Raw genomic sequence first — 71769 nt, 5'->3', positions numbered from 1 at the left:
GTGTCAGGCTCAAAATGGAGATCAGCCTGCCTGTGCTGTTACACTCCCTCCCAAGCAAGTTTCCCTCCAATAGAACCAACACAGATCTGATCATGAAGTCTCTGAGTATTTAATCAGGAACAACAAGGGTAGGGGAAATGAAGGTAGGGTATCAGCAGGAAAGGGGGTGCAGGTCTCCCTAAGCCAAGGTCCGTCACTCTGGCAAGTACCCACCAAGCCTCAGACCTGAAGATGAGCCAAGGTGTCCCTCAACCAGAGCTTCTCCTTCCCAACCCCACTAATAATATTCCTATGAGCTATATTTGCTATGTCTAGGTGGGATACAGCTGGGCAAAGCCCAAGGCAAGTGGGGTTCAAGGAACGGCTCCCCAAAGGAAAGTCCAGTAATCCTAAACTCAGTTAACTCGGTTGATGATATGAGTGAATGCCTGGAAGACAAGATGTCACAGGTGCAGGTCTCCTATTCAGATCAGGAAATCCTAATGGCCTCTTCAGGGGATCTCAGAACCAGATTTACAACCTTTCTCTCCCTCTCCTTCTCCTTTTCCCTCTCCCTCTCCCTCTCTCTCTCTGTCTCTGTCACTCTCCCTCCCTCTCTCTCCTTCTACCTATCCAAGTAATCCTAATGAAATTTTACTAAAATCTAAGGATCAGATTCCTAATTTTATTCGAACATACCACAGGGTAGTACTTGGCTTGGCATAGAACCTGTGAAGAAGAAGGGGTCTTTGAAATATGGCACCATGGGCACCATGGTGAAATAGTGCTTAACTCAAATGGAAAAACCTGGGTTTGAGAAGGAATCTGCCATTTACCAATCTGAGGCAAGTTGCCGAACCTCTGAGTTCAAGGGTCTTCATTGTAAAATGGGGATAGCAATCCTTTTGTTCAGTGCTTCAGTCTGAGGATTTATATAGTACCAACAATGTGTCAAGACACTACAATGCATTAGGAGCTGGGGATACAAAGAAGGCAAAAGACTAAGTCTCTTTTCTCATCGAGATCACAGCCGGCACTCGGGAGCTGCTCCGTTCCCCCTCTTCCTAGCGCCTGAGTTTATTTTTTGCATGCCCTCCGCCCCCTCCTCTGCCCAGCCGCCTAAAGCAAGCACTTTCTCCCTCAGCTCTCTCCCGAAATCTGGGGACTCACAGACAGCTCGAATTTGCCCTCCGGGCACTTGAACTGGGAAAAGGTTCGCCCACAGGGTGGTTGTGAGGTTATGGCAAGCCCTATATAAATATAAGCTCTTGTTACGCCAGTGGCTTCAAGAGAGGAAAAGGGTCTGCCCGAGGAATCTTTGCCATCTTTACCATTCCACCATGCCCACCTAAGATATTTCTGTGTCGGTCACACAAGATTAAGACTGTATTTTCATTGCCGGCTTTTATTGTAGAATTATTACTACATTATAAGCAAAGGGCACTGAGTCGGGGCAAGGGAAAGGGAACGGAAGGTCCAGTTTATGCCCAGTTGCAGCACTCGCAGCTGGGGTCGAAGACAAGACCAGCCTGGCAGTACTGCTCGTAGGTGTTGCCGTTCAAACAGTGCCAGAAAGCATTCCTGTTGTTGGCCACGGGGTAGAGACCGTTAGCTTTGCCAGCGCAGAATCCACTGCCGCCAGAGCTGCCCCCGGAGCTGCTGCCGCTGCCGCTGCTGCTCCCGCCTGCACTTCCGCTTCCGCCGCTGCTGGGAGCTGATGTGATTGGAGCAATAGGCTGGGCTGGGGCGGTGCAGCCTGCAATTTAAAGGAGAGAATTTAAAGAGTATTTAACAGGCTCGGGGCACCTGGGAAGGAGAGGTTTGAGCTTTGAGTCGGCTGTTAGGCTATCTAGACTTGAATCGCAGTTCTGGGACGTTAAAGAAACAATTTTAAACTATCGGAACCTCAGTTTCCTAACCTGTAAATAATTGCGCCATCTACATAAAAATAGTTGTAAATATAGTGACATAAATAATAAAGATAATATTCATAATATATAACACAAACGCGAATTAGGTGGCATTCTTGATATTTGCTGAGTGGGGTCAGAAGACCGTTGTTCGAATCCTGCCTTTGATGCTATCTCTGTTACCTGGGGTATTGGTTATTTTCCCCTCTATAAAATGAAGGGGTTGGATTAAATGATCTCTGAGATCCCTTCTAACTCTTGAGCCATGATCCCATTACTCTGTGCACAAGATTATTTATAATGTGTATTATGGCTAGTAATATTTATAAAATAGAAATAATAATATTTATACCACCTATCCCACATAACTCATGGGATACTAGATTTAGAGTCAAAAGGGACAAGAAAGGTGATCTAGTCTTATCTCTTTGTCCTATAAAGGAGACCCTTGAGGTTCAGAGAACTTGGGTGACTTGCCTAATCTGCAGATAATAAATGGCAATTTCTACCTTTGAACCTGGTTTCTGTGATGTTAAATCCAATACTCTTGCCTCCTCATCATGTCGTTCTTACAAGAAAGGTAATTGTAAAAGCTTTATTCATGTCTACCCTATATAGGAATGTAGACCTAGAGTTTGAAGGGACCTAAAAATCCAGCTACTCCAACATTCTCATTTTACAGAGGGGGAAACTGAGGCCCAGGGAAATTAAATAACTTGCCCAAGGTCAAGAAGTAAGCACCAGAGATAACATTTGAATCCATGTCCTTTGACCACAGACAGTGTTCTTTCTTTCTGAGACTCATTTTTTTTTCAGCTCTAGCATGAGAGGGTTGAATTAGATGACACTAGAGGTCCCTTCCAGGTCTAGGGCTGTGACCACATAAATCCAAGCCATTACGATCTAACTTTCTGCCTTGAAATTGTCCAAAGTCAGCAAATCTGCCTTTTTTTTTTTTTTAAACTATTCCGATCCTGATTTCCATTTTTATCAGGAGTTTTGCTTTGCAAATTGCAATACTAGGACAAGGATAGTCCTGAGTATCTGTTTCTCAGCAGAATAAGGATAGGTATTTAAACATTGGTTATTTGAATTATTTTTCTCATTTTGTAGGACGTGGAAAGTGAAGAAGGGGTATTTGGGGATGCTGGACACATTTTCAGGTTTTGCTTACTTGCACTCTCCAGACCCAGAGTTTTCTTCAGGGTGTTGATCAGGGGGAATTTTCCCTGGTTACAGAAAGTTCCAGTGAAGTCATCCAAATCAATGGCCCAGACCATGGCACCTCCAAAGTTATTCTTCATCAGCCACTCAGCCTGTGGGGACAGGATGGATGTTTGCTCCAGGCACAGTCTTGGGCTCTCCCAAGGCTTTGGACTACAAATAGTGATGAACCGACTCAGGGGAGCCCAGAGAAATACTCTACCTTGATTTGGAAGCTCTTGGGATTGTCATAGCCAACCCACTCATTGCTTTTGTAGGCATAGGGGACATCCTCAGAAGCCTCCCACACCTCAGTAGCACCATTTTTCAGGAAGGGGCAGATCTGAGAAAAGAAAATGACAAAGTCAAGTGAGCAAAGTTTTCAGGAAAGGAGTTGAGTAAAAAATACTTTAAGGGGAAAGCATGTAATCCTATCTGTGGATACTCTATAGTGGGATTCTAATTCATTATAAATTTTTATCATTTATTTTTAGGAAATTATAAAGATATTGAGAGATACAGAGAAGGGGATTAATCTAGTTCAGGAGTTCTTAATCTGGAATATTTCCAGGTTTCTATGAATTTGAGATAGGGAAAATATTACATTTTAATTTTCATTAACTTCTAACTAGAACTTGGGCATTTCCTTAGATTATTTAAAATACTATTCTGAGAAGAGGCCCACCAGATTGCTACAGCATGTTCATGGCATAAAAAAGAATAAGAATCCCTAGTCTACACCGATGGACCTTCAAGATTCTTTCCAGTTGTTACGTTTTATGATTCTATGAATCTGGAATGTAAGGTTTGGCCTGGCAGTTTTTAGGATTCTACAGGTTGAAAAAGATTCCAGGATGAATGTTTGATCTCCCACGGTCTCCAGATGGAACTTCAGACATTCTCTGTGGTCTAGAGGAGGTCCATCTAAAACAGTCTGATTTTCTGGTCTTCCATTGCCCTCCTGAGGTGCAAGAGAACAATAGGAGGCAAGGCAATATGGTGCAAAGAGAGTTAGTTGGCTCTGGAGACAGAGGAGCCAGGTTCAAATCCAGAATCTGATACTATCAGTGTGACATGATTTCACTTGATTCTTCATTTTCCTTATCTCTAAAATGAAGAGGTTGGTCTAAATCAGTGGTTCCCAAACTTTTTTGGCCTACTGCCCCCTTTTCAGAAAAAATATTACTTAGTGCCCCTGGAAATTAATTTTAAAAAAATTTTAATAGCAATTAATAGGGAAGATAAATGCACCTGTGGCCATCACCACCTCCCTGGATCACTGCAGCACCCACCAGGGGGCGGTGGCACCCACTTTGGGAATCATTGGTCTAAATGACCTCTGAGATCCTTTCTAGCTAAACTATCTATGATATTTCCTATCTACTTTCTGCTTTGAACTATAGGAAATTGGGGCAGAGGAAGAAGGCAATGCATCGTGGGAATAGGCAACCCTTTACATTTCTGTTCATGAGCAGAAGGTCCACAATAGTCTTTTTGCTATCTTACAAGATTTCTAGACACTTACCTCATAGTAAGCCCAGAAACCAGACTGCCTGGTGTAGGGTCCAGCAGGACCAGGGCCAGAGGTAGGGGCACCAATGCCAGTTTCAGAAGGATTGCTCAAGATAAAAGTGTGTCCATAAGATGGGAATCCAACAATGAGCTTCTCAGCTGGGGCTCCATTGTCTTTCCAGTAGTTCATAGCATAATCCTGCAATGGAAGAACATCTCAATTTTGCCCATCCTTCAAGGCCCCTTTCAAATCCCACTTCTTTCTTTCTTTCTTTCTTTCTTTTTTTTTAAACCCTTACCTTCTGTCTTGGAGTCAATACTGTATATTGGCTCCAAGGCAGAAGAGTGGTAAGAGTAGGCAATGGGGGTCAAGTGACTTGCCCAGGGTCACACAGCTGGGAAGTGTCTGAGGCTGGATTTGAACCCAGGACCTCCTGTCTCTAGGCCTGACTCTCAATCCACTGAGCTACCCAGCTGCTCCCCCCACCCCCACTTCTTTGTTGAAGCATTCCCTGGTTACTTTCATAGCAACTGGGATGTAAGGTAGAGCCTAGCAATTTTTAAGACTATAATTTTAGAAAGATTCCACAATGAATAGTTTCCAGAAGAAAATTTCAGACATTCTCTGTGGCCAAAGCAAAGGTCTAATACCAGAAAGAGCAGTTTGTGCTTCTCTTAGGCATGACATATTATGTAGTTCATTATATTTAATTGTAATGAATAACCAGAACTGTATTATAATAAATTGAGTAGTTAATTGTGCTGTAATTAATAGAGAAATGTTTTTCTTTTCTTTTGGGGTATGCTCTTTGAGATCCTTCCCTCAAATATTTTGTTTTATTTATTTTTCTGACTTCCTCAGTGTTCAACACAATACCTCCCACATAATAGATGTTTAATGAGTGATTGTTGAATAAATGAATGGATGAATCAGCTGATTCATCTTTCAGGCAGAATCCTAATGATTAGTTTGCTGTCCTACCTGACCCAAATTACCAAAATAATTGATATTATGCAATTAATTACTAATGAATTGATCATTTCCCCAGAATAACAATTTTTTAAATCTTTTCTGTCTTTAGTAACAACTCTTAAGACAGAAGGCTAAGGGCTGTGAAAACAGGGTGAAGTGATTTGCCAAGGATCACACAGCTAGGAAGTATCTGAGGTCACATTTGAACCCAGGTTCTCCTAACTCCAGGCCTGGCACTCTATCCACTGAGCTACCTAGTTGCCCCTGCCATCATAGCAATTTGATTCCTTTATTGTGTATTAGAAATGATCAGCTGATTAATTAACCGAGTCACTGAATTGACTGCATTTTGTGCCCCAAATTGGTGAGTTCCTTTGCCTCTTCCCCTTCTTGGGGTCTCTACAGGAGCCTCACTCACCACATTGAGGTAGGCATTGCTGCCAGTGTCACTGGGGTTTTTGTACAGGGGGCTGTTCTCTCCGGTGTAGCCCTCCCAGGAACCATGGAGGTCGTAGGTCATGACATGGATGAAGTCCAGATACCTAGGATGGACAATAGAAATAATTGTGATTTCTGCTGATTATTTCCTGGGACAGCCTCCCATTCAATACAATTTCATTAGATAAATAATACTAATAATGAGCTGGATAAGAGGAAAGGCCATTACAAGAGGACAAGGAATGGTCAGAGAGTTGATGAAAGATGGACTTCTGTTCTCTTACTTTTGTTTTTCTCTTTCTTATTAGAGAGCACTGTATCTTGGAGAGTGGCCAGAGAAGCCAGTTGTAACTGCCCTCTACCTGGTCTGGGAGGTTGGGTGGCTTTGTAACAAGCAGACCAAGAAGACCTAGGTCATTCTATACTTTTCACTGGAATGTGTATCAGTGACTTTAGAGTTATTGCTAAGAATTATGATTTCAATCTAGGAGTCATTTGGGGTTAGATGTGTACATCTGTATTGAGCTAAGAATTTTGCTAAAAATTCATGGGTTTGCAAATCCTTATGAAGTAATCTCTCTCTCTTTGTCTCTCTCTGTCTCTCTCTGTTTCTCTGTCTCTGTCTCTCTGTCTCTGTCTTTCTCTGTCTCTCTGTCTCTGTCTCTGTCTCTGTCTGCTTACTGATAGTTCTCATTGGTCATTTGTTTGAAGAGCCCAAAGATTTGCTTACCAGAATGGGGATTAGAATAAAGAATACAGAACCAGCTGTACTCCTGACTCTCTTCCAAGAGTATTATTTGTAACATGTTATTGAACAGAAGAGTGATCCTTTATACATCCTTTATATACATATATAATATGAAGAAGAGATATAAAGGATGGTTTGGAGGCAGGGAGATTGGACTTATTTTTCAAGTCCTGTTATTCTTATCTCAGCAATCTGTTATCATAATCTAGGCAAGGGGTAATAAAAGCATGAACTAGGGTAGAAGCTGATTAAATGGAAAGAGTGGAATAGAGATTGCTGAGATAAGAATGACAGGACTTGAAAAGTAAGTCCATGTGAGGGATAAGGGAGAAAGGAGAGTCAGAGATGACACCATGGTTTATGAACCTGAATGACTTGGAGATAATGGTTAGGTAGAAAAAAGGAAGTTGGGATTTTTGGGGAAAGATCGTGAGTTTAGTTTTGGTGTTGAAGGAATATCCAGAAGACAGTTGTAAGACTGAAAATCAAAGGAGATATTGGGGTTGGATAGCTAAATGGGAGAAATATGTGTGCAGAGGTGATAGTTCAACATTTGGGAGTAGATGAGATGGGAAGTATAAAGAAAGATGAGCTAGCAAACAAGACAAAGGGATGGGCAATGAGATAGCAAGAGAACCAGGAGAGTGAAAAGAACAAAAAAGGGAAGAATACTAGGAAGCAGGGAGTAGTTAACAACATCAAATATTTAAGAAATGCTAAAGATCAATCGGGATTGTTAAATGGCTCCATGCCAGGCATAGTACTCAGTGAAGGGGGCACGGAAGACTATAAAAAGGTTTTTGGAGTTATCAATCAAGAGGTCATTGTTAATTTTGAAGAAAAATTTCAATGGAAGATTAGAGACAAAGGCCAGATTACAAGGTGTTGTGGAATAAATAGGACACTGGAAACCTTTCTTGGAGCCTTCTGAGAAGTAAGACAGATCTGAGGATGGGTTATCCCAACACAAATGACAACTGGCTCCCAAGGAGATGCAAAGGACAAACTGCAATACTCACTGAGAGAGCTGAGGGATGTCATAGCCAGACTCGATGTTGGAGATGCCGGCAGCCACAGCAGCAGTGACCATCAGCCTGGGTTTGTTGATCTGCTTGGCTTCCTGCTCAAAGGCTTCACGCATTTCCTGTGGGTGAGCAAAAGAGTGCAAGTGGACAGGAGCCCAAAGTTGAATTTCTCTAGTTGGGTCTGCCATTGATGACCTTCATTGAGCATCACCAATTAAAGTTAGTTCACAGGATTATGGGAGCATGAATCTTTTCTTGGTTCCCAGCATGATGCTAGACACATAGCAATCACTTCATAAATGTTTCACCTCAGAGCTCATCAAACATTTATTAAATCCTGGGCACCCAAAATGATAGTTTCTGGTCTCAAGAAGATTATATTCTATAGTGGGGTGGTATGGAGGGAAGAATATATACACAATTAAATAAATAAAAAATGCAAACCAGATAAATGTAAGGTAAAGTGGGGAGGGTGAGAAGCACCAAAAACTGAGGAAATAATTTTAAAAAACCTCTTAGAAATATTGGTACTTAAGCTGAACCTTTAAGAGAGCCAGGGATTCTGTGATGTTGAGGAGGGAGATTGTTTTAGGTATGGGGTACAACCTGTGCTAGGGAACAGAGGCTAGAGATGGAATATCATGTCTGTAGTGAGTGGAATAGTGAATTAATTAAGGAGGCATAGGAGGATTGTCTAGCAGCAGTGAGGGTTTGGTTTGGATTATGTAACAAAAAGTTATAGTGGACTTGGTCATAAAAATTGTACAATTTTCTCCACCTTTGTTCAATGGCATATATAGTGGCAAAGGCAGTAGATGGTGACAATGATCTAAGCTGAGACCTGGCAGGGCACAATTGGCAATATGTTTCTCTTGGGTCAAGGAACCTAAGAGAAGAGGATAATAGTTGACCTGATTCCAAAAAGGCAAGATGAGGAAAAGAGCAGAGAATGGTTAATACTGGGGTAAAGGTCTTGAAGAAAACTGAGAAGTTGAGGTATTGGAGGTGTGGATAAAGAGCAGAGTTTGATATTGGAAGACATAGGAAGAGGGTAAAAAGCTAATAGATTATGATTGATTAAGGGCATTTCAGAGTTAATGATCATGGAAATGGTACATTTGTGGGTGTTGGTAAGACCAAGGATAGGATGACGTTTGTGTGTGGCTGCATTGGGGTGTAGGAATAGGTCATGGGAAATGAGCAAATTGAGGAATTGGGATGTTGGGATATTTGAGGAAGTTGAAGTACATATATTGAAGGCCCCTACTTTAGAAGGCAGAGTTGGAGAGGAGAAAAAGAATGTGTTGAGCATTTCATTTATTGAGGGAAAAGTGTCTGGAAATTGGTAGACAACAGCCACCAGAATCTTGATTGGGTGGTAAAGAAGGATAGGATGAATCTCAAAGGACTGGAAAGGTTACTGAGTGCTCATGGATGTGACAATGGGAGCTACATGTATTCCAACTCTCATGTTGTGAAATTGTAGGTAATGAGTGAAGGTACAGTCAGTACTGGAAAGGTGGACAGGGAGGCTGGGACATCAGTGTGAGTCAGATGGTGGAAGAAGTAGGAAAGGAAATCACAATTAGATCCACCTCACCTTGACCAGGACAGTGAAGAGGTTCTTGTCTTGAGGGGTGCTGCCACGAGAGCCAGGGTACTCCCAGTCAAAGTCCAGCCCATCAAACTCATACTGACGCAGGAATTTGATGACTGAGTTGATGAAAGTTTGGCGGTTTTCAGGAGTAGAAACCATGGTAGTGAAACTGAAAAAGAAAGAAGATGGAATAAGGAAATTCACATTCAGATTGCACAATCTCTGTACTTCTTCACCTTTTTTCTTTTTAAACCTTTATCTTTCATTTTAGAATCAATACTGTGTATTAGTTGCAAGGCAGAAGAACGGTAAAGGCTAGGCAATGAGGCTTAAGTGACTTGCCCAGGGTAACACAGTTAGGAAGTATCTAAGGTCAAATTTGAACTCAGAACCTCTTGTTCCCAAACTTGGCTTTCAATCTACTCAGTCACTTAGCTGCCATCACTTCTTCACCTTTTTGAATGACCTGTATTGATAAGACATCTCAGATTATGCCCATTTCCAACTCACACTTTGAAAGCAGAGAGCATGGTCCTTTCTTGTTCATCACAGTAAAACTATGTGACTAGCCACGACTCTCATGCTGGAAACATCCACAAAGTTTTGATAATTGTCATCTCTTCAATGTCTTTCACTCCTTTCATCTTCTGTATTCCTAAAGCCTATTGTTTTTACCTTCCCAACATTTCTAGCATTCTACTCCTTCTCTCTCTGTCTCTCTCTCTGTCTCTCTTTCTGTCTCTCTCTCTCTCTGTCTCTCTCTCTCTGTCTCTCTCTCTCTGTCTCTCTCTCTGTCTCTCTCTCTTTGTCTCTCTCTCTCTGTCTCTCTCTCTGTCTCTCTTTCTGTCTCTCTCTCTCTCTGTCTCTCTCTCTCTGTCTCTCTCTCTCTNCTCCCTCCAGATTCATTGTCCTCTTCTCTGTAGTTGGGCCAATCCAAATTCTTCACAAGTGCATTCCAGCCATGGCCGAACTTCTCTTATTTTCCACTACCCTCAACTCTGTCTAGTCATATGAACACGTTCCTCCCTTCCCACTTCTAATCTTTCTTCCTAGATGAATTTGATCTTAATAACTCCCTCCTTGTCCTAATTCATCACTCTCTACTACCATTCAAACAGTTTCTGAGTTCCAAAGTCTCTCTAACTGATTGGGAAAATGCTAACCCCTCAAATGGGGAGCCTCTGTCAATTTGCTCATCACTCACCTCTTTGCCCAATACATTGACTCCATTAGGTAAATACAATTATACCATGTCCTGAGGGTTCAGACTGTGAGATCATGTTATAATCAGAACTATATAGAGGCTCAGAATTAGAAGAGACCTTAGAAGTCCTCTTTGCCACCTCTACATAAGCAGAATCTCTTCTATAACACTCCAAGCAAGTTATCTTTTACCTTCCAGTGTCAGAGAACTACTCAGTAACCTTTGAGCAACCCATTTCACTTCTGGATAGCTCTATTCTTTAGGCAGTTTATCTTGATACTTCCATCCATTGTTCCTTGATCTGCCATCCAAAATCAAGTAGACTAAATATATTCCCTTCACATGATAAATAACCCTTTACATTTTAGAAGATGGTTATTGTGGCTCCCCTAAGTAGCTACTTGTCTGGGATCAATTTTTTTAGCGGATCCTTGTACGTCATGGTCCAGGAGCCCCTCCTCATCCTAGTTGCCCTCCTTTGGATGTATTCCAGGGTGTCTTGTCTATCTCTAAATGAGATATTTAGAGCTAAACACAGAGTTCTAGCTGTGGTCTAAGCTGGGCAGAGTCTGTTTTGTATTTCAGTCATTATGGGGTATTGGAATTGGCAGAGATCTTAGATCTCAATGAATTAAACATTCTTACTTTTCAGAAAAAGAAATACATTTAGAAAGGGTGAGATTTTTCAAGGCCAATTTGCTGGTTAGTATCAAAACTGGATTAGAACCCAGTTTTCCATATCCCAGGTTAGTAAAAATCTCCTAGAATGAAACCCAAGGAAGAATGTCTTTGGTTCAGATAATTTCTGCTCTAGCATTGTTCAGTAGCATTATATACTTTGTGACCTCATTTTGGATTTTCTTGGCAGAGACACTGGTTTGCTATTTTCTTCTCTAGCTCATTTGACAGATAAGGAAACTGAAGCAAATGGGATTAAGTGACTTGTTTAGGATCACGCAACCAATAAGTGTCTGAGAACAGATTTGAACTTGAACTGACTCCAGAGCTGGCACTCTATGTACTATGGCTCCACCTAGCTGTCCTAAGTTATTTACTTATTTAGTTATACATCTGTTTAATCTTGGTCTCTGTATCTCAGTTATGGTGTCAGTCTTCTACTGTAAGATTCCTTAGGGCAGGGGAACATTTGACATAAGCTTTGTGCACAGAGGCATCTCTCTGCTTACAAAAAAGCACTAAAATCTTTTTGATGGCATTTCTGACTTACGGGGCAGTTCCAAAGTTCCAGCCTCCAATTGCCAGGAGAGTCTTCAGCTCACTGTTCCTGTAGAGAAAATAAAGAGGGAATGTTAAAACCCGCACGCATTTACTAATTTACAGTAACTTCTCATAGTGAGAGAGAGATTGGGCTGGAGAGTTCAGCAAGATGGTCTTTGAAACCATCTGATGAATGGTTTGGGAATTGTTGTCTTCTAGTTTTTTTTTTACCTGTTCCTTGTGGAATTAACACGGTCAGTGAGTGTCCTCTGACCTTTAGGGTTCAAGACTACTATGTGTTTGTTCTTGAAAACAGAAGGTACTGTTTTCTTCTTGCTTACCAGCCATGCACTTAATTTATAAATATAGCTATATATTTGTAAAAATACATCCATTCGGAGAGGGAGGGTATATAACTTCTGCTTCATCAGAGAAAATGACAAATCTTAGTGTGAGAAGGAATTTCTGTTGTCAATGGGGGACTTCTAGGTCCATTGGAGAATGGAAAGGAAGGGAAGGGAATATGTGTATATTAAGTATCTACTATGTGTCAGGCACTGTGCTAAGTGCTTCATAGTTACCTTGCAGGGTAGGTTCTACTATTATCCTCATTTTACAATTGAGGAAACTGAGGCTCACCATTAAGAGTCAGGATAAATTTGAACTCGAGTCTCTGGGCCACTAGCTGCCTCCCCCCATGTCCCCCCACTCCTTACTTGTTTTTCAGACCATTGAAGGATTTGTAGAGGGTCACGTCGTTCCATTCGATGGTGGTGATCTCATTGTTACTCATGCCAGCGAAAGCATAGATCAAGTGAGTACAGAGGCAGGGGTCGATGTTCTCAGGCTTGAAGCGCCCCAACCCTGGTCTGTACTGGGCCCAGTTGGTGAAGTAGCATGTCAGGTGGTAGGCAGAGCCTGTGGGCATCAAGGAGCAAGTGTCATGGCGAGTGACATCAGCAGAGCCTCCTCATTCATTTGCTAAACAAACATTTATTAAGTACCCACTATGGGCCAGATAATGGCAATACAAGACAAGCAGGAAACATCCCTGCCCTCATGGAGCTTGCATTCTACTGGGAAAAAAATAACCTGCATGCAGGTAAATATAAATCGTATATACAAACTAGATATAAGGTCATTTGTAGGGCAGAGAAATAGGGGTAAGAGAGCAGAGGTGACCAGCATAAGCTTCCTGTAGGGCATGGCACTTGAGGGGAGTTTATAATAAAAATAATAATAATAACTAACATTTATATTTTATTTGTTTATTTCATTTCATCTCATTTATTTGTTATTTATTTATTTATTATCAATTTATTTATTATATTTTAAAGTTTTAAAGTTTATGAAGGATTTTACTAACATTCTTTCATTTGATCTTAACAACTCTGTGAAAGTAAATACCATGATTATCCCCATTTGCAGGTGGAGAAACTGAGGCTGAGAAAGTTTAAGTGACCTGTCCAAGGTCATACACTTGGGATGTGTCTCAGGCAAGTGTTGAATTCAGTCCTTCCTAACTCAAAGTTCAGTATTCCATATGCTCAGTGGAATTAAAAGTAGTCATTTTCAATGATCTGACAGATCTGATATTTCAGAAGCAGCAGGGTGGCTCAGTGGATAAAGCACCAGACCTAGAGTCGGGAGGACCCAGGTTCAAATATGGTCTCAGACACTTCCTAGCTGTGTGACCCTGGGCAAGTCACTTAACCCCTATTGCCTAGACCTTGCCACTCATTTGTCTTAGATACTAAGACAGAAGGTAAAATGTCATTCCCACCTGACTATGGGGTTTGATAGTAAAGTGACTATTATGAATCAAGTTAGCTCCACCTGTGAAAATAATCTGAGCTCATATAATGATCTATATAACGTACAAAGAAATTACAGCATTTGTACTTAGTAGTAGTTAGAGGCAATTAGGTGGTGTAGTGGATAGAGCATTGGACATGGAATTGGGAAGACTCATCTTCCTGAGATCGAATCTCAGGAATCAGATCAAATCAAATCAAATCAAATCTCAGACACTTAATGGCTGTGTGACCCTGGGCAAATCACTTCGCCCTGTCTGCCTCAGTTTCCTTATATGTCAAATGAGCTGGAGAAGGAAATGACAAACCACTCCAGTAAACTTTGTCAAGAAAACCCCAAATGGCATCACAAAAAGTCAGATGTGATTGAAACAACTGAAAGATAATAACAGTTAAGGATTGTAGAGTGCCTACTGGGTGCCTGGCATTATACAAATATTATCTTATTGATAACCACCCTGGGATGTAGGTGCTTTATTACAATTTCATTACATTTTACACTTAAATAAACGGAGCAGACATTGTCACTTGCTCAGGATCACACAAGTAATAAGTGTCTGAAATAGTATTTGAACTCAGGTCTTCCTGAATCCAGGTCAGCACCGTATCCACTGCACCAAGTAGCTGCCCCTTGTATATGTGAGGATTGTCTAGTCTATGAGGATCTGGTAAAAACAAGTATGTAATGTGTAGGCTGGGGAGAGGGGAAGCAGGAATCTGAGACTTACCCAGCTGAGCAAGCAGCACCAGGGCCAGACCTGGAGAAGGAAAAAAAATCAATTAGCAAACATTTATCAAGTACTAGGCACTCTACTGGGTTCTGGAGATACAAAAGAAATGAAATAGTCCTTGACTTCAAGATACTTATATTCTATCAGAGACTATTCTATTTGGTTCCAACAGTTTTCATATTCTGTCTTATGAGTAATTATCTCATAGTATTTTTTAAAACCTTTACCTGCTGTCTTAGAATTAATATTGTGTATTGGTCCTAAGGCAGAAGAGTGGTAAGGGCTAAGCTATGGGGGTTAAGTGATTTACCCAGGATCAGACAGCTAGGAAGTGTCTGAGGCCACATTTGAACCCAGGACATTCCCCTATCTGTGCCTGGCTATCAATCTACCTAGCCTTCCCCTTAAGTCATAATATTTTAGTTAGTTTTCAGGGATGCTAAGAATATTGTGTGTCAAAGGATAGAACCAAAATTTATGTATAAAAAGTCAAGAAGGTAGACTCATTCCTATGAACATTCCCTCTCTGTAGTCTGCTCTCCCATAGGACCATGGAACTCTAAAGTTGGAAAGGACATCAAGGATCATCAGGGCTAACCCAGACATGAACAGGAATTCCCTCTATAAGATCTCTGACAAGGTCATCCTCTAGGAGACTCCCAGGAAAGTCGAGAGTTTACTATTTCAGCTAGATGGGGCAATGGATAGAGTGTTGGACTTGGAGTCAGAAAGCCCTGAGTTTGAATTCCACCTCAGATGTGTATGGATTCTATGACCCTAGGCAAGTCACTTACCCTCTTTAGTTTGCTCATTTGTAAAATAGGAATGATAGTAATTACAAGATTGTTGTGAAGATCAAAGGAGATAACATAGAAGTAAAGTGCTTTACAACCTCTAAAATACTATACAAAGTGCTAACAATTATTACATTCCCAAGGCAGGCTTTTCCACTTTTGGACAGCTCTAAATGTTAAAGAAAACTTGCCTTAAATTGAGCCAAAATCTACCTCCCTGACATTTCTACCCACAGCCCCTAATTCTGCCCTCTGAGATCAAGCTGAACAAGATGAATTCTTCATCTACAAAACACTGACATAACTAAAGATCGCTTTCATGTTTTCTTCCTAGGGCAGAATATAGCAGGAATACAAGCTTTTGGCTTCTATGCCTCATTTAATGAAGCTTTAGATTCTGTCTTCCAAGATCATAGACAGATTCTTTAGGAGCCAAGAGGTCAGATCAGGGGAACCAGAAGCTTGTTATCTATGAAAGAGCTTTGGTACAGGCTTCCCCAAGGATATTGTTTAGAGTTTTCAGGCCACCCAGAGGGTTTGTTAGCAAAATGATCCCTCCCCTCTACTCATCATCTACCCTGGACTGGGACCAATCATTCTTCTGATTAGTGTCATCCTATTTATCTGAGAGAATGGATTGAATGGAGTCTTTTAAGTGAATGCTGGAACAGTGCAAATTCCATGGTGTATGCAACCAAATAAGTTACAACAGTGTGTAAAAAAAAAAATTAATATGAAAAAAAAGTGAAGTGTGAGTGTGTGTGTGTGTGTGTGTGTGTGTGTGTGTGTGTGTGTTTGTATAATTGTTCTCTCTGCTCTGCTTTCATTTCCACAAAGGATGGCGCAGAGCTGAGCAATTCAATTATTCTGGACCCTTCTCCGCTATGCCTCCTTTTATGTTTTCAGATTTCTTTTTATTCTCCTCTCTATTCTAATTGATCTGATAAATAAAATTAATAAGAATCAAATGGATGTACCAAGGATGGCCACTGAAGAAACAGGAAAAACAGCCCAACGGGGTGGTAAAGGAGGTAAGGGTGAGGGTGAGGCCAGCAAGTGACTTCAGGATATAGCCATGTCAGCCTCAGGAGCAAACAGAAAAGAGGTCCAAAAGTCAGTCGTGGGAGCGAGAAAACCAGGATTTGGATGAGTAGGACATTGCAGGACCCCCAGCTGTCATTCATTTCAATTCCACAAGCTTTTATTAATTGCCTACAATAGCTCCTTGAGAACGGGGATTGTTTCATGGCTGTTTCTGTTCCCATCACCTAGTACCATCCCTGGCACAACAGTTCATGCTTGGGAAATGCTTTCCACTGGACTGATTGCAAGACACTGGGAACACAAAGGCAAAAATGAAGCAGATGCTGCCCTTCGGGAGCTTATATTCTAGAGCCTTCTTGTGTCATGGACCCCTTGACCAGTCTGGTGATAGTCATGGGTTCTTTCCCAAAATAATGTTTTTAAATGCAAAAAAATTCATAAGATTAAAATGGAAATAAATTCTATTGAAAGGTAGTCACACATATGGCACATATTTGTATATGCACACAAGTCAATTATCAATAACATTTAAACCAATCATGTTGAAAGTTATATAGGACACATATATAACATATAACATATATTATATATCAATTATAAATTATATTGAAATCATATTGAAATATAGTTTGTGTGACACCTAAGACACATCATAAATATATGTATATGTGTATATATGTGTGAATCTATGCATATATAATAACACAAGTTTTTGGACTCCAGGTTAAAAATCCCCCACTCTTCCATTTTGCAGATGAGTAAATTGAAGCAAAGGGAAGGTTATATTAGACAGGTTATGAAAGCACTGGAGGAGGAATGGAAAAAAAATGAAGTATAATAAGGTTAAAATAAACAGGAATGGAGGATCCTGGGCTTGAACACATAAAGAATTGAGTTTGGATCCCACCTCAGACATTTACTAGATGTGTGACTCTTGGGCAAGTCACTTAACCAACCTGCTCTTTAGTTTTCTCATTTGTAAAAAGAAGCTGAACCTGAGGGGCTCTGAGGTCTCTTTCTGTCTCTAAACCTCTAAGTCTATTATCATACATAGTGATTTTTTTTACAAAGGACCCAGAAAAAAAGGAAGAAAATTGCCAAGAACTAAGTTTTCCTTTAAAGCTTTGACTTACCAGTGAGGAGGATGAGCTTTGCCATGGCTGCAGTCTGTACTGATCTAGCAGGGGCTGTGCTCCTACTTTTATACTCCCTGACCCACATCTTATCAGGAGGGGTCATAAGTATGGGGGGCATCTAACCAGGAAATTCACAGGGCTAATCAGTAAATCAACAGATACCCCCCCCAATTCCACATACATCAATTATGTGGGAATATAATGAAGTGACCCCATTCAAAGGATAGTGATGATGGTGCCATGGAAGAACCAACTTAATAGCTCTTTGGGTGGTTTCCAGAACTGATAAGCCTTTGGAGAGGAAGTCTCGTTGGGTTTTGGGTTGTGGACATTGTGTGCCTGGAACCAAAGCATGTTTGCTTCAGCCTAGAAGCAACCACCACCTTGGAAAAAAGTCATTAGATTAACAAATGATTTCTCTACGTGTTAATTATTTAGCCTCAGTTGGTCTAGCTGAAGGTCAAGAAAGTCCTCTCTGCTCTAGAGGCTGGCTCCATTAATTTCTAGGCACTGTACACACATCAATTCTTTGGAATAATCTCAAGTCATGATTTTGTGATAAAGCTATCTAGAGATCACTGCTTTTCAAAGTGTGGGTCATGAGGGTCCCTGAATGTTCTACAATCTAGTACACAACCTACTTTTAGCAAATGTTGGTGAATAATGATGAAAACAAGCTCTATTCTGTTAATATTTACAGTATAATGAATTTATTTTAATGGCCAACTCTCCAAACTGATCTTTGTTTCTCCCTTTGCTCAGACCATAATTATGACAGGCAGGCCAGGACTTTGTCCCAAGACACCGAAATTTAGAGGGAACTTATATTCTTTCAGTAGATAGAAACAATCCTAGTGTTTACTTGGCAAAAAATAATGAGTCAAAATAGAAAGTTAATAAATGATGCTACTTCTTACCTTCTCCCAAAGCTATATCCCAGGGAAGTCCTTATCAAATAACATAATGTCTGGTATTGCCTTTCAGGTTCCTTGCCCCAAGTTCATTTTGTGGTCTTTGCCCTAGATGCCAGAATTGCTGGTTAAACTTCTATTCTCTGCTCAAATAAAGACATTCCCCCAACACATTTTGTACTTTACCTCCTCTATACTTTAGCTCTTTTCCCCTTGCCTCAAATGCCCTCTCTCACTTCTCTCAAATGCCAACCATTTGCATTAATTGATAAAAGGAATGCTTGAAGGGACCTTAGAACCTCTTGAAGTCTGGATTCCTGTAAGCCTAGGGGAGACTGCCCCTCCAGGAACAGCAGTTTTCAGAAGACCCAGGCTACTTGTTAAAGAGTAATCATTCACATGAGTACTCCACTGGAAAGTTTTTTCCTCCTTGAATATTTCTTCATTTCTTTTGCCATCCTTCTCCACTCAAGCTCAAGGCATTACTGACAAAGCTGGCTCAGGAAAGGACATGGAAGGACCTAGTCCTTAATCATATCAACCTAATAGTACCAGACAGTAGTAGGGAACCTACAAGGTGTCCCAAAAGTCTTGGTACAGTTTTAAGTTTAAAACTCCACTAAGACTTTTGGAATATCTCATACCTATCTTTGAGGGTCAGCTAGGTGGCACAGTGGATAGAGTACCAGGCGTGGAGTGAGGAAGACTCCTCTTCCTGAATCTGATTTTAGACACCTCCTTGGGCAAGTCATTTAACCCTGTTTGCCTCAGTTTCCTCATCTGTTAAATGATCTAGAGAAGGAAATGACAAACCATTTTAGTGGGGGGTTGCCAAGAAAACCCCAAATGGGCTCATGAAGAGTAGGTCATGACTTAAAAATGTTTTAATAACAGCTTAGAAGGGACAGACTGAGTCTAACAAAGGATCGGCTTTCCAATACTACCTATTACTTGTCTCTTTCTTAGGTACTGAGTTTCTGCTCTGGATTTCCCCTTCTGAAAAGTTTCTAATTTTCATATCAATTCCTTGGATTTTGCTGCTCCAAAGAAAAACTGGAATTGACCCAGACTGGTCTTGGTTGGATTCAATTAGATTTGGATTTGGACACAGTCTTCCTCACTTCAGTAAAATTCTCAGGAGGGACCCAGTTCTAGAGCTTAATCAAGAGCTTTCTGCACTGGAGGGATATTCCCGAGTTAGCTGACACATGATTGAATAATGATTAAACTGCTTGTGGTACAGAAAACCACCCAGTAGATGGATTCAGAGACAAAAGATCTATGAGATGGACCAGCTGGAACAAACCTGAAGGAAGAATGGGTGGCAGTGTGAACTGTGTGTCCTATACCAAGGGAAGGTGGTTGGAGCTATTTCCCTGTCTTAGGATGGCCCCCCAAATCCCTTAAATCTTTCACCAATGCTTCCTGGCCTCTTTTAACTCAATGATAGGCCTCTTTCCCCCTGAAAATTCACCACAAACCTTGCTAAAGTGGTCTTTTAGCAGATGCCCACTGGATTATTACCTTTCTCCCAGACAATATCCCCTACTGGACAATATGCAGGGATTCCTTTGGGAATTCAGGGGGACTTAGAAAGGTGTACTCATCCCATTAGTAAATGAGTTCTTAAATTAGACTCCACAAACTTTAAAGAAATTAATATTTGTATTTCAATATATCTGATTTCCTGAGAAACCTTTTCCCACATTCCTTAATGCTGATGCCTTCCCTTTGGTGATTATCTCCAGTTTGTCCCAAATATAGCTCGATTGTACATAGTTGCTGGCATGTTGTTGCCCCCGTTAGATTGTGAGCACCTTGAGGGCAGGGACTGTCTTTTGCCTTTCTTTGTATCTTGAGTACTCTTTGCAGTGCCTGGCATATAGGGGACATAACTAATTAACTAATTAATTGGCTAACTGAGAAGAGGTCCACAGGTTTCACCAGACTGCCAAAGGTGGGTCCATGACACAAAGAAAGGTTAGGAATCCCTATATTACAATAATCAAACAGTCATGCCAAAGAGTTGTTTCTTCATTAATATCATATGGATTTTAGGTTGCTCTTATAATTATAAAGTCACTGCCTATCAACTACCACCTGTCTTTTAGAGCATGCTAGAGAAAAAGTTGAACCAAGGAAATATAACCTTGGCATGGTGCCCCATGAACTGCATCAGCCAAGACAATCTATGACTCATTGTTGGTTAAAATTGGGATAAGAAATCTGCACTCTGTAAACATTTATTTCAGTGCTTTTGTATTTACTTTCGATTACATTTGGAGCTAATTTTTTTAAAGTTTGAAAGATTCTAATCTTGTCTAAATTGAACTAAAGAGAAAAGATGTTCTCCCCAAGAGAAGTTTCTACATCTGAGTTGGCATAGGCAGGGAAATCAATAAATCCCTAGAGGTCAGGAGTGGTGACACTTGTAGCCATAAGCAAGGAAAATTTGAGGTTCCCCTAGCCCCTACTTAAAAGTTGAGATCACTAACCAGAAGCCTTTCCAGTTTCAGTAGAGGCCAGAGACTGTGGCGTAATACACTACCTCCTCCTGCTTTCTAAGTCAGAATATGAGTTATAACACCTCTATAGGAGAGCAGGGTCTTCATTATACCATATTGCCTATATTGCAGTCATTGTCCTCCCTGCATTCCCCCTCCAGAATCCTTGGATTCTGCCCATAGTGAGCAGACTCTGATAGGTGAACTTTTTTGTTTTCTTTGCTAGAAACTGGAGTCCAAGTCATTTTGAAGCCATTACTCACACCATGCCATTAGCACGTTTCCCCTCATACTTCATTATTGCCTTCTCTTATTCCCTTTTTAAAATCTTGAGGCAAAGACTATCCTGCTTACTTGTAGTGCACACCTAGGGGTATGGGAGGTGTTCTGGAAGGACTAGCACTTCTGGAGGGCTTGCTGAGCCCTTTTCAGAACTGTTTATCCACCTTTCATTCAACTCTCACCTGTGGCTCCAAGAAATTATAGGATGCACAGTGGCCACACTCTGGTAAAACTGTTTCTGCAGATGGGATAAAAGTCAGATTAAGGGTTATTGGCAAGTTTCAAACCCATTGGTGCGGTAGGGGATGTCTATCCCAAGCATGTGAAGACTTCCCCCAGTGGAAAGGGCAGATGAGAACAGTTTTGTAAGGAATTAAATTAAGAGCTTGACTAAAATATGTGAGAATTCTAAAATAATATGGTGGTTGCCGATTTAAAATATGATAGCTCAAGTCAAAATGACTTTTAATAGCTTTTATTTGCAAAAGAGTGGAAAGAGTGAAAGTAGAGAAACACAAAAAGAGGGTAGAGAAGATGTGTACTAAATATTGCTCCAGTGCTCGGCGTGTGGTAGGACTTGTTAACCCTCAACAGGAGGACCTGGAGTTCCACCCACACAGCCTCCTCCAAGAAGGGAAGGCCTCTCTGAAACTAATCTCTCTCCAGACACCAGGAAAGGAAGGCCAGCTACTCATTCATCCGAGAGGCAGTGCAAGTCCCAAGTTACCTCCAAGAGGCAGGTCACCAGTCAAAAACAACTACTAAAGATGACCAGAAGATTATTTGCAGAAGACTCCAGCCAAAGAAGTTCAGGGCTTTTACAGAGATTTCTTGTCCCTTCCCCTCTTCACAGGGGCCAATCACAGCTTCCAAATTGCCTAGCACTGTCCAGGGTGGCAGTGTCTGTGGGATCCACTTCTCACCTATGAAGGTGTCAACCTTTTTTCATAGGCTTCTGAAGGTATCAATTTTTATCATAGGATTCACAAGTTTCTGACTGATTGACACTCTTACTTAGTGTTAAGTAGGGGTGCTTTGAGTTCTGGAGTTATCACTCATTTTAACAAACAACTATGAATTCTCTTCTTCAAGTAAGTGACTTATGAATTCTCTTACTTTGATGGCTAACAAAGTGTTAACTCAAAATAGACAAAGAGAATAAAGAGTTCCCTTTCACAGTTTGTTCCAGTGGCCATGAAGGTGGCTGAATCAGGTGCTGTGGAAGACACCAAGGTCATCCACTGTATCCCAGGCTACTTCCAGTCCTGACTTTCATCTTGACACCAGGCTTTGATGACTCTGGAAGAGAGAGTGAAGCTGAAGGCTTTTACAAATTTGCCTTACTTAAATCCAATGCACATGCAAATCAACATATCACCCTCATAACTACTAAAAATAGGAGATCTCTATGAAAGCTACTTTACCTCTAGTTATGAAAAATCTCCTTTTCCTACTAGGTGGGGGAAAACATTTGTTTCAGGAGTAGTTAAACATCATCAGTGACTATCTTTTTTTTTAACTCTTTCTTTTGTCTTAGAATCAATACTGTGTATTGGTTCTAAGGCAGAAATTGGTAAGAGCTAGGCAATAGAGGTTAAATGACTTGCCTAGGATCACTAGCTAGGAAGTGTCTAAGGTCTGATTTGAACCCAGGGCCATCAGTGACTCTCTGAAAACCAGGAAAGAGGAATTAGAAGGTTTTGTCTAATACCAGATATTTCAACTACAGTTGTAATTTTAATTAGCTTTGATTAAAGCTTAATTAGCTTTGATTAAAGCTAACTTGATTCAAGATCTTATATACTATAGACCAGTGGTTCCCAAATATTTTTGGCCTATCGCCCCCTTCCCAGAAAAAATATTACTTAGTCCCCTGGAAAATAATTTTTAAAAAATTTTAATAGCAATTAACAGGAAAGATAAATGCACCTGTGGCCATCACCGCCTCCCTGATTGCTGTAGCACCCACCAGGGGGCGGTGGTGCCCACTTTGGGAATCACTACATAGGCAAACCACCTCTTCTTTTTCCAACTTCTGGCAGGAACTCCTTCCAGAGTCAGTCTTTCCTTCTTCCTTTATTAGGTTATATTATCCCTTCCAACACCAGGACATTCTGAGTCCAAGATTAAACTCCACCCCTTCTAGCAGCACTCTCTAAAAGACCTAGTCTCCTGGGATATGCACCACACTAGCCTGCAAAGTGTCCCGTGAAGTGGGAGAAACCAGTCTTTCCACCAGTGCCAGTACTACTAATGGGACCACCTGAACAGGCAGCTAAACCCAAACTTTTGAACTAAGGAAACCCCTAGTGGGCCAGAAGGAAAATGGCAAACCATTCCAAGGAGATGATGTCCTCTCTCTCTCTCTCATCACTTATGTCTGTGTGCCAGGCAAGAAACTTATCATAGCATACTTTCTGCTATAGTCTATATTGCTAAGGGGATTTTTTAAAATTTGAGATTGTCACAAGCTAGATGTTTGTGAAAAGTCAGTTTTGTACACACACATTAGAACAAGTCCTGTTCTAATAAGTCATGAAGTGATGCCTTGATGAGCACAAATGGGGTTTAATCAAGGCAGAGTAGCGCAAAGCTGTCATTGATCCTCTTTGAGAACAAAGGATGAATAACAATTGTAATGCCCAGCCCTTACTTGGAGGCTGGCATATACTGAGTACTTAATAACTACACTATCTATCCTCTTATCTATCAGTCTATTATTTATTAATCTGTTATTATAAAAATTATCTTAAAAGACTGATTTGGGGGTAAAATATGTTTGTTGATTATGTTGGGTTTATTGGCCAGCAACATATTCAATAAAGTAGTATAAAACTTCATGGCTCTCTTAGGATAAGGGATAACCCGAGCTAGATCAGGCTGCTTAATAAATAGATTTGGGGGAGCTCATTATTCAGCTCCCACCTCTGAACATCCCAAGACATCTTAATTGGAAATAGTTAATTAAGGAGTGGTCCTTCCCCTCCCCATGCTTACACCATAGGGAACATGTATACAGGAAAAGAACCCTTGTTTCCTTTATTTATTGACTAAATTCTGTCAAAAAGGAAAACCTTCCTTGGAATTTCCAGGGACCGAGAAAATACAAAAAGCATCAGACTGGACTAGAAGGTATCTCTGACCCAGATCTCTGACCCAGGTATATGTATATATATATATATAGTAATTCTTCCTATTATACAGGAATTAATACAGTATATGAAAAATAAATTCTCAACTATATATCTTTTACTATCTTTCCACCTATCTCATTGTCACTACTTTTCTATTAACCTATTTCACTATTTCATTTTCTCACTATATAGCACTTACTCTACTTTTCTCACTGTCACTATCTCTCTCTCTCTAGCTACCTACCATTCATGCTACTTTCTTCTGAGCTTTTAAGTCACCCCTTATACACATTTTTGTAGAGCATGGCATTGACAATTCAACCAGATTTCTGTTCAAGTCACTGACCATCTATTAAGTCATTGAGCTAGGTTTTAGGATTAAAAAAACTAAAATGAAACTGCCTTAACCTTAAGGAATTTACATTTTGACAGGGGGATACAATATATACACAAGATAAAGAAAAGTATATATGAGGTAACAATGTCAAGAGGGAGCAAGTGCTATGAATTATCCCAGAGGATAAGGCTATCTACCCCTTTGTGCTCATCTGGTGATGTATTCACATCAAGTTCTGTCTTCTATCAGAGCTAAAGTTGTGGCAGATCCTCTATCATTTGCTTAGCCTGCCTACTGGAAGCTCGTTGCCTAAATGAAAGTGGAGGAAGTTAGTGTATCTGAGAGGATTATGTGTCTGGATTCTCAGACTGGAAGGCAATTAGGAGAGCAGATAGAGAGCTTCCCTCACCTCCCCACCCTGCTTTTTCAGGAATGCCTAGATGCCAGAACATCCTAGATCTGTCTTCCTCCCTCCCTCCCTCTCTCTCCCTCCCTCCCTCTCTCTCTCTCTCTCTCTCTCTCTCTCTCTCTCTCTCTCTCTCTCTCTCTCCCTTCCTTCCTTCCTCCCTCCTTCTCTCTCTCTCTTTCTCTCTTTCTCTTTCTTTCTTTCTTTCTTTCTTTCTTTCTTCCTTCCTTCCTTCCTTCCTTCCTTCCTTCCTTCCTTCCTTCCTTCCTTTCATATTGATCTATACCTAGTTTCTTCCACACTTTTTTCCAATTTTCCCAGCAGTTTTTGTTAAATAGTGAGTTCTTACCCCAAAAACTGTAGTCTTTGGGTTACTAAGATCATTTATTTACCTCTGAATATTGGGTATCTAATCTATTCCATTGATCTACCATTCTAGGTCTTAGCCAGTATCAGACTGTTTTTAATGACCACTGCTTTATAATATAGTTTGATATCTGGTACTGCTAGGCTACTTTTGTTGACATTTTTCATTAATTTTCTTGATATTCTTAACATTTTGTCCTTCCAGATGAATTTTGTTATTATTTTTCTAGTTCTATAAAATAATATTTTAGTAGTTTGATTGGTATCATACTGAATAAATAAATTAATTTAGGTAGAAGAGTCAATTTTATTATATTAGCTCAGCCTACCCATGAGTAATTAATATTTTTCCAATTTTTTAGATCTGACTTTTTTGTGTGAAAAAGTGTTTTATAATTTTGTTCAGATAATTCCAGTATTTGTCTTGGCAAGTAGATTCCCAGGTATTTTATGTTGTCTAGAGTTATTTTATTTTATTTTTCTAAAACCAAGTAAGACATTTTATTAGTACTTTCTTATGATTAGTTTAGAATTATCTTTTCTCTTGCCTGATCTGTAATTTCCCTTGTAGCTAAATTAGAATATTTTTGTTTTCCACCTTTTAAAATGCATTGTATTTTTCTTATAAAATGCATTGTCTGATTTTCTTATCTACTTGCTTCAAGAAAACCCATATGTTTAATATGCTTCCTTGAAGTTTAGCCCATACTAATGGATATTTAATACAAATATCTGGACTGCAAATTGAGCTTCTCCCTTAGGTGAAAGTATAGTCGAATAGCCAAGACGCCAAGGCATTTGAAGTGAGGACCATACATCTTGAGCTCTCCAATCAATTGACTACTGGATATGCAGCATTACCAGACATCAGTGATTCCAAACTATTGTTTCTGCCAGCTACTACCACAAACACAGTAGGAACACCATCTCATTCATACTCTACTTTAATCTTTAGAGTTTCATCTTATGGGCAGATGTTACTAGAATTTCACAGGAAATTCCATAGTTTCCACAAGCCTTCTTAATTTTTTCATAATGACCAAGTAGAGCCCATCCAATACCACAACTCTGCATGGGCCCTCTACTTTCTAAAGTAACTCCACTCTTTCTGCAACCCATTCAAAGTTTTTCTTCACCCTCTGGAGGCCTTCAGAAGAATTCACTTCCTTAAGGTTCCAATCTGATTGCTTGTCTTTCTGTTGGACTCAATTGCCAGATGGTCAGAGCCTCCAGGAATCATTATCAATAACATTAGCAAATATAACTTCTTTTGTAGTTATATCAATACCAAATTTGATCTTTACATCAACCAGTGTACAGTTTTGAGATAACCAGGACTTTTCCAGTATTTCATAAATAGCATGTGTAGAATGACTCATGATGTCCACTTCAGTCTGACCTATGCTAAGTCCAATCAAGCATCATTTTGCATCAATGAGTTGTTCTTCAGACAATTGTGTACTGTTGTCAGCATCATCCTTGAAAAACAAGTTCTCTTTAGGTAGGTAGAACTTATATCCTTCTTTGACACCAGGATTTCTTTTGAGAAAAGAATCAGTTGTAATTTTTCTATATATCCATTCAATTGGAATCATTTCGCACCGAGGTGCAATGAAGTTGTCTCACCACATTGTTTGGTGACAGCAATTTTGGTACCTGTTTCCTGTAACAACATGAAACTACAACTGGAAATTTTGTTTGAGATTGCAGCTTTTCCTTCCAGGTGACTTTTTCTACCTGTGTTGCTTATAGTAATCTGGTCTTTAGACTGCAAGAGAACTTTTACAGGACTATCCAACATTTCATAAACTTCTTTTGTTGTACTCTTATAGAATTTCTTATCAATCTGCAGTATTTCTGCAGCTACCATTTCCCTGGCTGTGTGGAAAGCACTGACAGATAATGCAAGGACTGTAGGAACCTGGTGAGAAGGGGGGAGTGTCTAGAATAATTTTAAGAGAAATTTCTCTTTCTATCTCTTGTTGTTGAATTTTGTTAGTAATGTACCTATTTGCACTCAGATTTTTTTCTCTATTTTTCCAACTCTTTTTCCTGTACCATATTTTTTTTAATTTAAACATTTATTAATATTCATTTTTAACATGGTTACATGACTCACGCTCCTACTTTCCCCTTCACCCCCCGCACTCCCCCCACCCATGGCTGATGCACATTTCCACTAGTTTTGTCATGTGTCCTTGATCAAGACCTATTTCCAAATTGTTGGTAGTTGCATTGTCGTATACCGTATTTTAAAGGGTTTTTTTGAGCTGATGATTTATGTGGGTTTATTTTGTATCCTGCAACTTTGCTAAATTATTATTTCACTTATTGAATTTTATTAATTAAAATATTTATTAAATATTTCATTGTTTCAATTAGTTTTTTAGCTGATTCTCTAGGATTCCCTAAGTATACTATCATATCATTTGCAAAGAGTGATAGTTTGTTTCTTCATTGTCTACTTTAATCCCTTCTATTTCGTTGTCTTCTCTAATTGCTAAAGTTAGCATTTCTAGTACAATATTAAATAATAGTGGTGATAATGGGCATCCTTGTTTCACCCCTGAATTTACTGGGAAGACTTCTAACTTTAAAATTGATTCTTGATCATAGTTTTAGGTAGCTATTTCTTATCATTTTAAGGAATGGCTCATTCATTCCTATGCTTTTTAACGTGTTTTTTTTTTAACCCTTACCTTCCACCTTAGAATCAATACTATATATTGGCTCTAAGGCAGAAGAGTCGTAAGGGCTAGGCAATGGGGGTTAAGTGACTTGCTCAGGGTGACACAGATAGGAAGTGTCTGAGGCCACATTTGAACCCAGGACCTCTAGTCTCTAGGCCTGCTTTCTAACATTTTTTTAAACCCTTAACTTCTTCTGTGTATTGACTTATAGGTGGAAGAGTGGTAAGGGTAGGCAATGGGGGTCAAGTGACTTGCCCAGGGTCACACAGTTGGGAAGTGTCTGAGGCCTGATTTGAACCTAGGACCTCCGGTCTTTAGGCCTGACTCTCAATCCACTGAGCTACCCAGCTGCCCCTTTTCTAACATTTTTAATAGGAATGTGCATTGTATTTTGAGGAAGGCTTTTTCTGTAGGATCTGTGATTTTCAGTGAGGGCACTTCTTCCACAGACTCAGCCAGTTCCCATTTTCCTCCTCTTCCTATTGCTCTCCACTCTCCCATCCATCCATCTATCTTCTTCCTCCTTCTTCTCACATTGTCCTCCATCCTCTTATCATTCATCCATTCATCCTCTTCTTCCTCTTATCATCTTCCATTCTTCCATCTATCGATCCATCCATCCATTCATTCATCCTCTTATACTCATTATCTCTTATTCTCCCATCTATCTTATGCATCCATCCATTCTCTTTCTCCTATTGTCCTCCACCCTCCATCTATTCATCCCTTCTTCTTTTTCTTCCTCTTCCTCTTTTTATTCACATAAATTCATCAAGCTAGAAGGAACATTAGAGGCTATATTATCTAACTTTTTCATTTTACAAATGAGGAAACTGAGGCCTGAGGAGGTTAAGTAATTTTTCTGATGTCACTCAAGCAGTAAGCATCAGAGATAGGATTTAATAATAATAATAATAATAATAATAACTAGTATTTATTTGAGGCTTTATGATTTCCAAAGCACTTTACAAATATCACATTTTATACTCACAATAACCCTAGAAGGAAGGTACTAGTATTATGATCACTTTACAAGTGAGGAAAATGAGGTAGGCAGCAGTTAAGTGACTTATCTGGGATCACACAGCTAAGAAGAGTATAAGGTGGCATATGAACTTTGGTCTTCCTGATGGATGCCTGGTCCTACTACTTTCTACTTATTGCACTGAGTTACTTATTTGCACTCAGGTTTTCTTTCTCTATACTTTCAACTCTTTTTCCTGTATCATTTTTAAAGTTTTCAAAATGTTTTACATATATTACCTCATTTTACTCTCACTGCTTCCCAGTGAGGCTGGTGCTTCAGGTATTATTTTCATTTCATAACTGATGAAATTGAGGATTTCTGCGCCAGAAAGAATCTGGGAATCTAGGTTGAAATCCCCTATTAATTGCTGTGAAAATTTAAGCAAATCAATTAATCTCTCTATTTGTAAAATGAAAGGGTAGGACTAAATTATTTCTTAAATTCTACTTATTGTTTCTTGATGTGATAAGTTCCTCAATTCTAGGAGATTTTAAGTACAGATTGGATGATCACTCGTGGGGATGATGTAGGAACGATGGATGGAAATTATAGGGAGACAGGTTTAGGTTTTATATAAGGGGAAGATGTTCTATCAATGAGAGTTATTAAATTTTTGAAAGGGCTGCCTTAGGAGGCAATGGATTCCACAGCACTAGAGTCTTGGATGGCCACTTACTGATGATATTGTTGGGGTCTAGGTTCAGGTACAGGTTGGCTTCTACAATTTCTTCTCTCTCTAAGTCCTATGTGTTATAAAGAGTCCAAAGAGGATAAGAATTCCCTGTTGGTTCAATTATATTTTCCTGGTTTCAGATAAATCATGCTGGTTGCATTGAATCTATGAATCACATAGGACCAACTCAATCACATCCTGGATCACTCAAGAAAGATCGTTCTTGCCTAACACTGTTCTTAAGAAAAACCAGATGGATGAAGAATGCATATTGGCCAGACAATGTCATGTAATTGGATGGGAAATATCTCTTTATCTATCTATCTATCTATCTATCTATCTATCTATCTATCTATCTATCTATCTATCTGTCTGTCTGTCTGTCTGTCTGTCTGTCTGTCTGTCTGTCTGTCTTTCTCTTATCTCCTGTATCGAATGCAGTGACTGACATATGATAGATGTTTAATAAATACTTGTTGATTGGGATTCCCAAGTATTTTTAAGGAAACTTTCGATCTGGCTTCAGTAAAGGTTTAAGGGAAAAAAAGGAAATGCCTAACCTGGGAATTCTGGACTCTACCAGATATGCTCATTTGATTTAAAAGAGTAGGAGATAGGGCCGTGGTCAGTGGGTCCTGCAGATGTGTTGGTTTAAAAGTTTGTCAAGGGGCTGCTAGGTGGCTCAGTGGATAGAGAGTTAGACCTGGAGATGGAAAATCTTGGGTTCAAATCTAGCCTCAGACACTTCCTTGCAAGTCATTTAATCCTAATTGCTTAGCCCTTACTCTTGCCCTGCCTTGGAACTGATACATTTTATAGATTCTAAGACAGAAGTTAGGGTTTCTAATGTTAGGAAATAAAATGGATATAGATGGATATAGATAAAAGTATTAATAGTTTACTTAAAGCCATATTGGTAAATTAAGAAGGCCAAGTGCCTGCTAAGATCTAATTCAAATCGTCTGCCATTGCCTCCTGCCCACCTGGCTGCTTTGTAGGAAAAAGTGTCTCCCAATCACATCAGAAGTCTTATACCTCTGTCTACGTAATCACACTTCCTGTCGTAAGAGGAATCATGGGAAATATAGTTTTCAAGTCCCCTAAACATCCACAGGAAGTTTATATCATATATCTAAATATTAAAGCTTAATGAACCCCAAAGAATCCCAAATTCCAATAACACACCAAAAAAAGGATTTTGTCAAAAACCTCTCCAATGGACTAAAGGAAGGAAACAAGCACTTATCAAGTACCTACTATGTGCCAGGTCTGGCCAAATGCTTTATAAATATTATCTCATTTGATCATCATAATAGCCTGAGAAGGAGGTGCCATTATTACCCTCATTTTACAGCTGAGGAAATTGAAGCAAATAAAAGTTAAGTGACTTATCTGGGGTTACCCCGCTAGTAAATGTCTGAGGCCAGATTTGAAATCAGATCTTCCTGACTCCAGACCCAGAGTTCTATCGACTCTATCTATCACCTTCACTGCCTCTCCTAATAACAGTATCCTAGTCCTCAAGCAGGCAGCTAAGTGGCACAGTGCCAAGTCTGGAGTCAGTTTCCTCATCTGTAAAATGACCTGGAGAAGGAAATGGCAAAATACTCCATTATCTCCTGCTGAGAAAATACAGTTTTCTCACAAAGAATCAGACCCAACTGAAATGAATGAATAACATACTAGTCTTCAAGTATCAGTGGCTGTGCTATGGTGGAAAGCACAGCACTTAGTAGGTTATTATCCTGGCTCTTCTAGGCTACTTACTAGCTATGTCCTTGAGCCAGTGACTCTGGAGCTTTTGTTTCCTTATGTAGAAGATGAAGGCATCAGACTAGATGATCATTAAGCCCCGAGACTCTCCCACCTATGAGATCTTGGAAGCCAATGAGGAAGGGAGAAGGTGAATTCTAGCCAGCTCTTGGCATAGTGGGGAGAGGGTAGGTTTAGAAGCCAGGAAGCCCCTAATATCCTGGACAAGTCATTTAAACTCTCAGAGCCTTTGGAAACTAAGAGAACTTATAGTTCTAAGTCTATGGGAGAAGCATAGGACTTTCTTTGGCAGATATTTCTCACCTGGAGTTCCCTGTATCAATGAAATCAGAGGGCTAGTCCCTATTCCACAAACTGTTAGAACTAGAAAGATCCTAAGAGATAGGATAGAGTATTGAACCTAGAGTAACAAGGTCCTAAGTTAATATGTAGTCTTAGACACTTACTAGTTGGGCAATCCTAAATGAGTCATTTAATCTCTTATTGCCTTAGTTTCCTCATCTGTAAAATGAGAATAATAATAGTACTATCTTCAAGAGCTGTTATGAGGATAAAATGAGTTAATAGTTGTAAAGTGCTTTGGAACTCTTAATGCTTGCTCTATACAGATGATATTATTATTGCTACTATTATTATTACTGTCATCTCAAATAAAGACTAGACTGGACAAGGCATTTGATTTGTAGTTATCTAAAACAAGGATGAATTGCTTATCTTCTCAATGAGGTGGGAGGAGAGAGAGGGAGGAAGATAACTAAAATTCAAAGTTTGAAAAAATGTTAAACATTGTTTTTACATTTAATTGGGAAAAATAAAATATTTAATTTAAATGCAAACACATAAGGGATGGCCTGGATGAGATATGGGTGCATTCACACTCAGACTGGCTTGGTCAAAGAATGAAAAAGTAATTTGTGTCTCTGTACTCTTCCCCAGTCAGATAGCATCTGGAATATTGGATCTTGTTCTAGACATGACATTTTAAGAAGAGCGACCCCAAAAAGGGAAAAGTCTTGAGTTCTTGCTACACTAAGATTGGCTAAAGGAACTGGGTATATTTAACTTGGAAAAGAGAAGATAAAGGGAAGCTATGATAGATGGGCTCAAATATGTGAAAGCTGATGATCATGGGACAGATGGATTAGACTTGCTTTCTCTGATGTCAGAGGGAAGATTAGAAAAATCATGGAGAAGTTGCAGAAAGGCAGATTTGAGTTTAATGTCAGCAAAAACTTCCTAACAATTAGACCTGTTACCAGAAGGAAGAATGAGCTGCCTTAGCAGACAGGGGGAGCCTCCTCAGGAGAGGTCTTCAAGCAAAGTATCTATTATGTGCCAGATACTATACAAATATAATCTTATTTGATCATCACAACTAGCCTTTAATGTAGATGCTATTATTACCCCTCCATTTTGCAGTTGAGGCAAACACAAATTAAGTGATTTGCTCAAGGTCAAAGAGTATCTGAGGCCAGATTTGAATTCAGGTTTTTTTTTTTACTCCGAGCCCAGCACTCTATCCACTGTCCTGCCTAGTTGAAGTAACTGAAAATATTTAGTATGTCAGCTTGGGGAAAGGATAGCAGGACATGGTAGTTGTCTTTAAATACTGAAGAGCTGTCTTGTCGGAAAATGATTGGATTTGTTTTGCGTGGTCCCAGAGAGAAGAACTTCAAGCAAATAGAAATTGCATAAAAGACAATTTTGGTTTACTATAAGGAAAGATTCTATAATAATTAGAATCATCCAAAAGCAAAATAAGGTTCCTTTAAGGGGTGGTATGTTTTCCTTCACTAGAAGTCCCTGGATAACTATTTTCTGGGTGTGATGTAGAGAGAATTTTCTTTATTGTTTGTTGTAATAATGAAAATAAACATAATATGTAATAATTAAAATGCTACCTGTAATATTTAGAAATTGATTTTGTTAGATAATATTAGTAAAAAATTGTGGTCGTCATTTACAAAATTAGCTCTTACTTCATGAGGATGATAGTAGCTTTTAACAACTTAATTTAATATAAATATAGTATAAGAAAGAAATAAGGAAGGAAAGAAGTAGAAAATTATTTCCTAGCCTACCACTCCAAAGTCTGATCTATACATAGAATTTCAGCTCCCTCCCTAACAAGGTTCCAGTCTGAAGAGAAGACTCTTCAGAGCAAGTGTCCTACCAGACCATGAGGGTATCTCCCACCCAAGTCACCAACACCAAATGGCATAGAAGAGTCAATCCCAGCAAACTCCCTTTTATCCACATCACTTCCTGCCTCTCTGAGCTGGTCTATCCCATCTCAGGAACCCATCAAAGTCTCTCTGAGATCCAGACTAAGTTGGTCTACTCCAGACTGAAATTCCTTGGTTTTTGTCCATCTATGTATGTGGCTTTGGGGTTTCTCCTCTCTCTGCCATCAGCAATGGAAAAGTGTCCTTTAGAACACTCGGTACAGGATGCTGACTGGCAAGTTGTGTGGAATGTCCATAATAGGAAGTTGGCTTTGATGACTTCTAAGATTCTTTCCCAGATTCTAGCCCTCACTCTTCTGCCTTAGAACAGATACATTTTATAGATTCCAAGGCAGAAGTTAGGGTTTCTTAAAAAAGGATTTTGTCAAAAACCTTTCCAATCTGGGGTGGGGTGTTCTGAGACCCACAACCACAGAACAAAGAAACAGAGACCACAGAACATTGATGTTCATCATTTTATTGCACATTTCTGGGGATAACTTGGGGGTTTTTTGAACTTTTTAAATTCATGCCCAGTTGCAGCAAGAGCAAGAAGCATCAAAGACAAGACCTGCCTGGCAGTGTTCCTGAAAGGTGTTTCCATTCACACAGTTGTAGAAGGCGTTCTTGTCGGTGGGGTCAGGATACAGGCCACTAGCCCTGGTGGCACAGAACCCGCTGCCGCCGGAACTGCCGCTACCGCTGCTGCTGCTGCCGCCGCTGCTGCCGCCGCTGCCACTGTCACCACTACCTTTACTAGGAGCTTCAGTGATGGGAGCAATGGGCTCAGGAGGGGCCTTGCAACCTGGAAGGGAAGGAAACGAGGTCGTTAGTCCTCTCTCCTCATGGGCCACGATGCCTGGGGTTGGGGACTCCCTCTAAGGTCTGCTCCTTCCCGTTCCCCGCCGACCTGGGCATCCTCTCCTCATGGTCCCATCCCTGTCTGGCTGATCTGCCTCTGACACATTCTTTAAAACACGTTCAGTTCTTTTCTCTACCTGAAGTCTTCCTTTACTACTCTAACCTTCACTGATTTCCCCTTTCTACAAACTTATAGAATTTATAGTCCGAATCACATATTCACTATTCAAAAAACTACCTGTACTATTATTTAAATTTTAATGCATGTATGAGATATCACAGCTGGTCTGGAAATTACTTGAAGGCAGGAATTATATAGTTCATGCCTCTTGGTATCTACTAGTGACCTTCACATTTTTTTCCCCTTTAGAGCACAGGGTTTGTTTGTTTGCTTGCTTGTTTGTTTTCTGCAGGGCACACTCCTGGAGAATCAGGGGTCTCATGTGATTGCAAATGTACATTCCAAAAAAAATTCCTTTAAGACCTGAACCTCCAGGCTGAATCTGGGAGAATCACTCCTCTGTAGTATCTAGTAGAATACTAGCCACTTGGTGTTCATATTCATATTCATTACAAGAATGAATAAATTAATTAATATTTTATTTATTTAATATTAATATATTATATATGAACATATTATCTATAATAATTAATATAATAATAAATGGATGACACAAGGCTGGGTCCCTAATTAGCTACTCTGACTCAGGTGCCAATCATTTGCTGACTAGTGTTATATTCATAACCCCTTTTATTTACAACACTAGCCATTCAGGGCTTTCCCCAAATTATGAATTGAACAAAGACTCCAAAGATCCTAGTTTGGCCAGATTCCAACAGGTCTAGAGAAATTTGGCCAGATTCCATTATATCCTTAGATACTATGATTCTAGGACCTGAGTAGTCCACTTCTCAGGTGGAAAGCAATTAAATGTTAAGAGCATTTGTTTGAGTTCCTCTCCCTCCCTTCACTCTCAGGTTCCAGGGATTGGAAGTCCTTCCTTGTTCAGTGCTCTTATTGCCCTATCAAGTATTGAGGAAGGGGAGGGGAAATGGAGAGGGTACATCTGCAGTTCTTACTCACTTGCATTCTCCAGACCAAGAGTTTTCTTCAGGGTGCTGATCAGGGGGAATTTTCCTTGGTTACAGAAAGTCCCAGTGAAGTCATCCAGATCAATGGCCCAGACCATGGCACCTCCAAAGTTATTCTTCATCAGCCACTCAGCCTGTGGGGACAGGACAGATGTTTGCTCCAGGCAGAGTCTTGAGCTCTCCCAAGGCTTTGGACCATAAATAAAGATGAACTGGCTCAGGGGAGCCCAGAGAAATACTCTACCTTGATTTGGAAGCTCCTAGGATTGTCATAGCCAACCCACTCATTGCCTTTGTAAGCATAGGGGACATCCTCAGCAGCCTCCCACACCTCAGTAGCACCATTTTTCAGGAAGGGGCAGATCTGAGAAAAGAAAATGATGAGATTAAGAAGTTGATGAGTTTTCTGGTAAGATGTCGAATATAAACTTAAAAACCTTTAAAAAAGTTTTTTACTATTATAATGGAAATACATGTATAACCCAGTGGAATTGCTTGTTAGCTCCAGGAGTGGAGAGGGAAAAGGAGAGGGAGAGAACATGAATCATGTAACTGTGGGAAAAGATTTTAAAAATAAAATTATATATACATTTTTATTATTATTATAAACTTTACAAACATAAAATGAGAATTTCCATTTATATAATAGTACAGTCATTCAAAGCTCACTGTGTACTCACTATGCAACCGGTACTATGCTATAGATTTAGGGTAAAAGAAGGGTAAAGGCTCATCTTTGCTGTCCAGGAGCTTACAAAACTCAAATAAGAGCCCAACTTAAACAAGTAAAGGCACACATACTTCCTACCTTCAACCAGAAACACTATTTCTTTATTTCAAGGATGCCCAATTTCACTTAGAGCAGTACTTCTGATATAGATGAGAACCCTTGCATGCCTTAAATAGATAGTTTCATGAACTGCTGTGGCCAAAAGTCATCCTTACTCAGTGGCCAGCTCTTTGCTGAAGAGGCTCTGAGAATTTCAATATTTAGCTAAGATATTTTATTGGGTCCAGACTAACAGTCTTTGTAGATTAACAGAACTTGCCAAAGTTTGTTCTCTACTGACACAGTTTGGAGATCTAAGTATCACCTTCCTATCCTGGCATCAAATCAGACGAGGACTTTGGTTGAAACCCTTCTGTGAATAGTCCCTTTGCAATATCATTATTTTTGAGCTCCAAATACTAATCAAATTAGACGAAGAAGAAATCCAAGTATTGTTGGAAGAAAAAAAATGATCTTTATATTTTAATCGACAAATTGAGAGTCACAAATAACCTTTTATCGTCTTTATAAAACTTTCTAGCTCCGTACCTCATAGTAAGCCCAGAATCCAGACTGCCTGGTGTAGGGTCCAGCAGGGCCAGGGCCAGTGGTGGGTGCACCGATGCCGTGGTTAGCGGGGTTGCTCAGCATGAAAGTGTGTCCATAGGCTGGGAATCCAACAATGAGTTTCTCAGTGGCTGCTCCGTGATCTTTCCAGTAGTTCATGGCGTAATCCTGGAAGAGAGGCACTTTAGAGAGCTCTGAGCCCATCCTCTAGTCAGTACCTTCTCTCTTTTGTCCTCCCTCTCTCCCCACCACCCCAGGGTGTAAGGGATCTTGCTCTCACTTGGTCTTATGAAACCATGCATTTCTGTTATGTGCGGAATCATTTCTACTTAGTATTCTAGTTATTCGTGTCTATGATTTGTCTTTGAACAGTGGATAGAATAGTGGACCTGGAATCAAGAAGACCTGAGTTCAAATCCAGCCTCAGATGCTTACTAAGCTGTGTGATCTAGGAAAAATCACTTAACTTTATTTGCCTCAGTTTCCTTATCTGTAAAATGAGCTGGAGAAGAAAATGGCAAACCAGTGCAGTATCTTTGCAAAAAAGAGCAAATCCCAATGGAGTCATGAAGAGTCAGACCTGATTAAACAACAAAAATGCCTTGTCTTTCCTGTTAGACCATTAACCTAACAATGGTGACCATACCATGATTTAGCTATCTTTGTATCTTCCTTAGTACTCAGCCCACTGTACTGCCTTTGAATGTTTGAATGGAATGCATGGCCATGTACTTGTCATTAGGTCCTGCCAGGAATTAAACTGATCCCTAGGTACCTATCTCTTGTCCTAACTGATGAGGCTGTCAGAGCATTTTTTTTTCTTTAAAACCCTTACCTTCCATCTTGGAATCAATACTGTGTATTGGCTCCAAGGCAGAAGAGTGGTAAGGGTAGGCAATGGGGGTCAAGTGACTTGCCCAGGGTCACACAGCTGGGAAGTGTCTGAGGCCAGATTTGAACCTAGGACCTCCTGTCTCTAGACCTGGCTCTCAGGTCACTGAGCTACCCAGCTGCCCCCTCAGAGCATTTTTAATGATTTATGAATTAGTAATTTTCCTGTTAGAAGTAATGAATAGAGCACCAGACCTGGAGTCAGGAAAACCTGAGTTCAAATTTAGACAGCAGATATTTTCTAGCTGTGTGATCCCAGGCAAGACATTTAATCTCTGTCTTGGTTTTCCTCAACTGTAAAATGCAATTAATAATAGCATGTACCTCCTAGGGTCATTGTGAAGATCAAATGAAATTCTATTCGTCAGGCACCTAGCATAGTCCTTGGAACATGGGTAGGTGGTTAAGAGATATTTGTTTCCTTCCTCTCTATCATAGAGGCTTAATTATGATAATAAATATAGGAAAAGTGAAGAACTTAACAACATCACGGTTTCTTCTGATGACACCACTGTCATCCACATCATTCTTGATCTAAATCTTAGCATCGTTATTGATGTTTCTCTCTTCTTCACTTTGGTTCCCATCCCACCTACCTCCCATCTAATAATCCAGGGCCAGATCCTGTTGATTTTATCTCAGCACTATCTCTTGGTTTTTCTCTGTTCTCTGGGCACTCTTCCTGAACCACTCTAGCTCAGGCTTCCATATCTACCTCCTAGCTCATACCATATCCCTCTAATTAATCCTCTGTCTTCCACGCTCAGCCCTCTCTAATATATTCTTTTTTTAAAAAAAATCCAAACCTTACCTTCTTTCTTAGAATCAATATAGATATTGATTCCAAGGCAGAAAAGAGGTAAAGGTTAGGCAGTGGGGGTTAAGTGACTTGCCCGAGATCATATAGTTAGGATGTGTCTGAGTCCAGATTTGAACCCAGGACGTCTGGTCTTTAGGCTTGACTCTCCATCCACTGAGCCATTTTGCTGCTTCCTATAGTACTTATTTTTATATCTTGTTTTGTGATTCTGCAAATGATATGGCAGCTAAGTGGTGTGCTGGGCTTGGAGGAAGGAAGACTTGAGTTCCAGCCTCCCTTCAGATATTTGCTAATTGTGAGACCTTAGATAAGACTCTCAATCTTTTTGATGATCAGTTTCCACACTGGTAAACTGAGAATAATAATAGCATTTGCCTCACAAGTTTATTGTAAAGATCAAATGAGGAAATATCTGTAAAACTTTGTAAACCTTAAAGTGCTTATAGAAATGTTAACTACTATTATTTGTTATTATTACTGTTATTATTATAAGCGCCTCAAAGGTATATTTTTCACATCTCAACCCCAAAACACCAGTAAAGTTCCTTACACATTGTAAACAATAAATGTGTGTTGAATGTAATTAAACTTTCTCTCAGCTATTTGCTCCCTTGATGTATTTTGGAACCCTTGTTGATGAGCCCATTTTTCTCTAGCCCTCATGACATGCAGGGGACTCACTCACCACATTGAGGTAGGCATTGCTGCCGGTGTCACTGGGGTATTTGTACAGGGGGCTGTTCTCTCCGGTGTAGCTCTCCCAAGAGCCATGGAGATCGTAGGTCATGACGTGGATGAAGTCCAGATACCTGGGAAGGAGAACAGGATTGAAGTTGGGTCCTGGCCATTGCTTTCTCCCTAATTCTGTAGTTTCTTCACCAAGGGTTCTGAGCAGCATGATGGACTGAGGATTGGCTTTCCCAGCACAAATGGCAGCTGATGCCCAGAGATCTTTGAAGGATACACCGCGGTACTCACTGAGAGAGCTGAGGGATGTCATAGCCAGACTCGATGTTGGAGATGCCGGCAGCCACAGCAGCGGTGATCATCAGCCTGGGTTTGTTGATCTGCTTGGCTTCCTGCTCAAAAGCTTCAAGCATTTCCTGTGGATGAACAAAAGAGGGTGAATGGACCACAGCCCAAAGTGAGATTTCTCTGGCAGCTCTCTGGACTCAACTAGCCTCTTCCATTGATGACCTTCAGTGTGCATCATCAATTCAATTCAGTTCATAGGATCGTGGGAGCATAGATCCTTCCTTGGTGCCCGGCATGATGATAAATTGGAGCCAGTGCCAAACAGAAGAGGTGGTATTGTTTGCCTAGAGATAATAGGGAACCACTGAAGTTTATTGAGTAGAGGAGTAATGTGGTGAGACTCATGCTCTAGAAATACCATTTTGGCAGTTGTGTGGATGCTGGTTTCAGAAGGGAAAGCAGGGGGATCAATTAAGAGACTATTGTAGGGAGTCTCCAGGCAGCTCAGTGGATTGAGAGCCAGGCCTAGAGATAAGAGATCTTGGGTTCAAATTTGGTCTCAGATACTTCCTAGATGTGTGGCCTTGGACAAGTCACTTAACCCCTATTGCCTAGCCCTTACTACTCTTCTGCCTTGGAACCAATACACAGTATTGATTCCAAGGTGGAAGGTGAGGGTTTAAAAAAGAAGAAGAAGAAGAATATTGCTCAAGGCACCTACGTTCTCTACTTTGCCTTAGTGGCATTGACTACTTACTTCTCAATCACACTCAGCTATGTCCAGCTCACCTTAATCAGGACAGTGAAGAGGTTCTTGTCCTGAGGGGTGCTGCCACGAGAGCCAGGGTACTCCCAGTCAAAGTCAATCCCATCAAACTCATACTGGCGCAGGAATTTAATGACTGAGTTGATGAAAGTCTGGCGGTTCTCAGGAGTGGAGACCATGGTGGTGAATCTGAAGGAGATAGAAAGAAGATGGAGTGAGGAGATCCACATGCAGATGGCACAACTCTGTGTATCTTTTCACCTTTCTGAGTGGCTTATCAATTATGACACTAATCTTAAGGAAAGACTTACGGGGCAGTTCCAAAGTTCCAGCCTCCAATTGCCAGGAGAGTCTTCAGCTCACTGTTCCTATGGAGAGAATAAAGAGAGAATGTCAAATCCTATATGCTATTACCAGTTTGAAGCACCTTCACAATGACGGAGATTGCCTGGGTAGTTCAGTAGGAAGGTCTTTGGAACAGATCTATTGAGACACTGAAGGACTTTTTTTTAGGTTGTTATACTCCATTTATTTATACATTTCTGGCAGAATTAACATGATCAGAGTCCTCTGGCCTCTTGGGACCAAGACTACAATGTCTTCATTCTCAAAAACATGAGGCACTGTCAGCATCTTTTGAATACCTGCGATGCACCTACTTTTGTTGTTTGGTTGTTTCAACCATATCTGACTCTTTGTAACTCCATTTTCTTGGCAAAGATGCTGGAGTGGTTTGCCACTTCCTATTCCAGCTCATTTGACCGATAAGGAAACTGAGGCAAACGAGGTGAAGTTATTTGCCCAGAATCACACATAAGGCCAGATTTGAACTTAGTAAGATGAATCTTCCTGACTCCAGGCAGACACTCAATCCATTGTACCACCTGGATGGCTATTACAAACATAACTGTCATTAGAAGGGGATGTGGCTTCGTTCCACCAGAGGAAATTGCAAATCTTGGTGTGGAAAGGTACTTTCATGGTTCTCTACTTCAGCCACACCCCAATTGTTTTTGGAACAGAGAAACTCTCCAGTTCAGTGATTTCTTTCTTTCATCTGGGTAAGTTGGAATTATGAGGCATACTGAATGAACAGAATGTATTTTCTCATGGCATTTGTAGGTAAAAGGTACCTTTGTGATCAACTGATCCAACTACTTTGGGCAGCTAGGTAGTGCTGTGCCTGGAGTCAGGAAGACTCATCTACCTGAGTTCAAATCTGGCCTCAGACACTTTCTAGCTGGGTGACCCTGGGCAAGTCATAACTCTATGAGACAGGTAGTGTACATATTATTTATTATCAACATTTTACTAATGAAGGAGTGGTTCAATGACTTGTCCATAGTCACACATAGCTATTAAGTGTCCAAGACAGTTTTCTCGCCTCTCCCTACCATCCTCTTTCCATTACAGTGGGCTACTTTTTATTGTACCAAGCCTGAAATTCCAGTAGCTATCACCAAAAAAACAAAAAAAACCCAACATTTTAAAACACACTTCTTTAAAACTTCCAAAGAAGACAAATGGTGCTTTAGAAATATTTGCTGGCTTTCTAGCTGTGTGACCCTGGGCAAGTCACTTAACCCCCATTGCCTAGCCCTTACCACTCTTCTGCCTTGGAACCAGTACACAATACTGATTCAAAGACCGAAAGTAAGGTTTTTTTTAAAAAAAGAAATATTTGCTGGTTTGGATGGGATGCTTTTATTGACCAGTGAGTATGGGCAGTTCTCTGATGTTCTAAAGAGAAAGCAAACTCCTAGAGGTCACTCTCCAGCTACCTTCAAAACTACAAGAATATATAAAAAATCCACATGGCATGAATGTACCTCAGATACTTCTTATCTTAAATAGTAAATAAACTGGGTTTATGTTTAGAATGGAAATGGTGTTACGGAGTCTGGTTTGACCTCCCTCATTTGATTCTAAGCTCCTCCAAGGAAGGAATTATCTTTTGCTTCTTTTTGTAGCCCCAGCTCTTAGCAGAGTGCCTGGCACATAGTCAGTACTTAATAAATATTTATTGGCTGGGGAATTCTAGCCCAGCATCAATACACTAGCCTTTCCCTCTTCCTTACTTGTTTTTCAGACCATTGAAGGACTTGTAGAGGGTCACATCATTCCATTCGATGGTAGAGATTTCATTGTTCCTCATCCCAGCAAAAGCATAGATCAAGTGAGTACAGAGGCAGGGGTCGATGTTCTCAGGCTTGAAGCGCCCCAACCCTGGTCTGTACTGGGCCCAGTTGGTGAAGTAGCATGTCAGGTGGTAGGCAGAGCCTGTTGGTAGCAAAGAGCAAAAGTCATGATGAGTGACATCAGAAGAGCCTCCTCATTCATTCATTCATTCATTCAAGAAACATTTGGTAAGTACCTATTATGTGCCAGACACTGGCAATACAATGACAAAAATGAAACCCTCCTTGTCACTAAGAAGCTTGCATCCAGGGCAGTCTGGTGGATTGAGAGCCAGGCCTGGAGATGGAAGGTCCTGGGTTCAAATCTGACCTCAGATACTTCCTAGCTGTGTGACCCTGGGCAAGTTACTTAACCTCTGTTACTTGGCCCTTGAATCTTCTGCCTTGGAACTGATACTAGTATTGATTTTAAGATAGATGGTAAGGGTTTTGTTGTTTTTTTTTAAAGAAGCTTACATTGAACTGGGGAAATAACATGCATATAGGTAAATATAAATTGTATATACAAACTAGATATAAGGTAATTTGGTGGGGTAGAGTAGAGCACTAAGAAGTGGGAGTAAGAGAGTAGAGGTGATCAGGATACATCTCTAAGATGTAGAACTTAAGCTGAGCTTTAAAAAAAACAAGAAAAAAGTTGCACTTACAGATCATTTGAGGTTTATAAAACATCTTGCTTATGCATTATCTTATCTGATCTTTACAACAACCCTGGGCAATAGGCACTATTATTATCCCCAATTACAGATGGGCAAACTGAGGTTGGGAATGTAAGTGACTTGCCCATGGTCATAAAGTTAGTAAATGTCTCAGATGGGAGTTGAATTCAAATCTTCATAACTCAAAGGCCTACATTTCATATATCCTCCCCATCTAACTGCTTATTCTAGTACCTGGAGGTGAGATGGGAGAGCATTTGGAACATGTGCCAAGATAGGACAGAGATGGAAGATGGGGTGCCATATTTGAGGAACAGCCAACTTGACTCAAACAGAATATGTGTACAGGGGAATAACCTGTAACAAGCCTGACAAGGTAGGCTGAAGCTGAACTGTGGATAGTTCTGTCACCAATTCCCAGTATGGTTTTGGGCAAGTCAGTCTCTTCATATTTCCACTTCATGGTCTTTGGAGGTGTGACTGGTAGTGCTAATTGTCTTTTTTTTTTTTAATTCTTACCTTCAGTCTTAGGATCAGTACTATGTATTGGTCCCAAGGCAGAAGAACTGTAAAGACTAGGCAATAGAGGTTAAGTCACTTGACTGAAAGTTATGAATGATCTGAGGTCATATTTGAACCCAGGACTTACTTCCCATATCGAGGTCTTTCTCTCAATTCACTGAGTTTCCTAGCTGCCTCCACCCCTGCATACTTTGCAACCAACTAAAGAAGTGTTCATTAGGCCACTTCTTTATAAAATAGAATTGCTTTGGACTGTCAATCTGGGATCTGGGGTAAAATCTGAGCTCTTATTCTCTTTCAGAAAAAAGCTGAATGAGCAGGACTCCCTAGAAGTATAATAATGCTCACTGGGGAATGTGAGTGATAGCTTTGGATGATCTGACAGAGTGCAGCTTTTGTGGGGATAATCCCACAAGTCTTTTCCATTTGACGTTGGGGTTTGAATAATAGAGTAACTGCTCTGAGTCAGGTATCTTCAGCTACTCAAGCAAGTTGGCCTTCTCTGAGCTCATGTGCTATAATATGCAAAGAAATGATCTGCACTTGGATACTGGAGACGGTACTGTAAAAAGAAATGAGTCAGGGGGAAAAGTAGGAGCCTATGACTTACCCAGCTGCGCAAACAGCACCAGGGCCAGACCTAGAGAAGAAAACAAAACAAAACATTATATATTAAGAACTTTACTAGGTACCAGGAATACATCAGAAATGAAATAGTTCCTGCCCTCCAGGAACTCGTATTTTATTAGAGAATGTTCTATTTGATCCCAATAGTTTTCATGCCCTGTTTTGTGACTTAGGATCCAATTTATCTCAGAATATGGAGTTTTAATTGGGTTTTGAGGGAAACTGAAGATATTTCATGGCAAAGAATGAACCTTAAAATTAATATGTATAGAAGTCAAGGTGGTCAGCTCTCCTTCATGCGGACATTCCTACTATGTAGACTTCTGTCCCACAGAAGCACAGAACTCCAAAGTTGGAAGGGTCCTCAGAGACCATCAAGTCTAACCCATACATGAACAAGAATTTTCTCTATAAGATCCCTGACAAATGGTCATACAGCTTCTGCTAGGAGAATCACAGGAAAGGAGATCCTACTATTTTAGCTAGATAGAGCAGTGTTGGACTTGGGATCAGGAAGATCTGAGTTCTAATTCTGCCTCAGATATATTCACATACATATATATATGCATGTATTTATATATACCCAGATATGTATATATGTATGTGTGTATGTATGTATCTATGTGTTTATCTCTCTTTCTGTCTCACTCTACCTCTCTCTCTCTGTCTCTGTTTCTCTGTCTCTGTCTCTCTGAATAAAGATATGAGCTCTGTGACCCTGGGTGAGAAATTTAACCTTTCTTCAGCTTAAGTTTGCTCATCTGTAAAATGGGGATAATAATAGCACCTACCTATCCAGATCTTTGTGAGGATCAAATGATATAACATCTATAAAGGGCTTTACAATCTGTAAATCATTATTAAAAAGTTTGCTATTATTTTTTTCCCAAGACAGCTTATACTGCTTTGGGGTAGCTCAAATTATTAAGAAGTTTTTGCTCAAAATGAGCCAAAGTCTACCTCTCTGCAATTTCCATCTATGGCACCTAGTTGTGCCCTCTCAGGTCAAGCTGAATAGGATTAATCCTTCTTCTACAAAATATTGACATAACTGAAGATCGCTCTCATGTTTCCTTCCTAGGGCAGAGTATAGCAGGAACATCTACAAGTTTCAGATTCTGCCTTCCCAGAGCAGAAACAGACTTTTTAGGAGCCAAGAGGTCAGACTAAGAAGAGCAAGAAACTTGTTATCTATGAGAGAGCTATGGTACAGGCTTCCCCAGGATATTGTCTAGAGTTCCCAGGCCACCCAGAGGGTCTGTCTGCAGAGTGTTCCCTCCGCTCCACTCATCATCTACCTCGGTCTGGGACCAGTCATCTAGCTGATTAGTATCAGATCCTATTGATCCTAGGAGAATGTGCAGAAGGGGTCTTTCAAATGAATGCTAGAACAGTGTGAATTCCATGGTGGATGTAACTGAATCATCCTGGACCCTCCTTCTCCACTACACATGCTTTTGTTCTTTTAGATTTTCTTTTCTTCTCCCTGTTAATTTAAATGAATTGGTAAATAAAATCAATGGGAATCAAATGGATATACTAAGGGTGGTAACTGGAGAAATAGGAAAAACCTAGTGGGGAGGTAAAGAAGGAGGTAGGGATATGGATGAGGCCAACGAGTGATTGCAGATTATGGCCATGCTGATATCAGGAACAAAGAAAGAAGAGGTCCTGAGACAAGTGTGAGAAACCAGTCATGGAACCAAGAAAATGAGAAGTCGAATGAGCAGGACATTTTAGGACCCCAACTGTCATTTATTTCAATTCAACAAGCATTTTTTTAAAAAAAATCCTTATCTTTTTCTCAATATTAATTCTAAGACAGAAGTGCCAGGGCTAGGCAAATGGAGGTCACATCAACAAGCATTTATTAACTGCCTACAATAACCCCTTCTGCAAATAGTAAGAGCCACCATTTGTGTAGCACTTTAAGGTTTGCAAACCATTTTACAAATATAGGTAAAACGAAACAGATATTACCTTCAAGGAGCTTACGTTTTAGAATAGAAATTATTAACTTTTTTGTGTCATGGGTTCCTTTGGCCATCTAGTGAGACATATAGACTTTTTCTTAAAATATTTTAAATGCAAAAATTTCAAAATATTTTTTTTAAAAAGTCATGGAACTCAGGTTAAGAATCTCTGTTCTAGAAGGATGAAATCATAGAATGATAAAGCTAGGGCTGAAGTGACTTCATAAATCACTTAGTCCAATCCCTTTCCTTAATTTTACAGATGAAGAAACTGAGGCCCAAGGGAGTAATAATTAGTGATTATTATAATGTAATAAAAATCATAATTGATCCCCTAGTAGTAAAGGTATCAAAGGTACAGTAGAAGAATGGAAAGTTTAATGAGATTAAAATGGGAAGAAATGGAGGTGTGGGTAGGAACTGAACTTGGAGATAAGAAGACTGGGTTCAAATCCCACCTCAGACACTTAGAAACTTGGACGAGTCACCTAACCACCCTATGTTGCCCTTTTCTCATCTCTAAAAACAAAGCACTGGATTTGGTGGTCTCTAAGGTCTCTTGATATCTCTAAATCTCTGAGCTTATTATCATACCCAGTGATTCTTTACAGAGGTCTTAGAAAGAAAAGGGAAAGAAAAAAGTCACCACGGATTGACTTTCTCCCAAGAGCACTGACTCACCAGTGAGGAGGATGAGCTTTGCCATGACTGCAATCTGTACTGATCTGAAAGATAACTTTCTTTCTCAAATTTCTCAAAATATGAATCAGAAGGGTCTCTGAATGTTTGGAACAAATATATATATATATATATATATATATGTTCTTTCTTTTTTTAACCCTTACAACTTCCTTCTTAGGATCAATACTGTGTATTGGTCCTAAGGCAGAAGGGTGGTAAGGGCAGACAATGGGGGTTAAGTGACTTCCTTGGGGTCACAAGGCATATGAGGTCAAATTTGAACCCAGAATCTCCTGTTTTTTAAGCCTGGCTCTTAATCCACTGAGCCATCTAGCTGCCCCCCTGTGTATATACTTCCAATAAATATTTGTTGATTACCACAAAAATTATAGTCTCTTTTGGTGCTATTTACAATTTGATGAGGTCACTTTTTGTGCCTGACATGAATTTCTTCCTGCTTGCCTCCCCAAACTGACCTTTTATAACTCTTTTCTTTCAGGACCATAATTATTTATAGCAAGGGCTTTGTCCCAAGATATCCAAAATTTAGGAGACCCTTGTGCTCCTTCAGGTGCTAGAAACACCTGATCTTTGCAGTTACTTAGCAAAAATAATGAGTTAAAGTACAAAGCTAATAGGTGGTGCTATTTCTTCCCTCATCCCAAAACTGTAAGTCCTTATCAGCAACATGGAAGCTGTTGTTTCATTTTGTGAAGTTTGACCAAAGTTCATTTTGTCTTTTCTCTAGTTGTCTTCATTAATTAAAATTCTTCCCCTCTGCACTCCAGTAAAAATTGCTCTCTAAACCTACACTGTATTTTCCCACCTCCATACCTTTGCTCATATTTCTTCCCTTGCCTCAAAAAACTCCTCTTACTTCACTTGCTTTTTTAGTGGTAATGGGGGTTAGAGGAGGGAGGGAGATAAGACGCTTTTTGTTCACTGAAAAAAAGATATAATCATTTAAAAAAGAGTAAATCTTAGCACAGTAACCACAAGCAGGTTTAAAAGACTTCCAGCCATATTTTAAGGAGGATAAGCAGACATCAAGGTCTCTTAGGACCTTGGGGGCTTCTTCCGTAATACTATCAAACTTTCAGTATCCTCTGGAAACACTGCCCTACTCGAATGACAAGACTTTTGAAATAAAGATGATGAAGACACTCATTTGGGACCCTATTCCCCCTGGGGCCAGGGGAGACTGCCCTTTCACAAATATGGTTTCCCAGAAGGCTCAAGTTAATTGTTAAAGGGATATTCCATGGGAAAAGTCTTTCTCTAGGGCAGGGGTTGGCGACGTATGACTCTCGAGCCATATCTGGCTCTTTCGAGGGCCAGATATGGCTCTTTCTGCAGGAACCATAAAGTCAATTTTTTTTCAGGTGCTGTTACAGGAGCGTGCACTGTGAGCACTGTAGGGCTCTCACGAAATTACATTTTAAAAAATGTGGCGTTTATGGCTCTCATGACCAAAAAGGGTGCCGACCCCTGCCCTGGGGTTTTTTGTTTTTTTTTTCCCAAACTCAGTACACTGCTCAACTTACTATCTTTCCTTGCCCAGGTTCAGGGACTTACTGGCAGTGATGGATCAAGGAGGATACCTGAATCTAATCATGTCAACCTATCAGTGTTGAACAAGAGCAGGAGCATCCATAGCTTTGAAGAGATAGATTGATCCTGACAAAGAGATGGCTTTCTAGCACTTCCTATATCATGAGACAGGAGCAGAGTCTCAGGGTAGGACTCTCCTCCCCTTACACCGTGGGAGGGGGAACTATGATGTTTCCATGATTTCTCCAGGCTGAATAACAACCTCATGGAATTTAGCTCCATCTATAAGGTGGGAAGCAAGTTAAACGAAGAAGTTAAAGGAAAGTCAGAAGAGTAAAAAATTTAAAGTTCTGGATGGTCACTTACCAGTGAGGAGAATGAGTTTAGCCATCTTGCCTCCGTGGTGAATGAATGCTTGCTTCCCCTGTCTTTTATACTCTATCCTTCCTCCCCAGTGACCTCCTTGAGTTCTTTTTTGTCACGCCTAGCTCCAAGGTAAATGTTGATATTTGTGACCATTACAATACTCAGCTCTGTTTAAGAATCCATTATTAATAAGGAAAAAAAAACACATCACAGTGTTCACTTTCCAAGAAGAAAGGACTGTGCTCAGAAAGTGATGGCAACACTGATAAGTACTATTATTATGCAACAGTTTATGTAACCACAATTTATGATACTAAAGAGATTATATACATCTGTGTTTGGGTAGTTCTGTAGCTAACTGGACTTTGTTCCTCTTGTTCATCCTTTGAGATATTCAAAAGCATTGGTCCAATGGACCTTCCCTGTGATTGTTCATTCTGGACAAAAATTGAACTCCAGGACTGGGATAACTCTTGGATAATGATAGGCTCAGATTTTAAAGAATCATAAAATCTTGGAAAAATCACTGGTAGGTTGCTCTCTGAACTAAGGAGTCTATCAAAGTATTGTGAATCTTAGAGTAGGAAACTGATGACTCTAGAGTGAGATCCTCAAAATGTGGTCTTGGAAACGATATGTGTCACTGAAACTCTTTTAGAGGGTACATGAGGTCAAAATGCTTGTTATAATAAGATATTTTAGCTTTAATATAGTAAATATTTATAGATATCGCCCACATAAAACAAAAGCTCTGGGGGGAGTCTTTGATACTCTCTAAGAAGCAAAGGGGTTCTGTGACCAATAAATTTGAAAATATCTCCTTTAAAGGACTGATGAATATTAAAATTTTTGAATCCCCTCTACAAGATCATCTATTCTCAGTTTTGAGACCAGTTGACCACTAATGGTGGCAAGAGGAAAATAGCCCAGGCCACTATTGGTGATTTTAATTGTTAGGAAGTAGTTGATTAGATGGAGTCAAAACTTGTCTTTTTTATAACTTGCCCTTTGGTTTTTTTTTTATCCCCAAGACCAAACAGAACAACTTTGATCTCTTTTCCTTGTGACAACACTTCAAATTTCTGTAGGCAACTCTTACTTGCCTTCTAAATCTTCCTTTCTACAGGGTGGTAGGTCTTTCTCTCAGGCCATCCTCATATGACACATTTCCCAGGCCTCTCATCATTCTGGCCGGTATAGATCTACTTTGGCTTGCCATTGGCTCTTCTAAAAGATGTCACTCAGAACTGATTGCTATATTCCATATGGGACCTAAGTGAAATGGGGATGGTTGAATTACTCTTATAAATATGATGATAAGGAGATATTTTAAAGGTATTGCTTACTATTTGTGTTTAGAGTGAATGAAATAGTGAATAAGTGAATGAAAAGTCATTTATTATGTTCTTTACTATGTGCCAGGCATTGTGCTAAGTTCTGGGTAGACAAATAAAAAGAGAAATCGTTCCCACCCCAAAGAACTTACATTCTAATAAAAGGAACCAAATTGGTGATCCAGGAAGAATGTTTCAGTTTGGGAAGTCACGGGAATGGTTAATAGACCCATGGTGCAAATGACAAACATTCTTTTCCAGGAATAACGGAAAGAAGGGAATAAATATTTGTATAATGCCTATTATGTGCCAGGCCTTCTGCTAAGCACTTTACAAATACTATCTCATTTGATCCTCAGAACAACTTTGTGAGGTAGATGCTATTATTATCCTCATTTTACAATTGAGGAAATTAGAACAAATGGATGATGAGTGATTTGCCCAGGGCCACATAGCTAGTAAGTGTCAGAGGCTGGATTTGAACTCAGGTCTTTTTGACTTGATGCCCACTGCTTTATCTACTTTACCACCTAGTATTGGTGAGGAGGAAGAGACTGGAAGCAGGGAGACCATTGGGAGGCTATTGCCATAGTCCAAGTGAGAGCTAACGAAGGTCCTGAACTAGAATGTTCTTGATATGTGTGTAGAAAAAGAGACAGATGAGAGAGTAGATGGGGGTGTAACCAGTAAATCTTGGCAACCTCTTAGATATGTGGAGTAAGTGAGCATAAAAAGTTGAGAGTAACTTCTAGGTTAATTACCTGGGTGACTGGAAAACATGAATGGCAATGCCCTCAAAAGAAATAAATTTAGGAGAGAAGGGAATGAGTTTGAATTTGGACATGTTGAATTTGATGATATTTTAGTATATCCAAGTGAAGATGCCCAACAGGCAGTGGGAAATATGGAACTATGGCAAGGGAGAGAGATATGGGAGTCACCTGCATAGGGATGATAGTTGAATGCATGGGAATTGATGAGATCACAAAGAAAGTGTAAAGAGGGAAAAGAGAGCTCAGGCACAGAGCCCTTGGGTACATCAAAGAAAAATTGGTCAGACAGGTAGGAGAGGAGAAATTAATGGCATAAAAACTCAGGAAAGAGAGAAAAATCAAGTTCAACATTGTTGAATACTGCAAAGGAATCAAGAAGAATGAATTAGGAAAGATGGATGGATTTATCAATAAAGATATCATGGTGGAAGGCAGCTGGATTAAGAGCCAGGTCAAGAGATGGGAGATTCAGATCTGGTCTCAGACATTTCCTAGCTTTGTGACCCTGGGCAAAATCACTAAACTTGCCTGGCCCTTACCACTCTTCTTCCTTGGAACCAATACATAGTATTAAATCAAACATGGAAAGTAAGGCTTTAAAAAAAAGATCATTGATGCCTTGGAAATGTTCACTTAAATAGTTTGAATAGAAGTAAGACCGAAAGATATTGAGAAGTGAGTTGGAAGTAAGAAAGTTGACTGGGTGAATATAGACAGCTGTGGAAGGGAAGAGAGATATAGGAGGACAGTCTGAAAGGATGGCAAGATCAAATGAAGGTCTTCTTGACTGGGACCTAGAGGAGTTGAGAATGTTGGTGGCTAGGAAAAGTCAGTGGATAAGGAAATGTTGAAAAATAGGGAGAAGAGATGATTAAAGAGGAAATCTTCCATGTAGCATCTGGAGCACCACACTAGATTAGGGGATGAGAGGGAAGGGATGAAAGGCACAAGTAGAGGGATTGATGTCAGTAAGATAAAAGTTCTATTCTATCAAGACTGGAAAAAAGGAGGCAAGAAGGAGAGGTGACATTGGGTTGATTAGAAATGTGAAGTTGGTGAAGAGGTGAAACTTGTGATAAATGGACTCATTTTTGTCAGTCAGGTATCAGAAGAGGGCTTCTCTTGAGAAAGAGAGGGAATGGGTCAAAATAGGTGGTTTGCATCAAGAAGAGAAAGTTTAAAAATAGTCACTCTGGAGAGAGAGTATATCTGGAAAAGGTATCCTGGGCAATAGTGAGAGCCCAAATGAGGTAGACAGCATAAACTTGTAGTGGACCTCCTAGCATGGTTGTGTGTCAAGGAACCTTAAATCTAGATCTTGTAAAGACCTCCTTTATTCTTTCCACCATATCGCTCACTAAACCTCCATCAATTTTGGCTTTCTCAGTTAGGAATAACTAAAAGAAACATGGATTTCTCTAAATACTTCAAAGGAGCTTGCATAACTCCAGCAAGCACCTGCAAAGAACATATTTGCTCTGTAAACAAATTAAATCTAATTTACACTCTGAATATAGATCATTGTACATGCTTAGTCACATACTTTCCTCCTCACACACAAAAATATTGACTCTCCCCTGGTCCCTTTATTTCTTTAACTCTTACTTTTCTCTTAGAATTGATTCTGAGCATCAGTTCCAGGGCAGAAGAGGGGTAAATGATAGACAATTGAGCTTAAATGACTTGCCCAGGATCGCACAGCTAGGATGTGTTTCAGATTTGAACACACCACCTTCCATCTCCAGACCTGGCTCTCTATTCACTGAATCACTTGGCTGCCCCACTGCTCCTTCTTAATTATCACTGAAATATAAATCTCATATATTGCTGTTTACAGTCCTTGTAAGATCATTGGAATTTAGGATATTCTTGATTGTGTTCAGTCTATGCTCTTGCCTGAGGTTTCCTTTATTTCCCTTTTTTTGTATAGGTGATTTGGTTTATCTTCTGCTTAGCTTGGCTTAGAATCTGCCAAGTCTTCCTTTCTGTTGTTTTCTGCCACTAGAATAAGCTGAGCAGTTCAGCCCTCGAGATGTTTAAGAACAAAAAGACTTTGGGAAGAGGCCAGGGCAAAATAGAAATGTTCATGTATTTGAAGGTCTAAGAGGTGGGAAAAGAATTTGACTTTTTCTGTTTGATTCCTGAAGTCAGAGCTAGGAAAAATATATAGAAATTGTAAAGAACATCATTCATGTCTGATGTCAGGAAGCACTTCATAATGACATTCCACTGATATTCTAATCACATTCCTAATGACAGCCCATGACTATTATAGGCTGTCTCCAGAAGTGGGGAATTCTCCCTCTTTGGAAGTCTCCAAGCAGAAGCTTATCAGAGAGGCTGAAGTAGAAATTTCTTTTTTTTTAATTCTTTTTTATTTTTTAGAATATTTTTCCATGTTTCCATGATTCATGTTCATTCCCTCCCCCACAACACCCCCCCTTCCCCATAGCCAATGCACAATTCCACTGGGTTTTACATATATCATTGATCAAGACCTATTTCCATATTATTGATACTTGTACTGGGGTGGTCATTTAGTGTCTACATCCCAAATCATATCCCCATCAACCCATGTGTTCAAGCAGTTGTTTTTCTTCAGTGTTTCTACTCCCATAGTTCTTCCTCTGAGTGTGGATAGCGTTCTTTCTCATAAGTCCCTCAGAATTGTTCTGGATCATTTGCAGTGGAAATTTCTTTGGGAGCATATGTTGGGTTAGATGGCTGCTCAGCTCTCATCCAACTTGAAATTTCTGTGGTTCTATGAGTCTTTATGGTTCTGTGCCTCTGGTCAGACTTCCTGGGCTACAATTCCTATAGATGCTAATCAGGGTCCTGTTGGTATAAACCACACCATGGCTCTTCCTAGCCAAGGGCAAGAGCAGGAGTTTGGTGTTATGAGACCAGAGTGCTACTACCTCTGCTGCTTATTTCTGGTGTGATCTCAGACAAGTATTTTAACTTTCCTGAGCCTCAGTTTCCTTATCTATAAAACGTGGGAGGTTGGACTAAATGGCTTCTAAAATTCTTTTTTAACTCTAGATGTTAGGGTCCTCTGAGCTGGAACATTAGAAGTTTGGACTAGACCAAGGTTTTTAATCTGGGATCAACAAACCCCTCAAGTGATCCATAGATATATTTCAGAGGAACCATGACTTGAATGGATTCCCATAAAGGTTTCCCCTTCTCTCCTTCCCCCCCTCATCAGAGAGAGTAAGGAAGAAGAGCTCCAGTGAATTCTTGTTAGTTCAACATGGGAGATTATTAGTTATTTTGCAAACCCCTGAGCTCCATTGCCTGAGCCCCCAAGAAAGAATGGATGATTCCTACCTAATTTGTGTTTTGTTTGTTCCAGAGGAATCTTTCAATGGCAGTGATGAGGAAGGACATTTGTCCTCCGTCATGGAATAGAGCCAGATGGCCACAGCAGTGGAAAAATACAGGTTCAAGTCACACTACTGTGTTTAAACCTAGCATAGAGGTTAAGAGCTCTGGACTTGGGGTCAGGAGGTCTGAATTCTAGTTCTAGAGCCTTCACAAACTCATCTGTGTGAACTTGGAAAATATATTTCTATTCTTAGACCCTCAGTTTCTTTAACTGTCAGATGAGGAGAGGGGTACGAGATCCCTCATTTTTTCTTGCTCCAATTAACAATGTATCTAGGACAAGTGACAAACTTTCCCAGTCTCAATATCCTCATTTATCAAATTAGAAAGTTGGATTATCTAGTCTCTAAGGTCCCTGTGGGTGCAGCTAGGAGTGATAGAGCACTAGGCTTGGAATCAGGAAGATTCACTTTCATAAATTCAAATCCAGCCTCAGATACTTACTAGCTGTGAGGTCTTGGGCATTCAACTCTATTTGCCTCAGTTCCTTATCTGTAAAAGGAACTGGAGAAGGAAATGGCAAACTACTCCAGTATCTTTGCCAAAAAAAATCTCTAAAATGGAATCACATAGAGTAGGACACAACTGAAACAACTGAACAACAATAAAAAGTCCTTTCAAGTTCTAGGAGTTTAATTGGAATATTAGTGGGAAGGGAAATCTTTGAAGCTGTGGAGCCCTCCCAGAAGCCAGAACAACTTTTTTTTTTAATCCTTACCTTCTGTCTTGGTATTGATTCCAAGGCAGAAGAGCAGTAAGGGCTAGGCAATGGGGAGTTAAGTGGCTTGCCCAGGGTGACCTAGCTAGGAAGTATCTGAGGTCACATTTGAACCCAGGACTTTCTGGTTCTGGGCCTGGTTCTCAACCCACTGAGTCACCTAGCTGCCCCCCAGTGCAACTTCTGAGATTATTCCTCATCTACTTTCTACCTCAAAAGAAGCATGAGATAAGCAAATTTAGAACATCTCCATTCCAAATATTCATCTGAACTATTTGTGCCTAATCTGTGGCTCTAGTCTTCTGAATTCATATTAATCTGGTCAGCAACAGTCAGACACTCTCTACATCGACCTTGACATCATGATGTCATTTGGGTCCTCTTCAAGTCTGAGGGACAACAGACAAATGATGTCTTGTAATGCGTCTAGTTATTTAACTATTTCACCAATTAGAATGTGATCTTTGAGGGGAGATACTATTTTTGCATTTCTATTTATCTCCAGTATTTATCTTAGTGCCTAGGACATAGCAAGGAATTAAATACCAGTTGACTAACTCAACAATTTGCTCAAACCTACCTTTTGTAGAGTTGATGCAGTGTATGGAGCACTATGTCTGGAGTCAGAAAGATCTGAATTCAGATTTAACTTCAGACACTTGTTGGCTACATGATTTTGGGCAAGTCACTAAACTTCTGCCCACTTTATTTTCCTCAACTGTAAAATGGGGATAATAAAAACATCTACCTCCCAGGGTTATGGTGAAGATCAAAAGTGACAATATTTGTAAAGCATTAAGCACAATGTCTGGCATATTGTAGATGCTTAATAAACTCTTGTTCTTTTCTGTTCCCTTCACTCTTATCATCATCTACATTGCACCCACAGAGAGAGGCAGAGAGAACTTAGCACTTTCCTTAGAGCTTCTACTCATCAGAAGAGGAGAGACATAGCCACCAGCATGATCTTACTCCTTCAATAGTAAATATTAGCAAACATTTCCCAAGCGCCTACTATATGCCAGGTATTGCACTAAATGCTGGGGATATAAATATGGAAAAAAGAAAAGAAAAGAAAAATAGTCTCTGCCCTTGAGGGATCACAATCTAATAAAAGAAAGCTGGAAAGTAGGAGGGAGAGATATGGTAGGGCGGTTTGGGGGAGAGACTAAAGAAGTTCACAATGAGTGCATCTGGTGGGAAATAAGTTGTCAGAGATGATAGTTCTATTCTCTTTCCTTAAATGGAGCTTTTTATGGTTCTACCCTTCAATCAGAAGGGGAAAGGGTACCCATGAGGAAGAGTGACAAGACTGATTGAATGTTGTAAGATGATGAAATGTGGAGATCTCTTTATCATCTCTGATAAGGACAGTTTAGTTGATAAGGAAATAAGGACAGGACAAGGGAAATGTCTTTTACTTCATGCTTCCAGCTCTGGCTCCAGGAGCATGGAGTTTATTATATATATCTCAAGACACATTTCACACAAAAGAACACCCCCGAAACTTTGCAGATGCACAGAAGTTACAAATTATGTCACATCAAAACACAAAACATTGGCTTCAGAATAGACAAAGGCCAAGGCTGAATTTTGACTGGCTTCTTATCAGAAAGCCAAGTTGGGGAGTATCTTGGCCTTGGCTATAACAGGCAGCAGCATTCCTTGCTGTGTTAACAGTGTTAACCCTTTAAATTCAGGTTTGATAGGAACTTAAAAGCTTTTCAGTAAGGCCATAATACTTTTCAAGAAGAAATCACAAGGATCACAAAAGGGGTCAAAAGAGGAGTCTCAGATTTTTATCTATTCTCTTACTGGCTTCCCACAATGAAATTTCCCAATGATGAGTTTACTGGGGCCATCTTGGAGATGTTAAAGAATTACAAAATACGTGCTGCTAGAGAAGTCATTTGAGTTGGTAGCTAGCCATCGGTTAAATGTCACTAGCACATAGGCTCTTGATAAATGCATGTTGAATTGAATCAAGTAGTTCAGATCAGTTAAAACACAAAGTATATGGAGGAGAGGAGTATGAGACAAGGCTGGAAAAATAGGGTGGTGCCAGATTGTAGAGGGATTTGAATACTAAATCAAGAAGATCAAACTTATCTGGGTAGCGATAGGGAAACATTATGCAAGAAGGTATTCCAGATGAGAGTTTCCCCCTCAGCAAACACACACTCCATTTTCAATACATTTATCAGTTGCCCATAAACAGTCCTAAAGTCTGTCAGAATAACCAGAAGTGAAAACGCCCCACCAACCAAACTGTCCGACCTTGCGCTAATAATTTAATCTCTTTTGGTTTCAGTTTCCTCAACTGTAACGAGTAACTGTAAATGAGAAGGGAAGATTTAATGGTCTCTAATCTACATTCAAATTCTAATTCAATGGTACCCTCAGCAGCCTTCTAAGATCCTAAGGGACGAATGGCCAGAGCAATCAGTGGGAATTAGAGGAACTGAGGTCCTTTTCTGAATCAGATGCTGAATCAGGAAAGGGAATCATATCTCCATCAAAGGCTCAAGAGCAACAACCCCGTGATGTAGGTACTATTTTTATTGCTATTTTTCAAATGAAGAAACTGAGGCCAATTGACTTGCCCAAGATTACACAGTAAGTACTGCAGACAGGATTCCAAATCAAGTCTACCTGACTCCAGGTCTAGAACTCAATCCACAATGTCACCAAGCTTCACTGTGATCTAGCCAAGGTAATTGTAGAGCTTATGTACCTAAGGGGAACCCAAGCAGATATTTTCCTAGGGAAGGTGAGCATTGTGTCACATAGTGATACAAAAATCCCCTGTTCCTTTGAGGGGCAGGAGGCTTCACTTTTTCTTCCAAGACTATCCTGAAGCCATCCCAGACTAATTGCATAACCCAGCTCAGCTTCTCAAGAAGAACTGGAAAGCATATTGGAGTGTCCTCTGAAACTCCACACCCACCGAATTCAGTGGGAGGTTCTGGTTCTAATGAATGTACACTACAAAAGTGCTGGTGAGAAAGGAGATAAATGAGGAAAATGTAACTCAACTCAGTAACAAATGGAAAATAGAGACCCAGGTTGAGTACAACCTGAAGAAAAATAGCCCCTGAAGAGGTCCTTTGTTTTTAGTGTGGAACTATGGAACCTAATATAAAAGAAAGGAAATGATTTATGATCTGGAGTCATTGTGACCCAGAATGAAAGCAGCGAGAAAAGCAAGATTGTTCATTTGTTCAAGAGGTAAAACCATCAAGATCACATGACTGGCAAGATGATAAGAGGAGTTGTTTCTTGCAAATCTCTCCAACCTTGAAACATCAAAAGAAAAAAAATAGGTTCCAAATAAGAAATTATTAAGTCCAAAGAATAACAACCAAAAAAAAACCTTCATAAAATGAATGCCCCAGGTAATAGCATAGGAAAACAGAAATATAGTATTTGAGGCTCCCAGTCACACAATCCCCATGCCCAACCTATCCCATATATCAGTCAGTGTCAGCACAAACCACCTACCGAACTTGTGATTCAGGATCCTTACCTGGTTTCCCCAGAGCAGTTACTAAATCTGTCCATTCCTTTTCACCCTCTACTCTAATAAAGGAAGAAAAATATTGATCATGACCAGCTTGCAAAGGAAAGGGAATACAAATATTGGGGGAGTGTCTAAAAGGGACTTCTCTACCTCAGGGAAAGACGACTGGAAACTTATCTGGAATCCAGTCCTCTTCCTCTTTTGCTATGGAATTTATGCTGGTTAATGAACCAGCTGGCCCAGAATTTCTCCCAACTCAAGAAGATTGGGGAAACCCAGTCTCAGAGATCTGTATGGGAGAAAGGATGCCATTATGATAGAAGTGAGGAAGGACAAAAGAGTGGTGAAAGAAACCAGAGGCGAGCTACTGGGAATACAGGAAAAAAACTGAAAGAAAAATCTAAGAGAGAAAGACTGAGTTGGATAGAAGCAGATAAGCTAATAAGGAAACTCATAAAGACAAAAGAGAAAATAAAGTTAAATAAATTAAAGGAAATAACATTAAATTAAGGGATACATAATTTATGTCTCATGTTAGTGGACAAAGTACATTAAATTATATTTATACTTTTAGATTACAGATATCACAGAAAAACATGATTTATTTTAAAGCTTGAATAATTAGGAAATAAATTCCAAAAAGTTTAGAACATTCAAACACAGAAAAACAAGTACCAATTTATAAAAACCCCACAGATGGTTATTAAAGAAAAAAACACATCCTTAACTTTCCAAGGCATGAAATAATAGAATTTCAAATTTCAATACCCAACAAAAAAATGGTGAGCAATCAAAATGACCTTCAGTTTTGAAGAAACATTGATTTGAGTAACATAAGATTATTCCCAAGTATGAGGATCACAGAAAATAATGGAACAGATATATGGAATAGGATATTCCAAAGAGCAAAGTAATTCAGGTTGCAACTCAAATAACATCTTGAAAAGCTGTGGCTAATCATCAATTTTAAAAAAACCAAAATGAACAATAGATGAGGGGCAGATAGGTGGCTTAGTGGATAGAGAGCCAAGTCTAGGGATGGGAAGTCCTGGATTCAAATTTGACCTCAGATACTTTCTGTATGTGTAACTCTGGGAAAGTCATTTAACCTCTATTTTCTTTCTTTTTTTCCTTCTTTCTTTTTTTCTTTCTTTCTTTTTTTCTTTCCTTCTTTCTTTCTTTCTTTCCTTCCCTCTTTCTTTCTTTCTTTCTTTCTTTCTTTCTTTCTTTCTTTCTTTCTTTCTTTCTTTCTTTCTTTCTTTCTTTCTTTCTTTCTTTCTTTCTTCCTTTCACCCTCACCTTCCGTCTTGGAGTCAATACTGTGTATTGGCTCCAAGACAGAAGAGTGGTAAGGGTAGGCAATGGGGGTCAAGTGACTTGCCCAGGATCACACAGTTGGGAAGTGTCTGATACAGATTTGAACCTAGGACCTCCCGTCTCTAGGCCTGGCTCTCATTCCACTGAGCTACCCAGCTGCCCTAACCTCTATTTTCTAACCCTAGGTAGGTTTTTTTTTTTTAATATAAATTATCAAAGAGAGATTTGAGGCATTCCTTGGAGAAGAACCCTCATAGGTGAGCAGAACATTTGCCTAATAAACATTCCAAACAAGAGAAATGCAAGAAAGTAAACAAAAGGAAAAGTATCATTTAAAAGCTAAACAATGAAATAAATTCTTTCATATTTATAGGCTACTGGTTTTTTTAATCCCTCACCTTCCATCTTAGAATCGAAACTGTATATTGGTTCCAAGGAAGAAGAGTGTTAAGGGCTAGGCAATGGGAGTTAATGACTTGCCCAGGGTCATACATCTAGGAAGTGTCTGAGGCTAGAATTGAACCCAGGACCTCCCATCTCTAGGCCTAGCTCTCAATTCACTGATTCACCTACCCATACCCTAAACTATTGCTTTTTAAAAAGAGAAATTGGATTTAGGAAAAAGAGAAAAGACAAAAAGGATATATTTTAGGGACAAAAAAGAATCTAAGGTACTAAAGATTTAAGGTCATAAACAATTATGATACAGGAAGGAAGAAGAATAAAATAAATATATCTTGACCCAAATGCCAAATAAATATATTTGTTGTGTATTTATAAGTGTATAAGTATAGATAAATAGATATAGCATATGTTGTGTGCACGTATCTATGTCTCTACATATCTATATCTTTGTGTATATTATATATAACAACACTATATAGACACACATGTGTACATATATGCACATCTGAACATGCACATATGTACATGCAAATATGCACATATATTATGTATGTCTATGATGTGTTATTTTGTTTTTGTCTTTGTATCCCATAACTAGCATATTTACTTGTACATACAGTTACTTAATGCTTGTGGAATTGAATTGAATCAGACATTTTGATAGTCCTTTATAGCTTATGGAGGGATTTCACAAATATTTTCTCATTTGATCACTATTATATAATGATGTGATATGTGAGGCAGATATTAACATTTTACCCAATGTGTCAGGTATTAATATTCCCATTTTGGATATGAGAAAACTGAGGCTCAAAGAGTTTAGCAACTTGCTCAAAACTCTATAGCCATTGAAAGACAGAGATGATTTGAGTTCCAGCCATCTAACTCTTAAGTTCAATGTTCTGTCTACTACTGATGCTAAGGAATGGACCAATGGGCCTCTCCATATCAATATGGGGCATATTTTCCTCCTCAGTCCCCATTTTAAAATCCTAAAGGAGAAATGATTTAAAAGGTATATGTACACATACCCATCAAATGGCAGAGTGGTGGCAAGCAGTGAATATTATAAAAGGGACAGCATTATGTATCTTGACACAATATTTTGTGGAAAGAATTGCTATGAGCAATAAGTCTTCCAGGACACTTCTGCCTTTGTAGGGTTATCTGGTGTCAGTCAAGAGAATGAAAGGGGAATTTCACCAAACACAGGATAACCACAGAGCCTGACCAGGGAATCCCTCAACCACAAATCATTGACTATGTCCATATGTCTCTATGGCCAACATGGTGCCCACTCTCATTCTGGTTGAATCCTAGGCAACCTTTTCTCAGAAAAATTATAGGATGACCAAAAGGATAGAAAATAAACAATAGATGAAACAACTATTGTGGGATAGCGACTTGAGGTGAAAACGAAAATCAAAGAAAATATGGTACATCACAGTGGGAAAGACATCAAGGCTGTAAAAGTTCCTTGAGATCACTGTTTGGAGAAATTCCCTGTATTATGGCATGGTATTTGCTTCTGTCATTTTTACTGGGCCAAGTGGATAATAAGGCTGTGTCCTGGGCCCTCTTTCTCTTCTCTTCTCTTCTCTTCTCTTCTCTTCTCTTCTCTTCTCTTCTCTTCTCTTCTCTTCTTTTCTCTTCTCTTCTCTTCTCTTCTCTTCTCTTCTCTTCTCTTCTCTCCTCTCCTCTCCTCTCCTCTCCTCTCCTCTCCTCTCCTCTCCTCTCCTCTCCTCTCAAAAACTCAAGTTTTCCTAACTCCAGGTCTAATTCTCTACCCACTAAGCCACTTAGCTGCTTCTTTAGAGAGAATTTGATCCCTATTTATGCCTCTAGAGGGCTAAGGCTTTTTCATAGCACTTAGTCACCCATGCAGTACTCTGAGTAGCAGAAGTTAGATCAGAGACTATATATATTTTGTCTCTTTTCTAAAGTAATAGTGATGGACTGAGCCTCTGACAATTCTGCCTAGTAGCCCAAGGGTTTGCTCCACCTGGTTGAAGGAACTTGGGTTGGTTACTGTTATATTCAAACCTTGGGAAATGTTGGTCTCACCTTGATTGACAGGGGAGACAGTTGGAGACATCGGAATGTTCCCAGATGCTGTGAGCCAGGGGCAAAAGTTGGTTGGCCTGAGAGTATAAATACCTCTAACAGCCATCTGGGAGGGGTCTTTGACCATTGATCTTTGGGTCTTTGACTGTTATTCATTGGTTCTCTCTCTGAATCTCCCTAGATCTTTAGGTCTGAATCATCATAGCTTTTTAGGTCTCTGGGTCCCTGGGTGGTGACAGGAGGAAGGGAGGTCTGAGAAGAAGAGGGTGGTTAGGAGTTGAATACTTCCTGAAGGCTGTCAAGGCTAACACATCACAAACTGATAATAAGAAAGCTGAGAGGAAATCACCATCACAGCTGCAGCAAGAGCAGACTACTCTTTCTGGTTTGGCAGTGGCCAAGCTGAACCAGAGGGGTTGTGAAGAACAATAGCTCCAGCTTTACTGAATCAATAGCCTCCAGTCCTCAGTGGTTATAGATTATAGATATTAGATTGACAGGGTCTCCAATCCCCAATCTGTATCCTAATTATCCTTTCCCTAATTAAGATCATAGATGAAGTATTTAATAAGTACCTTCCTGAGTGGTCATTATATCACGACCCTTGGGGAAGGAGCAAATGCAGTCAGATGAACGTGATCCAAGGTTAATCATAGCCCAATATTAATAATTGATCCAACCCCAGGTGGGACCTGAAAGGATTACCCATCCACCTGACCATTCAGGGTCCTTCCTGGGCACTGTTATTTAGAAGGGGAAATTATAACATCTAGCAAAGGTGATTGGGGTTGGTGTTCCCCTATCACCAACACCTAGGGAGAACACAGAGATACAGATCCACCTCACCTAGATCCATATTCCCCTAGCAGGACATCATTTTTTTATAACATTACCCAACAAGACAACCTCTAGGGTGAGGTTTATACAAGAAATCTCCTTGCTTTAGGTAGAATGCTAGATTTTAGGTTCAATGCTGCTCAGGAAATAAAAGCCCTCTCTATTTTATATAAGAAGATAGGGTTAAGGAATGTCCTCTATGAACCCTTCTCTCTTGTCTGCTTCTACCATGTGTTTCTGAAGGAATGCTATAATTTCCCTGGCTACTATTCTTTTGGGGTAAGGAAAGTCCATTCTCAGGAGCTCTCCTCTTATCTGACTAAATAAAAGGTTAGCCTTGATTTGGACAATTCAAATGACAGATTATACAAAAAATAATTTATATTTGGCCTTTGAATGTATTACTAGATAACATCTGTGGAGTGATGGAAATCAGAACACCTGGGATCAAATTTCAACATTCCAATGAGTGACCTGGTTGAATCATTTAACCTCTAGGTTTTGGTTTCTTCATCTGTAATATAAGAGGTTTAACTGATAGAAATAATGAGTCCAGAGGAATGAACTAGATCAGTGACCATGTGAATGGAAAGAAGGCAAGAGGTTCTAGAGTGATTATAGAGAAATAGAATGGATGTAAATACTCACCTATGTAGTAAGGAAATTGGGAAATAAGTAATATATTGATAACATAAGGAATTTTAGAAAGGTGTCTATGAGACTGCAGGCAAGAGAGAGTTCTGGGTATGAGCTTGAAACATTGAAGAGAAGAGGAAGGCAGAGTTCTGAGCAGTTGGTCTCTGGCTTCAGGGAAGACAGACCAACTAAGATCTGATTCTCTGGATCTATCTCTGCTGCTGAAAGGAAAGAGAGAATACCCTTGGATCATCTGGAAGGGTTTTCACTTTCCTTACTGTGGAATTACATCGAGGAGAAGAAGCTGTCAGATCTGCTGTGTTGGAGAACTGTTTGTGAGAGGAGAAAGACCACTCTGAGACATCTCAGAGCTACACACTGGGAGTTAGCCTCTGAGACATTGGGCTAATTGACTCTGTTTACTTGAAGACACTTTTTACTAAAAAATAATTTATACTCATATATAATGATTATAGATTAGATTTAGTCAGATAGCATTTTTATGGGGTTTTAGTAAGTAATAAGCAGTTCAGAGTAGCTTCAAGAAATAGAAGACTTTGCCGTGAGGCAAACATAGAAAAGTGGGTGGATACTTAGTTTCCCTTTAGTGTCAAGGTTTTCCTTGTTTCTAATCTTTATATTCATATTCTTTAAATACAAATAAATAGATTTTTATAGATGTATTCAGTCTCCAAGTAGTTGTGTACTGGCCTAGTGAAAGGAAGTCACTTCTGGCTTGCCTTCAAGGGGGAGAGCTGAGAGATAGTTTGTGATCATCAAGCAAAGTATTCTGCCATAGTATCCTCCTTAAGACATCTTTTATACACCTTATTATTACAACTAGGATCTATAATTTTGAATGCAAATAGGATTAATTCACTTACAAAAAATGGAAATAGAAAACAGAATAGATCAGAGACATTGTAGAAGTAGCCTTGATGAGACCTGGCAGTCAATTGCATATTGAGAATGGGGAAGAGAAGAAAGTCAAGTGTGATCTCTTGGTTGCAATACATGGAGTAACTGAAATAATGGTAGCTGATGGTAGGTAATGAGTTCTCTTTAGGACATAGTGAACTTGAAATGCCAATGGACATCTCCAAAATTTGTGATATGGAGATGGTGATCAGGAGAAAAATTAAAACCCTGAAGAAGTCATGGAGTCATTTGCTTAGAGGCAATAAATTAACCCATAGGAAGCTGATGAAATCATAACAGAAAGAAGAAGAGAGGAAAGAGAGGAGAGCAGAGGAGAACAGAGGAGAGGAGAAGAGAAGAGAGGAAAGGAGAGGAGAGGAGAGAGGAAATGAGAAGAGAGGAAGGAGAGGAAAGGAAAGGAGAAGAAAGGAGAGAAGAGGAGAACAGAGGAGAGGAGAAGAGAAGAGAGGAAAGNAGAGAAGAGAAGAGAAGAGAAGAGAAGAGAAGAGAAGAGAAGAGAAGAGAAGAGAAGAGAAGAGAAGAGAAGAGAAGAGAAGAGAAGAGAAGAGAAGAGAAGAGAAGAGAAGAGAAGAGAAGAGAAGAGAAGAGAAGAGAAGAGAAGAGAAGAGAAGAGAAGAGAAGAGAAGAGAAGAGAAGAGAAGAGAAGAGAAGAGAAGAGAAGAGAAGAGAAGAGAAGAGAAGAGAAGAGAAGAGAAGAGAAGAGAAGAGAAGAGAAGAGAAGAGAAGAGAAGAGAAGAGAAGAGAAGAGAAGAGAAGAGAAGAGAAGAGAAGAGAAGAGAAGAGAAGAGAAGAGAAGAGAAGAGAAGAGAAGAGAAGAGAAGAGAAGAGAAGAGAAGAGAAGAGAAGAGAAGAGAAGAGAAGAGAAGAGAAGAGAGGGCCCAGGCTCAGATACCCATTAGCTGTGTGAACATGGGCAAGTCACTTAATCTCTATCTGCCTTAGTTTCTTCATCAGTAAAGTGAAGATGATAATAACACCTACCTCCCAGAGGTGCTATGAAAATAAAATAAAATAATGTTTATAAAGTGCTTTGCAGATTTTAAAATATATAAATGCTAGCTATTATTAAGGAGAAAGGGGGATTTACTTTCCAGTGTACTTATTGGAAGAAAGTCCCACCATTATCATAGTGACTTACTTGAATATTCCAGGTCTGATAGGAAGATAGTCAACTATCCAATAGCTCTCAAATATGCTTCTATTCTGGGAGGGGGGACTTAAATTACTGGAGGTATTATATAGATCAGAATGTTGCCATAAGGGAAAGTCAAGATCAGTTCTTTCCAAGAGGAACCACTGTGACTACTTTACATGTTTTGCTATTGTTGTTTATTTGTTTATTGTTGTTGTTGTTATTGATAACGATGATAATGGGTTCCTATAAGTTCCTTGCACCTTTTATATTTTCTGTGGTGTGAAATAAATACTTCCTTCTACTGGTATGCATTTGTTATCTTGGATGTTTCTATAAGAACTGAGGACTCTTTTTTTTTAAAACCCATATCTGTTGAAACTTAGACATGAAATATATTCCTATATTTTCCCAGAGTAAATTACAGGCTCCAAGTTAATTAGCCAAAGGGAAGATGATCCATCTGGGTCAGTTCCAGGATAAGAACCAATTCATGTAAACCCAGAGTCTGGAGAGAGCCCTAGAATATGGGTTTATATTTTGCATGTTATTTTGTATTCACTTCTCTGTGCAAATCTTCTCCAGTAGAATGTAAGCTCTTTGTGGGCAAGGATTAGTTTGATTTTGCCTCAGTGTCTGGAGCATAGCAAGTGATTAATAAATGCTTGCTCTATAGGATTAAAACTCCATGGGAGAACAATCATTTGTCCAGTGGTGTCAAACTCTTTGTGACCCTTTTGGGATTTACTTGTTAAAGATACTGAAGTATTTGACATTTCATTCTCTAACTTATTTTACTTATGGAGGAAAACAGGGTTAAGTCATTTGCCCAGGGTCACAAGCTGAGACCAGATTTGAGCCTAGAAATATAAATCCTCTTGACTTCAGGTCCAGGAATAGTAGAAGGAATAGAAGTTCTAGAGTCAAATCTGACTCCTACTTTCTGATCTTGGGCAAGTTATGTAATCTCCCTGTTCCTCAGTTTCTCCATTTTAAAAATGAATGGATTGGACTAAATGGCTTCTGAACCTCCTTCCAACTCTAAAGCTATGATGCCCCATAAAGCAGATAAATGAAAATGGATTATATATGTTAAAGTTTGATTCAAATGTATTCCTTATCCCATTCAGTAAATGTGTCCCTAGAAAATCAGGATCAGAGTATTAAAACTAGAAGGGAATAAAATATCAAGTCCCTCATCTTACAGATGAGAAAACCAAGACCAAAAGAAGTTAAGTGATTGATTTGTAGCAAGTGATTAATAAGAGCAGTCCTAGAATTAATTTTTCTTTAATTGAATCATTCTCAAAGTACAAGGAGAATACCTGTTATAGTACCTTCCATGGTAAAACCTTTTGTAAAAAGAAATATTGCCCCCTAATTGATCACTTTTGTGCTTCTTAGATATTTTTATTTGCTTCAAATATGGGTGTACCTGCAATGTCAAAAAATTTTAGACTCTCCTTTAAATAAATTATGAAAAACTACTTTAGTCCCACTTCTGTGCCCCAATGATTATTGCTGTTTTAAGTATATATACCTTTCCTATACATACTAACCTAACAAATGGTGCTAAGAGAGTAGATATTCCTTCATAGTGCTTTGGTTTCCTCCTTTTCTTCTATAACCACACCAATTTGGAGGACCTCTCGTGGATGGACCATTCATCCTTCTCCTATTCCATTGTGGGAAGAGGAGACTACCTCTTTCAACCAGGTGGAGTAAAATTCTTTGGCCACTGGGCAGAGCCTTCAGAGTAGCAAGCCATTGCAACTGTCTTGGAAAAGGGGCAAAGGATAAGTTCTCATCCACCCCCTTCTGCCAAGGGTGACAAATTGCCATGGGGTGGCAGAGGAGAAGTCTTAACCCCTTAGCTAGGAATTTTATCATCCAGGATAAAAATAATTTGGTATGTGGGTTGGACCCACCAGGTGCTTGGTTGGGCACTTACACAGAGAACTTTACAAGGATGATGTATTTGGGCTGAGAGAGGGAAATTTGGCCCTCACCTCTATAAAGGTTAGAAGGAAATATATGATAGCCCAGAGAAAAAGACAGAAGGTGAGGGATGGGGGATAGTGATTACCATGGAAAGAAAGTCTTCATCTCTCTCTAATTTCCCCCTCCAAAATGTCAGACAGAACCCTATTTTGTCTTATGGAAGTTATTATAGTGTCCACTGCTATTCCTCAACGTTGCAGGTCACTAATGCCCAGACACCTAATTCAGCAAACAGACAACTTGGGAATCAGTTGCAAAGTATATCTTTAATGATCATTTCCTCATGAAAGCTTATGACCAGTTACAACACGAGCAGCTTGTGTCAAAGACTAGACCAGTCTGGCAAGCCTCTTCGTAGGTCTCTCCATTCACACAGTTGTAGAAGGCATTCTTGCTCTTGGGGTTTGCATAAAGACCATTGGACTTGCCAGCACAGAACCCACTGCCTCCTGAACTACCACCACCAGGAGCTGCTGTGACAATGGGAGCAATACTGGTGCCCAAAGTAGAGGTTGGCACTCGGCAACCTAAGGAAATGAGCATTTATTAAACATCTACCAAGAATCCAAATGTTTTACAAACATTATCTCATTTGATCCACACAATGATCTTGTGAGATGGGTGCTATTTTTAACCCCATTTTAAGGCACTTGCTCAGGGTTACCCAGCTAGTAAATGTCTAAGACTGGATTTGAACTCAGGTCTTCCTAAATCCAGGACCAGTGCTCTGTGCACTATGGTTCCACCTAGCTTCCTAAAGAGAGCAGATGGAGTCATTACCCCTACATTCCCCAGGGGGTTCCTGACCAAGCATAATCAGCAAACCCTCCCAAAGGCTTACAGTCCTTTGCAACTTAGTTTACATTCAGGGAGCTGTCCAGCAGAAGTAAGGCTCTGTCATTCTAGATACTCTCCTGACATTTATTACTGTCATCTTACTTAGCCTGGAAACTGATTCAACCAGTTTAATTCTATTCCCTTACTTCCTGAGAAGCTACAAACTGATCTAGAGAGCCCACACTATATCCCCTTCTCTAAACTTCTCTGCTTTTTTCTAGTCTTATCTCCTTTTTTTCTCCCTCTTACTTTTTTTGTCTCCTCAATCCCAGTGGTCAGTGGCTGAATTAGGAGGAATTAAAGTGTGAGGGGAATGATTTTTTCCTTGTTTCTCTACCTCAGATCCTATATCTACTTGTCCTATTTTGTTGAAGCCCATTTACCCCTCTCTGCCAGAGGAAGACATTCACAAAGGGCATTCACTCAACAAGCTTCAATCTTATAAGACTTCCTTGGTCTTCTATTGTCAGTTCCAGGATGGATATGTTTGGGCAAGTATAAAAATGGGATAAAGTCTTTAAAATAAAATCAAGGTGAGAAGAGTTTCAGATCAATATTTTGTCTCATTAACAACCCCTTTGCTTTGGAGATTTCTGAATGATAGAAAGAGGTTAGGATGACTACTTACTGGGAGTGGAGACACCCAAGGCAGATTTGATGGCATTCATGAGTGGGTATTTGCCTTCTCCACAGAAAGTGCCAGTGAAGTCATCCAAGTCAATGGCCCAGACCATGGCTCCTCCAAAATTGTTCTTCAGCAACCAATCTGCCTGTTAGGGGAACCAGAGACATGTAGAGGGTATAGTCAGTGGAGATTTCCCAACAGCCAAAGCCTTCAGGGTCACTATAGTAAGAGGTGTGAACTGAAAAATGAGACAAGGGAGTGGAGCTGAAAGACTTTCTCTTAGACTTAGTAGAGACTAAGCCAGTGAAATGTTATAATGGATAGATATGAGTTTGGAATCAGAAAGTCCTGAATTCAAACCTTGACTCAGACACTTATTAGTTAAGTGATCTTGGACAAACAACATGGTTGAATTTCAGGCTTAATTTTGTCATTTGCAAAATGAAGGAGTTTGGCTCAATGCCCTTTAAAGTATCCTCTAGCTCTAAGTTTATAATTTTGTGAGCTAGAGAATATATTTCCCTGTACCTCCAGGTTCAATACACAGAGAGAGAGAGATTGAGGGCAAGTGAAGAGAAGAATGCATGAAGAATTTTCCAACTTTAGATGGAGATTTTTAAAGCAAGAAAGTCTTGCAAGGAAGAAAAGGAGATAGTCCTGGATCCAAAAGCAGAAATTTAACTCTGATCTGTTATTGAGGATGCTCTCTGAATGACTCCTATGGGCCCTGAGATTCCTAGTGGGATTATACTATGAGAAAGTTAGAGTGTCTGCCACAAGGTGAAGGTAGAGAGTGAGGGTGAGAAGCATGTAACCCAAAGAGTAGAAAATGGAGTTGTACTTGCCTCTTTGGGGATCTTGGCAAATATACAACAAGATTAATAGGCAGTGCTCACCTCCAAATCAATGGGAAGATAAAATATAACCGGGAACCTAGAGAGCTTTCTCTTCTTTTTTTATCTTGGGGTAGGAGGGAAATATTTCCTCTAGCAAAAGGGTTCTTAATTTGGAGGGCATGGACCCACAATGGATCTGGGTGTAAATTTAGGACATCTGTGAGATCTTGAGTGGGGGAAAATGGCATCCTTATTTTAATATAATTGATTTCTTTTATCATCCAAAGTCCTTTATTTTCTGCATTTAAAGGTATGATTCTGCAAAGGGATCCAGAATCTTCACCAAATTCCAATAAAAACAAACAAGATTAAGAACACTCAGTTTAGAACTAATGTGCCAGGGAGGACCTTTTGGACAACAGAAGACACAAGGGGATACACAGCTTCTTTAAAAATCATTGAACTAAGGGGGCAGCTGGGTAGCTCAGTGGATTGAGAGCCAGGCCTAGAGATGGGAGGTCCTAGGTTCAAATCTGGCCTCAGACACTTCCCAGCTGTGTGACCCTGGGCAAGTCACTTAACTCCCATTGTCTACCCTTACCACTCTTCTGCCTTGGAGCCAAGACAGAAGGTAAGGGCTTTAAAAAACCATTGAACTAGGCCCAGGTCACTCAGGACTCAATTTCTTTGGTCCTGGACGTGCCAGTAAAGCTAGCTGATAACGGTGAATCATTAAGACCAAGGAAAGAAGAGCAAGAGAAAAAACAAACTGAAACATTTGAGAGAGGGATAGAAGAATGTAGCACAGATGGAGGGATGGTAAAATGCCACTAGTGATTATTGTGGGTATTAAATCTGTGGGTCTTCCACCTTTGCTCCAAAATGTATAGGGTAAAGAAGCAGGACACACCTTGATAGTGAAACTCTTGGGGTTGTCATAGCCAATCCATTGATTTCCTTTGTAGGCATAGGGGACCTCTTGAGGGGCATTCCACACCTCAGTGGCACCTTTCAGGAAGCCACAGACCTAGAATAGGAAATGAGAAAATTTGGGAGTCAGGAAAATTGAGTTCTAGATTTGGCTCTGCTGTTGTAGTAACCTTGAGTAAATCACTTCTCTCTGGACTTTGGTTTCATCATCTGTGAAATGATGGGGCTGGATTAAATAACCTTTTAATCTCCTTCCAGCTGTAGCAATCTGGGACAACAGATTCCATGCCCTACAACATTCTTCTGCCCTATCTATTTCTCCATCAAACCTGGCTGCCATTTTCCTTTCCTGGGAGAACATACTGCCCTCTAATTTCCCAGTGTCAATGGGACTAAAAGATAACTCAAACTTCAGTCTCAACTTAATTCTCTTACTTTCATTTCAGATTGAATGCCTTATAGCTTCACAAAAAGTTCACTAAACTCAAGCCTGAAGATCTGGGATC

General features: G+C 39.8%; 3 protein-coding genes and 1 pseudogene across 3 annotated transcripts in view; all 4 read right to left on the bottom strand.

Moving 5' to 3' along the window:
- Positions 1-1381: 1381 nt before the first annotated feature.
- On the bottom strand, positions 1382-17349 carry LOC123247162 (acidic mammalian chitinase). Its single transcript, XM_044675964.1, has 11 exons — positions 17324-17349; positions 14350-14379; positions 12524-12725; positions 11818-11874; positions 9389-9554; positions 7783-7907; positions 5996-6119; positions 4618-4803; positions 3316-3435; positions 3064-3205; positions 1382-1735 (listed from the first exon to the last, which is right to left on the bottom strand). Exons 1-11 carry the CDS (start codon positions 17346-17348, stop codon positions 1461-1463), a joined length of 1452 nt encoding a protein of 483 aa, XP_044531899.1. The 5' UTR covers position 17349; the 3' UTR covers positions 1382-1460.
- Positions 17350-25888: 8539 nt separating this feature from the next.
- Positions 25889-27136, bottom strand: LOC123247182 (annotated as a pseudogene).
- Positions 27137-34181: 7045 nt separating this feature from the next.
- On the bottom strand, positions 34182-47080 carry LOC123247161 (acidic mammalian chitinase-like). Its single transcript, XM_044675963.1, has 11 exons — positions 47056-47080; positions 44385-44414; positions 42474-42675; positions 40707-40763; positions 40419-40584; positions 39633-39757; positions 39340-39463; positions 36926-37111; positions 35852-35971; positions 35600-35741; positions 34182-34459 (listed from the first exon to the last, which is right to left on the bottom strand). The coding sequence occupies exons 1-11, from the start codon at positions 47078-47080 to the stop codon at positions 34182-34184; spliced, it is 1455 nt and encodes a 484-aa protein (XP_044531898.1).
- A 21246-nt stretch (positions 47081-68326) lies between these two features.
- LOC123247160 (acidic mammalian chitinase-like) overlaps positions 68327-71769 on the bottom strand; it is a 12585-nt gene continuing 9142 nt past the window's right edge. The window contains exons 9-11 of the mRNA XM_044675962.1: positions 71244-71360; positions 69501-69642; positions 68327-68562 (exon numbers count right to left, since the gene is read on the bottom strand). Coding sequence (XP_044531897.1) covers positions 68327-68562; positions 69501-69642; positions 71244-71360 — 495 coding nt within the window. The remainder of the gene's footprint in view (positions 68563-69500; positions 69643-71243; positions 71361-71769) is intronic.

This window comes from Gracilinanus agilis, chromosome 4 (genome assembly GCF_016433145.1).
Source record: "Gracilinanus agilis isolate LMUSP501 chromosome 4, AgileGrace, whole genome shotgun sequence".
NCBI lineage: Eukaryota > Metazoa > Chordata > Mammalia > Didelphimorphia > Didelphidae > Gracilinanus > Gracilinanus agilis.
Note: the sequence above shows the minus strand (reverse complement) of the source record. Positions and strands in the feature narration are given on the sequence as shown.

Bases quoted from the DNA above. Each gene is read 5' to 3' on its own strand.
- LOC123247162 (XM_044675964.1), bottom strand. From the start codon at position 17,348: ATGGCAAAGCTCATCCTCCTCACTG. The intron at 9,555-11,817 runs GTAAGTCAGAAA...TTTCTTTTTCAG, and splicing joins TGGAACTTTGGAACTGCCCC to TTTCACTACCATGGTTTCTA. The intron at 1,736-3,063 runs GTAAGCAAAACC...TTTAAATTGCAG, and splicing joins TCTGGGTCTGGAGAGTGCAA to GCTGCACCGCCCCAGCCCAG.
- LOC123247161 (XM_044675963.1), bottom strand. From the start codon at position 47,080: ATGGCAAAGCTCATCCTCCTCACTG. The intron at 40,585-40,706 runs GTAAGTCTTTCC...TATCTCCTTCAG, and splicing joins TGGAACTTTGGAACTGCCCC to ATTCACCACCATGGTCTCCA. The intron at 39,464-39,632 runs GTGAGTACCGCG...TCTCCTTCCCAG, and splicing joins GACATCCCTCAGCTCTCTCA to GTATCTGGACTTCATCCACG.